Source organism: Rhinoraja longicauda, chromosome 39, assembly GCF_053455715.1.
Source record: "Rhinoraja longicauda isolate Sanriku21f chromosome 39, sRhiLon1.1, whole genome shotgun sequence".
Lineage (NCBI taxonomy): Eukaryota > Metazoa > Chordata > Chondrichthyes > Rajiformes > Arhynchobatidae > Rhinoraja > Rhinoraja longicauda.
The window spans coordinates 6,348,262-6,419,763 of NC_135991.1; the positions used below are offsets into that span (position 1 = coordinate 6,348,262).

Consider the following 71,502-nt stretch of genomic DNA (forward strand, 5'->3'; position numbering starts at 1 on the left):
TGCCCCTACCCCTCTAACTCCCTCCCCTCCTCCCTCAAAATTCCTCCCCCACTAACCCCCTCCCTCCCCCTAACTCCCTCCCTCCCAACTCCCTCCCCTCCCGCTCTAACTCCCTTCCCCACTAACCCGCTCCCTCCCTCCCTCCCCTTCTAACTCTCTCCCTCACTCTAACCCCCCCTAACTTCCTCCTTCCCCCTCTAACCCCCTCCCCTCTACCTCCCTCCACACCCCCTCAAACTCCCCCCTCCCCCTCTAACCCCCTCCCTCCCCCTAACTCCCTCCCCCTCCCTCCCTCCCCCTCTAACTCCCTCCCCCTCAAACTCCCTTCCCCACTAACCGCCTCCCTCCCTCCCCCTAACTCTCTCCCTCCCCCTTTTAACTCCTTCCCCCTTTTAACTCCTTCCCCCTCTCACTCCCTCCCCTCTACCTCCCTCCCCCACTCTAACCCCCCCTCTAACTTCCTCCCTCCCCCTCTAACCCCCTTCCCTCTACCTCCCTCCACACCCCCCTCTAACTCCCCCCTCCCCCTGCAACTCTCTTCCTCCCCACTCTAAATCCCTCCATCTCCCCACTCTAACTCCTTCCCTCCACCCCCCCTCTAACCCCCTCCCTCCCCCTCTAACCCCCACCACCCCTCTAACTCCCTCCCCCTCTAACTTCCTCCCTCCCTCCCTCCCTCCCTCCCTCCCTCGAACTCCCTCCCTCCCCCTCCCTCGAACTCCCCCTCTAATTCCCCCCCCACTAACTCCCCACCTCCCCTCCCCCTCTATCTCCCCCCTGTAACTCCCTCCCTCCCCCTCTAACTCCCTCCCCCCCTCTCCCCCCCCCTCTCCCTCTCCCCTCTCCCCTCTCCTCTCTCCCCTCCTCCTCCCCTCCTCCTCCCCTCTTCCTCCCCTCCTCCCACGGTTGACGGTTGCCGGTTGAGGCGCCAGCACCTTCGGCGTCGAGAAAGCGCGGGAAATATACTCCGCGCCTGCGCACCGGTGCCGACCTGCCGGCTCCACGCACACTCCGCGCTTGCGCGCTGACGCCGCCCGCGCACACTCCGCGCTTGAGCGCTGACGCCGCCCGCGCACACACCGCGCCTGCGCACTGCGGCGCCCGCCCTTTTGAACGGAAATATGCGCGATGGCGGCGGCCGTCGTCGTCGTCGACGCCTCCTCTTACCACCTCACTCAGCGACCGCCTCCCAGTCCCTATCGCTATCCCCGATGCTCTTCCCCCACCCGATGGAGGATGTGGAGGGGGAGGGGGGGATGCGGTTACTCACCATGTTTTCACCAACGTGGCCGACGTGAAACCGCCGTTTCTGCCCCACCCACCGGCCCAGCCGCCGTATTTATACCCCGCCACATGTCCCGCCCACTTCCGGCCGCCGCCGCCGCCTCCCATTGGCCGCGACCGTCGACACTCACGGTTGCCAGGCGACGACGCCCCGTCGATTGGCTGCTTACTTACGAAACGCCCTACCCTCCCGCCCGGACATTCGGCCCCTCCAGCCCGGTGCTATCCCAAAACCTCTTCAGACGTTTCCAACCTCAAAACCAAAGATAATCGAAATGAATCGAATTGAATTGAATTGTATCTGCTGACTGGATAGCACACAACAAAAAATCTTTTCACTGTACACTTGACAATAGACAATAGGTGCAGGAAGAGGCCATTCGGCCCTTCGAGCCAGCACCGCCATTCAATGTGATCATGGCTCATCATTCTCAATCAGCATGAAATTATCCATTGACTTGGCCTCCACAGCTTTCTATGCCAAACAATTCCACAGATTCTCCACCACCTGACTGAAGGAATTCCTCCTCATCTCCTTCCCGAAATAACTTCCTTTAATTCTGAGTGTAAGAAAATAACATAGAAACAGAAAATAGGTGCAGGAGTAGGCCATTCGACCCTTCGAGCCTGTACGCACCGCCATTCAATGTGATCATGGCTGATCATTCTCAATCAGTACCCCGTTCCTGCCTTCTCCCCATACCCCCTGACTCCGCTGTCCTTAAGAGCTCTATCTCGCTCTCTCTTGAATGCATTCGGAGAATTGGCCTCCACTGCCTTCTGAAGCAGAGAATTACACAGATTCACAACTCTCTGACTGAAAACGTTTTTCCTCATCTCCATTCTAAATGGCCGACCCCTTATTCTTAAACTGTGGCCCCTGGTCCTTGTCTCCCCCAACATTGGGAACATGTTTCCTGCCTCTAACGTGTCCAACCCCTTAATAATCTTATACGTTTCGATAAGATCCCCTCCCATCCTTCTAAATTCCAGTGTATACAAGCCTAGTCGCTCCAGTCTTTCAATATATGAGAGTCCTATGGCGAGTCCGAAACTTGTAAGTTGTAGACGAAGTTTATTGCAGCCGCAATACACGAATACAGAGATAAACAACAAGTTACAGGACAACCAATATAAACTTACTGTCTTCCTTGAAGACTTCGCCGAACTGGCTAAATCGGGCGCCAAACTCGCACCTGACATCGCTGGCCAATCAGCGATGTCGTTCCCTGGACCAATCCCCACGGTCGCGTTCCCACGTGACCTCGCTGGCCAATCCGAGGGTTCGACGGCCTGGACCATTCTCTATGGTCGCTACATGACCCCCCCCAGAACCCGAGGTGCGGAACCTAGCAGGGAGCCGGATTTCGCGACCATAACGAGTACGGAGAGGGACAGCCTGCACCACAGGAGCCGGAGGTTCCGGACTTGGTGGAACAGCCGGCACGGGAGGTTCTGGAGGAACTACCGGCACAGGGGGTCCTAGAGGAACTGCCGAAACGGGGGGTCCTAGGGGAACTGCCGAAACGGGGGGTCCTGGAGGAACTGTCGGAACGGGGGTTTGTGGACTGGGCGGAACTAACGGAGGTTGGCCTCTTCTAGGGGTTTGACCGACCAGGACTGGTTGATCCGGGTCCAAATGGGCAGGTTTGAGCCGGGACACCGAGACGAGTTCACTCTTGCCGCCCATGTCTAAGGTGAAAGTAGCCGTTCCCTTACGTAAAACCCGGAACGGCCCTTGATAGACTCTCTGCAATGGGGCGCGATGGGCATCTTTATGCAAAAAAACAAACTCACAGTCCTTCAGGGAAGACGGTTCATGTACCATAGGACACCCATGACGTGAAGTTGGTACTGGAGCCAGGGAGCCCACCCGTTCCCGGAGAGATGCTAACGCTGCTGGGACTGTAGGGAGCAGGGCTGAAGGGTCCGGAAACAGATCTCCGGGTACTCGAAGGGTCGAGCCATATACCAGCTCTGCGGACGACGCACCGAGATCTGGCTTAGGAGCAGTCCGGATGCCCAAAAGAACCCAAGGGAGTTGGTCTACCCAGTCCGGGCCTTCAAGCCTTGCACTGAGGGACGCCTTAAGTTGGCGGTGGAACCTTTCTACGAGTCCATTTGCCTGGGGGTGATATGCAGTTGTGGGTTGTAATTTGGACCCGTACAGTTCTGCCAGCGCGGCCCAGAGGGACGAAGTGAACTGTGGCCCTCTGTCAGTTGTAATAACTGCCGGGACCCCGAAACGAGCTACCCAATGAAGGGCCAAAGCCCTAGCACAAGACGCGGACGAAATATCAAACAATGGGAAAGCCTCTGGCCACCGGGTGAACCGATCCACCACCGTGAGGAGGTGGGTGTAGCCCCGGGAGGAAGGCAAAGGCCCGACCAAATCCACGTGGATGTGGAAAAAACGAAAAGCCGGGACTTCGAAATCCTGTACGGGGGGCTGGACGTGGCGCTGGACTTTAGCGGTCTGACAGGGCACGCAGGAACGTGCCCACCCCGCTACCTGTTTCCGCAGGCCATGCCAGACAAACCTCGCTGCCACCAAGGCAGAGGTGGAGCGGATGGACGGGTGCGCCAGCCCATGAATGGCATCGAAAACCCGGCGCTGAAGGGAGGGCGGTACTACCGGCCTGGAACGAGGAAGAGAAACATCGCACCAGACTTTCGTGCCCTCCGACCCACAAGCTACCTGGGCCAACTTCAATCCCGAAGTGGTGGACTGATACGTCGAAACGGTATCCGCCAGGAGCTGTGCCTCCGCGAGCTCCTGGGGATCCACTTCGCAGTCCACCGCCGAAATAGGGGAAAAAGCAGGTCTAGACAGGGCGTCCGCAACGGCATTAAGCCTACCCGCGATATGACGGACATCTGTGGTAAATTCGGAGATAGCAGTCAGGTGCCGCTGCTGGCGGGCCGACCATGGGTCAGACAATTTCAAAAAAGCAAATGTTAATGGCTTGTGGTCCGTAAAGGCCACAAATGGGCGGCCCTCGAGGAAATACCTGAAATGACGGACAGCTAAATAGAGAGCTAGAAGCTCCCGGTCAAATGCGCTATATTTCAGCTCGGCCGAATTTAGTTGCCGGCTGAAAAACGCTAAAGGCTGCCAACGGCCACCAACCTGCTGCTCCAGAACCCCACCCACCGCCACGTCAGAGGCGTCAACCGTCAGGGCCGTGGGGGCGGAGGGGCTCGGATGGACCAACATGGTGGCGTCTGCCAAGGCTGCCTTAGCTGCCGTAAAAGCCGACTCTGCGGCCGGGGACCACAACAACTCTACCGGATTCCCTGCAAGGCATTGGAAAAGCGGGCGCAGAACTCGCGCCGCTGCCGGAACGAATCTATGGTAGAAATTAACCATGCCTACGAACTCCTGCAGACCTTTAACTGTGGTGGGCCTGGGAAAAGCCCGGATAGCCTCCACCTTCTCGGGTAAAGGGACGGCGCCGGCAGGAGTAATTCTGTGCCCTAGAAAATCGAGAGCGGGCAGGCCGAATTGACATTTGGAGGGTTGGATAATGAGCCCGTGGTCTTGGAGCCGCTGGAACACGGTCCGCAAATGGGCCCGGTGTTCCTGCACTGAGGGGCTGGCTACCAGGATGTCGTCCAAATAAATAAACAAAAAGGGTAAACCCCGGCCCACGCGATCCATCAGTCGCTGGAAAGCCTGTGTCGCGTTCTTTAAACCGAAAGGCATACGCAACCATTCAAACAACCCGAACGGAGTAATAGTTGCAGTTTTTTGTATGTCCTCCGGTCGCACCGGAATCTGATGGTATCCTCGCACCAAATCGATTTTGGAAAACACCACCGCTCCTTCCAGGCCAGATGAAAAGTCCTGTAGGTGCGGTATGGGGTAGCGATCAGCCGTGGTGATAGCATTGAGACGCCGATAATCGCCACATGGCCTCCACCCCCCAGATGCCTTGGAGACCATGTGTAACGGTGAGGCCCACGGGCTGTCAGACTGACGGACAATTCCCATTTCCTCCATCTTCCGGAACTCCGCCCTTGCCACCACCAGTTTGTCTGGCGGTAGTCTCCTGGCCCGAGCGAAAACGGGAGGGCCTTCGGCGCGGATGTGATGGACCACACCGTGCTTAGCCGAAGGTGCGTCGAAACGTTGGACGAGCAGCTCTGGGAACTCTGCCAGAATCGCAGCATACGAGTCGGGGGCCGCGACGACGGCCTGGACAGTAGGGCTGGGCGAGGAGGCGATTGTCGGAGCGACGTGCTCATTTTCGGCAGAGGGTCGGAGGTCGTTACCGCGGACATCAGGAACCAGTGAAAAAGCCCAGAGAAAATCTGCGCCCAGGATCGCTTGTTTGACGTCAGCTATGATGAATGGCCATTCGTACGTGCGGAGGCCTAACCCAAGGGACATCTTCCGTGTACCGAAAGTGCGGATTGGGCTGCCATTAACCGCGATGAGGGTGGGACCTGTCTTACCCGATCTGGTTTCGAGGTCGGTTGGCGGCACTATGCTGACGATGGCTCCCGTGTCGACCAACAATTCTGTGTCCGTGAATCGATCATGGACATAGAGGCGCCGGTTCTGGCCAATCGTAACTGCCCCTATGTACGATCGGCCGAGGCATTTCCCGCGAAGGTACAAGGCAAACGACAGTTGCGGGATTCGTTACCCCATCGTAGGTGATAATAGCACCAGCCGCGCTTGTGCGGATCTTTTTGGCGGGTTTTCGGAGAATTGGCGGGAGACGTGGCGCCATCTTGCTGTCGCTGTGGCGTGGTCACCGATGTCGAGACTTTGTTGATCGAACCACTTGCCTTGTTTTCTGCCGCCATGAGCGCGTCCGCTTTCGCTGCATATGCTTCGGGGTCCTTAAAAGAACAATCCGTAAGCAGCAGTCGGACATCCTCGGGAAGTTTCTCGCGGAATGCCTGTTCAAACATCGGGCAATCCGTATGCTCACCGGCTAGCACCCTCATTTCGGCCATGAGGACGGAAGGCAGTTTGTCTCCAAGCTCCGGTAGGTGCAGAAGTTTTGCCGCACCACCATGCTTATTTAACCCGAAGGTTCGCAGTAATACCTTCTTCATGGTTTCATACTTGTCTTCCGCAGGTGAATTTACGATGAACCGCAACACGCGCTTGGTTGTGTCCGGCGATAGAGCGCTGACGAGGTAGAAGTACTTCGTGGAATCGTCCGACACCTTCTTTATATGGAATTGGGCCTCGGCGTGGATAAACCAAGCTTGCGGTGCGTACGTCCAAAATAACGGAAGATGAACGCCTGCCGCGCTTGACTCCGGTGTGCCCTGCTCGGTCATCGTCAACGAGGCGTCGGGTTCCTCTCAGTCGGTGATCGTCCAGATCACGTTCGGGGTCACCAATATGGCGAGTCCGAAACTTGTAAGTTGTAGACGAAGTTTATTGCAGCCGCAATACACGAATACAGAGATAAACAACAAGTTACAGGACAACCAATATAAACTTACTGTCTTCCTTGAAGACTTCGCCGAACTGGCTAAATCGGGCGCCAAACTCGCACCTGACATCGCTGGCCAATCAGCGATGTCGTTCCCTGGACCAATCCCCACGGTCGCGTTCCCACGTGACCTCGCTGGCCAATCCGAGGGTTCGAAGACCTGGACCATTCTCTATGGTCGCTACAGTCCCGCCATTCCGGGAATTAACCTAGTAAACCTATGTTGCACGCCCTCAATAGCAAGAATATCCTTCCTCACATTTGGATACCAAAACTGCACACAGTACTCCAGGTGTGGTCTCACTAGGGCCCTGTACAACTGCAGAAGGACCTCTTTGCTCCTATACTCAACTCCTCTTGTTATGAAGGCCAACATTCCATTGGCTTTCTTCACTGCCTGCTGTACCTGCATGCTTACAGTAAACTAATCTAATCAAAGGACAGAATCAAGGTCTTTGTAAATAGACACACAATGCTGGAGTAACTCAGCATCTCTGAAGAGAAGGAATGGGTGATATTTTGGGTAGAGACCCTTCTTCGGACAGAGCTTCTCGGAAGAGAAAGTTGAATTGAATTGAATTGAAGCATTTATTGTCATTCAAAATAAATTTGAATGAAATGTCGTTGCCATACAGTCACGGCAGTAAAGAGCACAAAACACACAATTACATAAATTTTACATAAATAACCATCACCGTGACTCCTCCAGGCACCTCCCCACTGTGATGGAAGGCAAAAAAAGTCTTATCTTCTTTGTTTTTCTCCTGTGGTCAGGCAGTCAAATTGCCACGCCGAGGCGATCAAGCAAGACAGACCACTCGACCTTAAAAACCGTAGTGTGTCATGGTGTCATTTTAGTAGGCAGAAACATTTTAAAAGAAAAATAACAGAAATCTGTGAATTGATAAATGATATATTTTGCGTTTTTATGATATCATCACACATACTGTTCCCCCAAAAGACTGATTACACTACGAGAGGCATAGCGAACGGCGGGGTTTGCTTACTAAAATGGCGGATGTTACACTCCTTTGCGTACTACACTTCAGCATAGGCGATTTCGACAGAGTGGTTCATCTTGCTCCTCCAGTATCTTTGCTCAAAACCTCTGCAGGCCCACACCCAACTAATCTTTCGCTTGGGAAGAACATATCTCTTTTTTCTGTCTTCACAATATTCAAAGACCATGTTGACTTCATGAACTTCAATACTAATTTCCATCCTGCACTCAAATAAGATTGGAAAGACTGGGCTTGTCTTTCTCATCCTTCTAAATTCACTGGAAGTTAGAAGGACGAGATGGGATCTTATAGAAACGTATAAAATTATAAAGGGACTGGACAAGCAAGATGCAGGAAAAATGTTCCCAATGTTGTAGGAGTCCAGAACCAGGGGCCACAGTCTAAGATTAAAGGGGTGGGTTATTTAAAACTGAGGTGAGAAAAAACTTTTTCACCCAGAGAGTTGTGAATTTGTGGAATTCTCTGCCACAGAAGGCAGTGGAAGCCAATTCACTGTAAGAATTTAAAAGCGAGTTAGATAGAGCTCTAGGGGCTAGTAGAATGAAGGGATATGAGGAGAAGGCAGGCATGGGTTACTGATTATGGATGATCACCCATGATCACAATGAATGGCGGTAATGGCTTGAAGGCCAAATAGCCTCCCTTTGCACCTATTTTCTATTTTCTATGTTTTTAAATTCAGAAGATCACAAGCGAAAGGAGCAGAATTAGGCCATTCAGCCCTTCAAGTCTACTCCACCATTCAATCATGGCTGATCGATCTCTCCCTTCCAACCCCATTCTCCTGTCTTCTGCAGACTCCTAGCTACAGAAGGTCTCTGACGACTCTGCCATCGCCGGCCTCATCACGTGCGACGAGGACAGGGCGTACAGAGAACTGATAACAGTATAACAGTATAACAGTATATAACAGAGCTTTATTTGTCATTCGGTACCGAAGTACCGAACGAAACTACATAGCAGTCATAGAAAAAAAGAACACAAGACACATAGCCCCAACACAAACGTCCATCACAGTGACTCCAAACACCCCCTCACTGTGATGGAGGCAACAAAACTTCCACTCTCTTCCCCACGCCCACGGACAGACAGCTCGTCCCCGACCGACCCGCACAGTCCCCGCAAGGGGATGGAAGTCCCCCCGGCCGAATCGCACCGGGCGCTGAAACGTCTCGCGGCCGAGCCGGGCGATGATAGGCCCCGCGACCAAGCCTTGCGCAGCTAAGTCCCGTGGTCGAGCCGCACCAGCGATGTAAAGTCCCGCAGCCGAGCCGCACCGGGCGATGTTAAGTCCCGCAGCCGAGCCGCACCGGGCGATGTAAAGTCCCGTGGTCGAGCCGCACCAGCGATGTAAAGTCCCGCAGCCGAGCCGCACCGGGCGATGTAAAGTCCCGCAGCCGAGCCGCACCGGGCGATGTTAAGTCCCGCAGCCGAGCCGCACCAGCGATGAAAAGTCCCGTGGTCGAGCCGCACCAGCGATGTAAAATCCCGCAGCCGAGCCACACCGGGCGATGTTAAGTCCCGCGGCCGAGCTGCACCGGGCACTGTTAAGTCCAGCGGTCAAGCCGCACCGGGCGATGTAAAGTCCAGCGGCCGAGCCGCACCGGGCGATGTTAGGCCCCGCAGCCGAGCCGCACCCCGCGCCGTGAGGAAGAGAAAAGTTTCCCCCACCCCCCCCCCCCGCCACCCCCCACCCACACCACCACCCCCCACACATACACAACCAAAAAAAATACAAAAACCATCCCAACACCGACACACAACAAAAAAAAAAGGAAAAAAGACGAACAGACTGCTAGCGAGCCACAGCCGTTAGGCGCCGCCACTTCCGCTGATCAAGGAGTTTGTGGACGGGTGCCAGCGGAACTGCCGCTGGATCAACGCGGGGAAAACCAGGGGGATGGTGGTAGATTTCCGCAGGCGTATCCAGGTCCCCCCGACACCGGTGAACATCCAGGGAATGGACATCGAGAGGGTGGATTCTTATAAGTACCTGGGTGTCGACATCAACAATAAACTGGACTAGATTGAAAACACCGATGCGCTATACAGAAAGGGCCAGAGCAGACTTTATCTGCTAAGGAGACAGGTCCTTTGGAGTGCAGGGGGCACTCCTAAGGACCTTCTACAACACGATGGCAAAGCTAACATCGCTGCTGGACAACGACCCCCACCCCATGCAGGACACTGTCACTGCACCGAGTAGCTCCTTCAGTGACAGACTCCTTCACCCCAAATGCGTGAAGGAGAGATATAGGAGTTCCTTCCTTCCCGCTGCTGTGGGACTGCACAACCAGCACTGCTCCCAGCAGACGAGTCAACAATCAAAGAGGATCTGACATGGGCAACGCACATTGCCGCACTGGTGGGTAAGGCAAAGCAGCGCCTTTACCACCTTAGACAGCTGAGGAAATTCAGAGTGTCTCTGAGGATCCTTCAATGCTTCTACTCTGGGGCTGTAGAGAGCATCCTGTCCGGCAACATCACAGTCTGGTTTGGGAACAGCTCTGCCCAGGACAGGAAGGCCCTGCAGAGAGTAGTGCGTTCGGCAGAACGCACCATGGGAACTACACTCGCCCCCCTGCAGGACCTATACATCAGGAGGTGTAGATCGAGAGCAAGCAAGATTATGAGGGACCCCTGCCACCCCAGCAACGGACTGTTCCAGATGTTACGGTCAGGCAAACGCCTCCGCTGTCACGCTGTGAAAACGGAGAGGATGAGACGGAGTTTCTTCCCACAGGCCATCAGGACTGTTAACTATTATAACTCCAGGGACTACATTTTGTCTTCTCTGTATTAACTTTAATTTATACGCTGTAACTGTAATTCTTTTTTGTGCACAATCCGCAGGCATTGCCATTTTCATTTCACTGCACATCGTGTATGTGCATGTGACAAATAAACTTGACTTGACTTGACTTGACTAAGAACACACAGAAAACTGACAATTTATGTATCTTTTATTTATAATGAATGATCTCTTGCTACTGTAACACTGTAAATTTCCCCGGAGTGGGATGAATAAAGAAATATATATTAATATTCTCCCTGTAACCTCTGACACCCATATGAATCGTTTATTTATTTCTGGCTTAAAATTATCCACTGACTTGGCCTCCACAGCCTTCTGTGCCAAACAATTCCACAGATTCTCCACCACCTGACTGAAGAAATTTCTCCTCATCTCCTTCCCGAAATAACTTCCTTTAATTCTGAGTGTAAGAAAATAACTGCAGATGCTGGTACAAATCGAAGGTGTTTATTCACAAAATGCTGGAGTAACTCAGCAGGTCAGGCAGCATCTCAGGAGAGAAGGAATGGGTGACGTTTCGGGTCGAGACCCTTCTTCAGACTCATGTCAGGGGGGGCGGGACAAAGGAAGGATATAGGTAGAGATAGGAAGATAGAGGGAGAACTGGGAAGGGGGAGGGGAAGTGAGGGACAGAGGAACTATCTAAAGTTGGAGAAGTCAATGTTCATACCGCAGGGCTGCAAGTTGCCCAAGCGAAATATGAGGTGCTGTCCCTCCAATTTCAGGTGGGCCTCACTATGGCACTGGAGGAGGCCCATGACAGGAAGGTCAGACTGGGAGTGGGAGCCACCGGGAGATCAGGTTGGTTAAGGCGGACTGAGCGAAGGTGTTGAGCGAAACGATCGCCGAGCCTGCGTTTGGTTTCGCCGATGTAAAGAAGTTGACATCTAGAGCAGCGGATGCAATAGATGAGGTGGAGGAGGTGCAGGTGAACCTCTAATCCTTTAATTATGAGGTTCTCACTGCTAGTCCTGGACTCTCCCACTAGTGAAAACATCCTCTCCACATTCACTCACCAAGCCAAATTCACTTGGACCATCTCCAACATCTATTTCTTGATCTCAATGTCTCCATCACAGCAGACAGACAGACCATCAACAGATGCCTGTTATAAACTTACTGACTCCCACAGCTATCTAGACTTCACTGATGGGTCTCGACCCGAAATGTCACCTATTCCTTTTCTCCAGAGATGCTGTCTGACCCGCTCAGTTACTCCAGCTTTTTGTGTCTATCTTCGGTTTAAACATAGAAAATAGGTGCAGGAGGAGGCCATTTGGCCCTCCGAGCCAGCACTGCCATTCATTGTGATCACGACTGATCATCCACAATCAGTAACCCGTGCCTGCCTTCTCCCCATATCCCTTGATTCCGCTAGCCCCTAGAGCTCTATATAACTCTCTTTTAGATTCATCCAGTGAATTGGCTTCCACTGCCTTCTTTGGCAGAGAATTCCACACGTTCACAACTCTCTGGGTGAAAACGTTTTTTCTCACCTCAGTTTTAAATGGCCTCCCCTTTATTCTAAGACTGTGGCCCCTGGGTCTGGACTCCCCCAGCATTGGGAACATTTTTCCTGCATCTAGCTTGTCCAGTCCTTTTATAATTTTATACGCTTCTATAAGATCCCCTCTCATCCTTCTAAAACCTGCATCTGCAGTTCCTTCCAACACACGTCTTCCCATCCTGCCTCCTGCAAAGACTCCGTCCACTATTCCCTATCCCTCCGTCTACACCGCATCTGCGCCCAAGATGAGGTGTTCTAAACCAGGACATCCGAGATGGCAGTGCTAGCTGCGAGGAGGATGCTAGGAGGCTGCAGAGTGACTTGGATAGATTAGGCGAGTGGGCAAATGCATGGCAGATGCAGTATAATGTGGATAAATGAGAGGTTATCCACTTTGGCGGCAAGAACAGGAAAGCAGAGTATTACCTGAATGGTGGCCAATTAGGGAAAGGGGAGATGCAACGTGACCTGGGTGTCATGGTGCACCAGTCATTGAAAGCAAGCGTGCAGGTGCAGCAGGCAGTGAAGAAAGCGAATGGTATGTTAGCATTCATTGCAAGAGGATTTGAGTATAGGAGCAGGGAGTTTCTGCTGCAGTTGTACAGGGCCTTGGTGAGACCGCACCTGGAGTATTGTGTGCAGTTTTGGTCTCCTAATCTGAGGAAAGGCATTCTAGCCTTAGAGGGAGTACAGAGAAGGTTCACCAGATTGATCCCTGGGATGGCAGGACTTTCATATGAAGAAAGACTGGATAGACTCGGCTTGTACTCGCTGGAATTTAGAAGACTGAGGGGGGATCTTATAGAAACATATAAAATTCTTAAGGGGTTGGAGAGGCTAGATGCAGGAAGATTGTTCCCGATGTTGGGGAAGTCCAGAACTAGGGGTCACAGCTTAAGGATAAGTGGGAAGTCTTTTAGGACCGAGATGAGAAAACATTTCTTCACACAGAGAGTGTGAGTCTGTGGAATTCTCTGCCACAGAAGGTAGTTGAGGCCAGTTCATTGGCTATATTTAAGAGGGAGTTAGATGTGGCCCTTGTGGCTAAAGGGATCAGGGGGTATGGAGAGAAGGCAAGTACGGGATACTGAGTTGAATGATCAGCCACGATCATATTGAATGGCGGTGCAGGCTCGAAGGGCCGAATGGCCTACTCCTGCACCTAGTTTCTATGTTTCTATGTCCTCATTCTTTAGGGAACGGGGTTTCCCATCTTCTGTCATAGATGAGGCCCTCCCACGTGTCTCTGCGGCACCTATGTAGCTCCACACTTGCCCCCCCTCACCTCAGTAACAGGGACAGAGTCCCCCTAGTCTTTACCATTCACCCCGTACAGCAACATAATCCTCCAACATTTTCGCCACTCCAACGCGACCCCACCACCAGCCACCACTTCCCCACTCCACCCCTTTTCGCAGAGACCATTCCCTCTGCAACTCCCTGATTAACTCATCCCTTACCACCCGAACCAACCCCTTCCCTGGTACGGTGGCACAGCGGTTGAGTTGCTGCCTACAATATATCTTTATTGTCATTGTACAGGGGTACAACGAGATTGGGAATGCGCCTCCCATACGATGCAATAAATGAACTCGCTACTCAGTGTTAAAACAGAATAAAGTGCAAGTAGATCTGTGCCGGTTCACTGTGCGATGTGACCATCCGGCTCAGCAGGACCGGTTCATAGCAGCTATGGCCCTGGGGATGAAGCTGTTCCTGAGTCTGGAGGTGCGGGCGTAGAAGGCCTTGTATCGTCTGCCCGATGGTAGTAGTTCGAACAGACTGTTGGAGGGGTGTGAACATTCTTTGTGGATGCTGGTGGCTTTCCTGAGGCATCGTGTGTTGTAGATGCCCTCCAAGGCTGGTAGCTGTGTTCCGATCGTCTTCTGAGCTCTATGGACTACCCGCTGATGGGCTTTCCTCTTTGCCTCCATGCAGCTGAGATACCACACAGGGATGCCATGTGTTAGGATGCTCTCTGTGGTGCAGCGGTAGAAGGTCGTCAGCAGCTGTTGGGGCAGACCAGACTTTTTCAGTGTTCTTAGGTAGAACAGTCGTTGCTGTGCCTTCTTGACCAGCGCAGCAGTGTTATTGGACCATGTTAGGTCCTCCGAAATGTGAGTGCCCAGAAACCTGAAGCTGGACACTCTCTCCACACTGTTCCCATTGATAAGGATCGGTGTAACATTGTCTCTCCCGAGCGGAGACGCGACCTTTGTTTTCTGTGTCGTGTCTCCGTTCCCGCTGCGGCCTACCACCGGCCATGTACCTGGAGCTGGCGGGCTCCGGCTGGGACCACCTAGGCTCTGGTTCGCAGAGCCCGCGGCTCGGACTCACCACCTGCGGCGCTGGCTGCCTTCGGATGCTGCGGGAGCGGCTGCGACTCGTCTCCGGAGGCTCCGGCGCGGGCCGCCTGGACGACGGAAGCCCGCAGGCCCCTGGGTGGGGGCCGACATCGGGAGCTCCGGCAGCGACAGCGTCTTCGCCCGCCCCGAATCGCGGGGCTTGGGTCGGCCCGCTGCGGACCTTTCACCGTCCGGCGCGGCCTGAAATAGGCCGCGGGATTTTTCTCCGCCCGGCGGGGCCTTCAATGTCGGGAGCCCCGACCGCCCCGACGTGGCAACTCCAACAGCCTGACTGCGGGAGAAGACGGCAGGGAAGATAAAAAGACATTCTGGCCTTCCATCACAGTGAGGAGGTGACTGGAGGAGACTCACTGTGATGGATGTTTCTTTTGTTTGGTGTTGGTTCTGATTGTATGTGTTATTGCATTTTTATTGATTATTCTTATTGGCCTTATTGTTGAACTGCGGGTAATTTTTCATTTCACTGCACATTTATGTGTATGTGACAAATAAACGACTATTGACTATTGATTGCGTATTCCCCGTTGTGTGACCTACGGAAGTTGATGATCAGCTCTTCGCCTTACAACGAATGCAGCACTGGAGACCCTGGTTCTGTACGGTGTTTGTACGTACTCCCCGTGACCTGCGTGATCTTCGGTTTCCTCCCACAGTCCAAAGATGTACAGGTATGTAGGTTAATTGTAAAAATTGTCCCTAGTGGGTACAGGAGAATGTGAATGTGTGGTGATCGCTGGTCGGCGCGGACCCAGTGGGCTGCAAGGGCCTGTTTCCGCGCGGTATCTCGAAACTAAACTGAACTACTTTCCACTGCAACCGCAGTAGATGCAACACCTGTCCACAGACCTCCCACCTCGGCTCTGTCCAAAGACCTCGACAGTCCTTTCAGGTGAGGCAGAGATTCGCCTGCACCTCCTCCAACCTCATCTATTGCATCCGTTGTTCCAGTTGTGGACTCCTATATTTTTAGATTTAGATTTAGAGATACAGCGCGGAAACAGGCCCTTCGGCCCACCGAGTCCGCGCCGCCCAGCGATCCCCACACATTAACACTATCCTACACACACTGGGGACAATTTTTACATTTACCCAGTCAATTAACCTACATACCTGTACGTCTTTGGAGTGTGGGAGGAAACCGAAGATCTCGGAGAAAACCCACGCAGGTCACGGGGAGAAGGTACAAACTCTGTACAGACAGCGCCCGTAGTCAGGATCGAACCCGAGTCTCCAGCGCTGCATTCGCTGTAAGGCAGCAACTCTACCGCTGCACCACCACAGACCAAGCACAGTCTCGGCGATCGCTTCGCTGGACACCTCCGCTCAGTCCGCCTCAGCCGACATGATCTCCCGGTTGCTAAACACTTTAGCTTCCCCCTCCCATTCTCATACTGACCTTTCTGTCCTGGGCCTCCTCCAAATGTCATGGTGAGACCCAACGGAAATTGGAGGAACAGCACCTCATATTTTGTTTGGGCAGCTTACACACCAGCGGTATGAGTATTGATTTCTCTAACCAAGCAACCCTTTCTTTCCACTCTCCGTCCCTCCCCCATCCTAGTTCTCCGACTAGTTCTACTGCCCACCTGATGAAATATTACTGATTGTATGTCTCGTTGTCACCTTCCCCATATCGAACAATGAACCATATGTATACGAAAATAACTGCAGATGCTGGTACAAATCGAAGGTATTTATTCACAAAATGCTGGAATAATTCAGCAGGTCAGGCAGCATCTCGGGAGAGAAGGAATGGGCGACGTTTCGGGTCGAGACCCTTCTTCAGACCCTTCTTCAGACCATGATTGTATGCTTTGATCTGTCCTTTTCGCACCTCGCCCTTTGATCCAAACTCTCTCTCCCCAGACGCTTAGTCTGAAGAAGGGTCTTGACCCAAATTGTCACCCATTCCTTCTCTTCAGAGATGCTGCCTGTCCTGCTGAGGTACGCCAGCATTGTGTCTCTATTTTCAAAGACCTTGTTTCTGTCCTTCGATTTCATTCGTTCACTGTCACGTGTACCGAGGTTCAGTGAAAAGATTTTACGTTGTTGTGTCCAGTCAGCAGAATGTCCATGATTTTAATCTCTTACCTTGCCGGAGATGCGATTGTTTTCCGGATCGTACCTCCGGTCGCTCTGCGGCCTAACATCGTGGAGCTGGAGGCCTTGCTCGGGACTGACTTTGAGCCCCACCGCGGGGCGTGGGCGTACGATTCCTTGCCTGGGATCGACGCTCCAACCGTGGCCTGCGATCTTCAACATCATGGAGGTCGCCATCTCAGGTTGAGACCGTCAGGAAGCTCCAAAAGCCGCACGAGGTTCGACAAGCCCCGACCTGGGGTTCGATCGCCCGGCACGGGGGAGCTGAGATCCCCCCCCCGATGCAGGAGCTTGATCGCCCCGATGTGGAGGGCCCAATCTCCGGCTACGAGAGTAAGATCGTCCCGTCAACAGAAGGTTAGAGGCCCCCGACCGCGGGAGGACAAAGAAGGGAAGAGGTTGAACTTTTTTTCGCCTTCCATCACAGTGAGGAATGTGGAAGAGTCACTGTGGTGGATGTTCCTGTTTGTAATGTATTTTCTGTGCTCTGTTGTTTTTTATTGTTATGACTGTATGGCAAACGAAATTCCTCATACGTTGTAAAACATACTTGGCTAATAAAGCATGATTATGATTACAATCTAGCTGTCTACAGTGTTCAGGAAGGAACTGGTGATACTGACCTACACTGGTGAAGATAGACACAAATCTGGAGTAACTTAACGGGACAGGTAACATCTCTGATAAGGAATGCGTGACGTTTCGGGTTGAGACCCTTCTTCAGACTGAGGTTCAGGGAGAGTCTAGAGATATAGAAGGGTAAGGTGTGAAAGCAACAGATCAAAGCATATGTGGTTCTCTGGAGAAAAGGAATAGGGGTGACTATCTTAAGAGTCAGAGTAACACAGCGTGGAAACAGGCCCTTTGGCCCAACCTGCCCACACTGGCCAACATGCCCGCTCTACACTAGTCCCACCTGCCTGCATTTGGCCCATATCCCTCCAAACCTGTCCTATTCATGTTCTCTCCAGGTGTTACCCTTCTTTCCACAGTTTACGTTTAGGTTTATTATTGTCACATGTGCCAACATACAGTGAAAAGTTTTGTTTTATAGACAATACACAATAGACAATAGGTGCAAGAGTAGGCTATTTGGCCCTTCGAGCCAGCACCGCCATTCAATGTGATCATGGCTGATCATTCTCAATCAGTACCCCGTTCCTGCCTTCTCCCCATACCCCCTGACTCTGCTATCCTTAAGAGCTCCATCTAGCTCTCTCTTGAATGCATTCAGAGAATTGGCATCCACTCCCTTTTGTATGCTAACCAAACAGATCAGATATACCATACACTGGAATTTAGAAGGATGAGAGGGGATCTTATCGAAACGTATAAGATTATTAAGGGGTTAGAGGCAGGAAACATGTTCCCAATGTTAGGGGAGTCCAGAACCAGGGGCCACAATTTAAGAATAAGGGGTAGGCCATTTAGAACAGAGATGAGGAAACACTTTTTCAGTCAGAGAGTTGTGAATCTGTGGAATTCTCTGCCTCAGAAGGCAGTGGAGGCCAATTCTCTGAATACATTCAAGAGAGAGCTAGATAGAGCTCTTAAGGATAGCGGAGTCAGGGGGTATGGGGAGAAAGTAGGAACGGGGTACTGATTGAGAATGATCAGCCATGATCACATTGAATGGCGGTGCTGGCTCGAAGGGCCGAATGTCCCACTCCTGCACTTATTGTCTATTGTCATACATTGTCCGAAGTACCATCTATATCGCCCATTCCTCTTTCCCCTGACTCTCAACCTCAGCCTGAAACGTCACCTATTGCTTTTTTCCAGAGATGTTGCATCTACATCACAGCACCAGAGACCCAGGTTCTATCCTGACCACGGGTGCTGTCTGTACGGAGTTTGTACGTTCTCCCCGTGACTGTGTGGGTTTTCTCCTGGTGATCCAGGATCCTCCCACTCGCCAAAAACGTGCAGGTCTTGCAGGTTAATTGGCTTGATAAAAGTTGAAAAATTGTCCCTGGTGTGTAGTATTGTGCTAGTGTGTGGGGATCGCTGGGAGGCCAAAGAGCCCTGTTTCTCTGCTGCATCTCTAAACTATACTGAAGAGAATAACCAGTTGAGACACCAGTGCGGGTCTTGCTTGGCTGTTTATTTGACGATGAAGGGTAAAGGTTTTGCGGAGCACACTTTGGCTGTTGGAAACCACAAACACGTAGAAAACATAGAAAATAGGTGCAGGAGGAGGCCATTTGGCCCTTCGAGCCAGCACCGCCATTCATTGTGATCATGGCTGATCATCCACAAATCAGTAACCCGTGCCTGCCTTCTCCCTATATCCCTTGATTCCGCTAGCCCCCAGAGCTCTATGTAACTCTCTTAAAATCATCCAGTGAATTGGCCTCCACTGCCTTCTGTGGCAGAGAATTCCACAAATTCACAACTCTCTGGGTGAAAAACTTTTTTTTCTCATCTCAGTTTTAAATGGCCTCCCCTTTATTCTTAGACTATGTGGTCCCCTGGTTCTGGACTCCCGCAACATTGGGAACTTCTTTTCCTGCATCGAGCTTGTCCAGTCCTTTTAAAATTTTATACATTGAAGCTCCCTCCACACCATCCCTTCTCACACACAGAGTGAAGCTCCCTCTGCATCACTCCGAGATTATCCACTTTGGAGGCAAGAACGGGAAGGCAGATTATTATCTGAATGGTGTCAGGTTGGGAAAGGGAAGTACAACGAGACCTGGGTGTCCTAGTACATTAGTCACTGAAAGTAAGCAGACAGGGACAACAGGCAGTGAAGAAAGCTAATGGCATGTTGGCCTTCATAACGAGAGGAGTTGAGTGGAGGAGCAAAGAGGTTCTTCTGCAGTTGTACAGGGCCCTGGTGAGACCACACCTGGAGTACTGTGTGCAATTTTGGTCTCCTAATTTGAGGAAGGACATTCTTCCTATTGAGGGAGTGCAGCGTGGGTTCACAAGGTTAATTCCCGGGATGGCGGGACTGTCATATGATGAAAGAATGGAGCGACTGGGCTTGTGTTCACTGGAATTTAGAAACATATAAAATTATTAAGGGATTGGGCACACTAGATGCAGGAAACATGTTCCCAATGTTGGGGGAGTCCAGAACCAGGGGCCACAGTTTAAAAATAAGGGGTAGGCCATATAGAACTGAGATGAGAAAAAATAAATTCACACAGAATGTTGTGAATTTGTGGAATTCTCTGCCTCAGAAGGAAGTGGAGGCCGAATCATGTATACTTACAAGGAATTTGCACCAAGGCAAATTCCTTGTGTATTGATAAAAATTATTCAATTGAATTCAATCACTGAATGCATTCAAAAGAGAGTTAGATAGAGCTCTAGGGGCTAGCGGAATCAAGGGATATGGGGAGAAGGCAGGCACGGGTTACTACTTGTGGACGATCAGCCACGATCACATTGAATGGCGGTGCTGGCTCGAAGGACCAAATGGCCTCCTCCTGAACCTATTGTCTATGTATCACACACCTCTATCCATGTGAAGCTCCCTCCGCACTAAAGATACTAGAGGAACAAGATAGACCACTCGACCCTAAAAACCGTAGTGTCCCATGACGCCATTTTAGTCGGCAGAAACTTGCAGAAACATTTTAAAAGAAAAATAACCAAAATCTGTGAATTGATAGAGATATATTCTGCATTTTAATGGTATCATCACCCGTACTGTTGCCCCAAAACACAGATTACACTGCGAGAGGCATAACGAACGGCGGGTTTTGCTTACTAAAATGGCTCCTTTGCGTACCACACTTCAGTATAGGCGATTTCAACGGAGCGGTCCATCTTGTTCCTCTGGTATCGTTGCTCTGCACTGCCCTGTCACACACACACACACACACATTGAAGCTCCCACAGCCCTGTCACACACATTCACACACAGTGAGGCCCCTTCCGCACCGTCCAGCACCCAGGCATACACACACGCGCACACAAACACACACGGTGAAGTTCCCACAGCCACGTCCCTCACACACACGCACACACACACACACAGTGAAGCTCCTTCCATACCCATGCGTACACACACACACACACACACACACAAACAGTGAAGTTCCCACAGCCGCGTCCCTCACACACACACACACACACACACACAGTGAAGCTCCTTCCACACCCATGCGTACACACACACACACAATGCTGGAGCCTTTGCTTTTGCTCCGTTCCCCCACGGATGCCGACTGTCCTCACTCGATGCTGAGATAGCGCTTCTTCTTGGCCGTGTTGGTGTACGGGTGCCAGCACCACTCTGTCTCTGACGTTTTCTCGTTCTCCAGGGTCCCCAGTTTGATCTGGTACACTGCAGGGCGGGGGGGGGTGGAGGGAAAAAGGGGAGAGTCCAGTCAGAGAACTCGCTTGCTTCTGATCAATCCCGTCCATTGCCGAGACAGCTCAGTCAATGACCACAAAGCCCAGAACGTTAACGCAAAGACACAAAGTGCTGGAGGAGGCACGCTGGTGCAGTAGTAGAGTTGCTGCCTCACAGCGCCAGAGATCCGGGTTCCATCCCGACTAAGGCTGCTGTCTGTACGGAGTTTGCACGTTCTCCCCGTGACCTGTGTGTGGTTTCTCCAGATGCTCAGGATTCCTCCCACACTCCAGGTATGTAGGTTAATTGGCTTGGTAAATGTAAAAATTGTCCTTAGTGTGTGTAGTTTAGTTTAGTTTAGAGACACAGCGCGACAACAGGCCCTTTCGGCCCACCGGGTCCGCGCCGACCAGCGATCCTCGCACACTATCCTATACCCACTAGGGACAATTTTTACATTTACCAAGCCAATTAACCTACAAACCTCTACGTCTTTGGAGTATGGGAGGAAAGCGAAGATCTCGGAGAAAACCCACGCAGGTCACGGGGAGAACACACAAACTTCGTAGAGACAGCGCCCGTAGTCGGGATGGAACCCGGGTCTCCGGCACTGCATTCGCTGTCAGGCAGCAACTTTACCGCTGCACCACTGTGCCGCCCAAAGGATAATGTTAATGTGTGTAGGATAGCGTTAATGTGCGGGGATCAATGATCAGCGTGGACTAGGCTTGTATACACTGGAATTTAGAAGGATGAGAGGGGATCTTATCGAAACATTAAGGGGTTATTAAGGGGTTGGACATGTTAGAGGCAGGAAACATGTTCCCAATGTTGGGGGAGTCCAGAACCCTGGCCACAGTTTAAGAATAAGGGGTCGGCCATTTAGAACTGAGATGAGCAAAAACGTTTTCAGTCAGAGAGTTGTGAATCTGTGGAATTCCCAGCCTCAGAAGGCAGTGGAGGCCAATTCTCTGAATGCATTCAAGAGAGAGCTAGATAGAGCTCTTAAGGATAGCGGAGTCAGGGGGTACGGGGAGAAGGCAGGAACGGGGTACTGATTGAGAATGATCAGCCATGATCACATTGAATGGTGGTGCTGGCTCGAAGGGCCAAATGGCCTACTCCACCTATTGTCTATTGTCAAGCCAAGCCAATTGTCTATTGTCAAACCAAGCCAATCAACCTACGTGTTTGAAGTGTGGGAGGAAACCGAAGATCTTGGAGAAAACCCACACAGGTCATGGGGAGAATGTGCAAACTCGGTACAGACGGCACCTGGGATTGAACCCGGGTCTCCGGCGCTGCAAGCACTGTAAGGTAGCAACTCTACCGCTACGCCACCATGGCCGCCCAGCGATCCCCGCACATTAACACGGTCCTTCATAGACTAGGGTTCAAGGCTCTCGCACCAGAGGAGACACTTACGTTTCATCTCAAACCTGGGCCCCACTTCTGACAGTTCGATGTTCTTGTGATCCACCTTTTTGTACACGTGATGCCTGGGAATGGACAGAAAAGTGGCGTTAGAATCGCGAGAAAGCTCCGGGAATGAGGTCATAAGACAGGGCACAGCAGTAGAATTGCTGCCTTACAGCGAATGCAGCGCCGGAGACCCGGGTTTGATCCCGACTATGGGTGCTGTCTGCACGGAGTTTGTACGTTCTCCCCGTGACCTGCGTGGGTTTTCCCCGAGATCTTCGGTTTCCTTCCACACTCCAAAGAAGGACAAGTTTGCAGGTAAATTGGCTTGGTAGATGTAAAAATTGTCCCTATTTCCACGCTGTTTCTCTAAACTAAACTAAACATCTTTCCTGTAATAGACACAAAGTGCTGGAGTGACTCAGCGGGACAGGCAGCATCTCTGGACAGAAGGAAAGGGTGACGTTCTGGGTCACCCGAAGACCCGAAGCATCACCCCATTCCTTCGATCGAAGGAGTCGTGAATCACCCAGAGAGTTGTGAATGTGTGGAATTCTCTGCCACAGTAGGCAGTGGAGGCCGATTCACTGGATGAATTTTAAATAGTTAGATAGAGCTCTCCGGGCTAGTGGAATCGAGGGATATGGGGAGAAGGCAGGCACGGGTTACTGATTGTGGATGATCAGCCATGAACACAATGAATGGTGATGCTGGATCGAAGGGCCAAATGGCCTCCTCCTGCACCTATTTACTATGTTTCTATGTTTCTCCCTGTAGTTCAGGTCCTCGGGTCCTGGCAAGATCCTCATAAACCTTCTCTGCGCTCTTTCCAGATCAACAACATCCTTCCTGTAATAGACACAAAATGCTGGAGTAACTCAGCGGGACAGTCAGCATCTCTGGATAGAGGGAATGGGTGACGTCTCGGGTCACCTGAAGAAGGGTCTCAACCCGAAACGTTGCCACATCCCTTCTGTCCAGTGATGCTGCCTGTCCTGCTGAGTTACTCCAGCATTTTATGTCTACCTTCGGTTTAAACCAGCATCTGCAGTTCCTTCCTACAACCATCTTTCCCATAGCAGGGTGTCAAAAACTGAACACAATGCTCCAAATGCTGCCTCGCTAACTGCAACATGATGTCCCAACTTTTATACTCAATACCCCAACTGATGAAGGTCAATATGTCGAAAGACTTCTAGAGCACCCTGTCTACCTGTGACGCCATTTTCACTGAACTATGTACCTTGACTCCCAGGTCCCTCTGCTCAACAACACTCCTTATATAACCGTGTCGCCATTTTCAGGGAATTATTTACCTGCGCTCCTAGATCGATCTGCTCTACAACAGTCCCTGTCTATCTGTGACACCATTTTCAGGGAACTATGTAAGTGCACTCCTCGATCCCTCTGCTCTACAACCTGTCTACCTGTGACACCATTTTCAGGGAACTATGTACCTGCGCTCCTAGATCCCTCTGCTCTACAACACTCCCTGTCTACCTGTAACTCCACTTTCAGGGAACTATGTACCTGCACTCCAAGATCCCTTGCTCTACAACACTCCCTGTCTACCTGTAACTCCACTTTCAGGGAACTATGTACCTGCACTCCAAGATCCCTTGCTCTACAACACTCCCTGTCTACCTGTGACACCATTTTCAGGGAACCATGTACCTGCGCTCCTAGATCCCTCTGCTCTACAACACTCCCTGTCTATCTGTGACACAATTTTCAGGGAACTATGCAAGTGCACTCCTCGATCCCTCTGCTCTACAACACTCCCTGTCTACCCGTGACACCATTTTCAGGGAACTATGTACCTTCATTCCTAAGTCCCTCTGCTCTATAACACTCCCTGTCTATCTGTGACGCCATTTTCAGGGAACTATGTACCTGCGCTCCTAGATACCTCTGCTCGGCAACACTCCCTGTCTACCTGTAACTCCACTTTCAGGGAACTATGTACCTGCACTCCAAGATCCCTTGCTCTACAACACTCCCTGTCTACCTGTAACTCCACTTTCAGGGAACTATGTACCTGCACTCCAAGATCCCTTGCTCTACAACACTCCCTGTCTACCTGTGGCACCATTTTCAGGGAACCATGTACCTGCGCTCCTAGATCCCTCTGCTCTACAACACTCCCTGTCTACCTGTAACTCGACTTTCAGGGAACTATGTACCTGCGCTCCTAGATCCCTCTGCTCGACAACACTCCCTGTCTACCCGTAACTCCACTTTCAGGGAACCATGTACCTGCGCTCCTAGGTCCCTCTGCTCTACAACACTCCCTGTCTAACTGTGACGCAAATTTCAGGGAACTATGTACCTGCACTCCTAGATCCCTCTGTTCTGCAGCACTCCCTGTCTACCTGTAACACCACTTTCAGGGGACTATGTACCTGCACTCCTAGGTCCCTCTGCTCTACAACACTCCCTGTCTACCTGTAACACCACTTTCAGGGAACTATGTACCTGCACTCCTAGGTCCCTCTGCTCTATAACACTCCCTGTCTAACTGTGACGCCACTTTCAGGGAACTATGTACCTGTGCTCCTAGATCCCTCTGTTCTGCAGCACTCCCTGTCTAACTGTGACGCCACTTTCAGGGAACTATGTACCTGCACTCCTAGATCCCTCTGTTCTGCAGCACTCCCTGTCTAACTGTGACGCCACTTTCAGGGAACTATGTACCTGTGCTCCTAGATCCCTCTGTTCTGCAGCACTCCCTGTCTAACTGTGACGCCACTTTCAGGGAACTATGTACCTGTGCTCCTAGATCCCTCTGTTCTGCAGCACTCCCTGTCTAACCCCGGCCACTCCATCTTCCCTCTTCCATCGGGCAAGAGGTACAGAAGTGTGAAAACGCACACACCCAAATCCAGAGACAGTTCTTCCCAGTTGATATCAGGCAACTTAGCCATCCTGCCAACAACAAAAGAGCAACCCCGAACTACTATCTACCTCATTGAAGACCCTCGGACTATCTTTATTCATATTTTACTGGACTTTATCTAGCACAAAGCGTTATTCATGTTTTTCCCTTTATCATGTAACTGTCCACTATAGACGGCTCAATTGTAATGAAATATTGTCTTTCAGCTGACTGGCTAGCACGCAACAAAAGCTTTTCTCTGTACCTCGATACACGTGACAATAAACTATACTAACTGTGACGCCACTTTCAGGGAGTTGTGTACCTTCAGTCCTAGATCCCTCTGCTCTACAACACTCCCAATCTACCTGAGACGCCACTTTGAGGAAACAATGTACCTGCACTTCTAGATCCCTCTGCTCTACAACACTCCCTGTCTACCTGTGACGCCACTTTCAGGGAACTATGTACCTTCATTCCTCGATCCCTCTGCTCTACAACACTCCCTGTCTACCCGTAACTCCACTTTCAGGGGACTGTGTACCTGCACTCCTAGGTCCCTCTGCTCTACGACACTCCCTGTCTACCTGTGACGCCACTTTCAGAGAACTGTGTACCTGCACTCCTAGATCCCTCTGCTCTTCAACACTCCCTGTTTAACTGTGACGCCACTTTCAGGGAACTATGTACCTGCGCTCCTAGATCTCTCTGCTCTACAACACTCCATGTCTACTTATGACACCACTTTCAGGGGACTGTGTACCTGCACTCCTAGGTCCCTCTGCTCTACGACACTCCCTGCCTACCTGTGACGCCACTTTCAGCGAACGATGAACCTGCGCTCCTAGATCCCTCTGCTCTACGACACTCACTGTCTACCTGTGACGCCACTTTCAGGAGACTGTATACCTGCGCTCCTAGATCCCTCCGCTCGACAATACTCCCCAGAGCCCTGCTGTTCACTGTGAAGGTGTGATGACCATCAAAGACACACTGGCAGAGACCAGTGCTTCATTGGACAGCACGGTGGCGCAGCGGTAGAGTGGCTGCCTTACAGCGAATGCAGCGCCGGAGACTCAGGTTCGATCCTGACTACGGGCGCCATCTGTACGGAGTTTGTACGTTCTCCCCGTGACCTGCATGGGGTTTCTCCGAGATCTTCGGTTTCCTACCACACTGCAAAGACGTACAGGTATGTAGGTTAATTGGCTGGGCAAATGTAAAAATTGTCCCTAGTGTGTGTAGGATAGTGTTAATGTGCGGGGATCGCTGGGCGGCGCGGACCCGGTGGGCCGAAGGGCCTGTTTAATCTAAATCTAAAAAATCTAAATTGTAAATCTAAAAATCTAAATCCCGGGATGGCGAGACCGACATATGATGAAAGAATGGGTCGATTGGGCTTGTAACGATTGGAATTTAGAAGGATAAGGAGGGGGGGGGGGGATCTTATCGAAACATATAAGATTATTAAGGGGTTGGACACGTTAGAGGCAGGAAACATGTTCCCAATGTATAAGAAAATAACTGCAGATGCCGGTACAAATCGATTTATTCACAAAATGCTGGAGTAACTCAGCAGGTCAGGCAGCATCTCGGGAGAGAAGGAATGGGTGACGTTTCGGGTCGAGACCCTTCTTCAGACTGAAGAACATTTCTTCAGACATTTTGTGAATAAATAAACATGTTCCCAATGTTGGGGGAGTCCAGAACCAGAGGTCACGGTTTAAGAATAAGCGGGAGGCCATTTAGGACTGAGATGAGGAAAAACGTTTTCACCCAGAGAGTTGTAAATCTGTTGGAATTCTCTGCCACAGAGGGCAGTGGAGGCCAATTCACTGGATGTCTTCAAGAGAGTTAAATCTAGCTCTTCGGGCTTTAAGGAATATTGGGAGAAAGCTGATTTTGGATGGTTAGCCATGATCATATTGAATGGCGGTGGTGGCTCGAAGGGCAGAATGGCCTAATCCTGCACTTATTTTCTATGCTTTTATGTATCGAAGTTTGATCATTCATTTAGCTTGTGTGCAGGCTAATTTAAACCGAAGATTGTGTGCAGATGCTGATTTAAACCGAAGATAGACACAAAATGCCGGAGCAACTCAGTGGGACCGGCATCATCTCTGGAGAGAAGGAATGGGTCGAATGGCGGCAATTAAACACATCTGAGCAATAGACAATAGACAATAGGTGCAGGAGGAGGCCATTCGGCCCTTCGAGCCAGCACCACCATTCAATGTGATCATGGCTGATCATTCTCAATCAGTACCCCGTTCCTACTTTCTCCCCATACCCCCTGACTCCGCTATCCTTAAGAGCTCTATCTAGCTCTCTCTTGAATGCATGCAGAGAATTGGCCTCCACTGCCTTCTGAGGCAGAGAATTCCACAGATTCACAACTCTCTGACTGAAAAGGTTTTTCCTCATCTCAGTTCCAAATGGCCTACCCCTTATTCTTAAACTGTGGCCCCTTGTTTTGGACTCCCCCAACAATGGGAACATGTTTCCTGCCTCTAACGTGTCCAACCCCATAATAATCTTATACGTTTCGATAAGATCTCCTCTCATCCGTCTAAATTACAAACGCCAGTGCAATTACAATTACAATTGCCAGTGCAATTACAAACGCCAGTGCAATTACAAACGCCTGTGAATAGACAATAGGTGCAGGAGTAGGCCATTCGGCCCTTCGAGCCAGCACCACCATTCAATGTGATCATGGCTCATAATGAAGCCATGCGTCCCAAACATTATGGTGCCCTGAAATGGGGGACTATGTATAAACACAGCTGTAATTTCTACATGGTGGAACCAAAATATACAAAAATACCCTTTAATAAAATCTGACAAATTGTGGAGTACAGAGGCAAATAAATAAATGATGGGTCTTTGTACCAAGCATTGTGGAAGGCTCTGTATGTCATGGACTTCAGGGTCGAGGAGCCTGGCTCCGCACTTACCTGAAGGAGATGTAGTCATCCTGATTAGCAAATGTGATCACCCTCTTGCTGTCTTCTTTCGGGACCGGGAATAAGTACTTCAGGATGCTGGATACCTGTGGAACAAAGAGGCACAGATATGGTGGACAGTCAAAAACCTCCCCCCCCCCCCCCACTCCACTCTCCCGGGGTGGGGGGGGGGGGGGGAAGAGAGGAGGAGTGGTTGAAGAAGGGTCTCGACCCAAAACGTCACCCACTCCTTCTCTTCAGAGATGCTGCCTGTCTCGCTGAGTTACTCCAGTATTTTGTATCTATCTCCCCTCTGAGTGGAAGGGGGAGATAGATACGAGGCGAGACGAGGGGAGAGGGAGGGAGAGAGGGATGGAGAGAGAGAGAGGGAGGGAGAGGGGAAGGGAGGGACAGAGGGATGGAGAGAGAGAGGGAGGGAGAGGGGAAGGGAGACAGAGGGGGGAAGAGAAGGGGGAAGGGGAAGGAGAGAGGGAGGGAGAGGGGAAGGGAGAGGGGAAGAGAGAGGGGAAGGGGGGGAAGGGAGAGGGGAGATGGGAAGGGAGAGGGAGAGGGGAGGGAAGGGGGAGGGAGGGCGAGGGAGAGGGCAAGGGAGGAAGGGAGAGGGAGGAAGGGAGAAGGAGGAAGGGAGAGGAGGAGGGTGGAAATTAGAGGGGGAGGGAGAGGGGGGGAAGGGAGAGGGGGGGAAGAGAGAGGGGGAAGACAGAGGGGGGAGGGAGAGGGAGGGAGAGACGGGGAGAGAGGGAGGGAGAGGGGAAGGGAGAGGGGAAAGGAGAGGGGAAGGGAGAGGGGAAGGGAGAGAGGAAGGGAGAGAGTGGGGAGAGAGGAGGGGAGAAGGAGGGAGAGGGGAAGGGGAAGGGAGAGGGGGAGGGAGAGAAGAAAGGAGAGATGAGGGGAGAGGCGGGGAGAGGGGGAAGGGAGAGGGAGGGAGAGACGGGGAGGGAGAGAGGGAAAGGGAGAGGGGGAAGGAGTGGGGAAGGGAGAGGAGGAGAGAGAGGGGGAAGGGAGTGGGGAGGGAAGGGAGAGGGAGTGGGGGAGGGAGAGGGAGAAGGGGAGGGAAGGGGGAGGAAGGGTGGGAAGGGTGAGGGAGAGGGGAAGGGAGAGAGGAGGGAGAGGGGGAGAGAGAGGGGGAAGGGAGAGGGGGAGGGAGAGGAGGAAGGAGGGGGGAAGGGAGAGGAGGGAGGGAGAGGGGGAAGAGAGGGGGAAGGGAGAGAAGGGGAGAGAGAGGAGGAAGAGAGGGGAGGGAGGGAGAGGGGGAAGAGAGAGAAGGGGAGAGAGAGGAAGAGAGGGGGAAGGGAGAGGAGGGAGGGAGAGGGGGAAGAGAGGGGGAAGGGAGAGAAGGGGAGAGCGGGAGGGAAGGGGAGAAGGGAAGGGAGAGAGCAGGGGAGAGATGAGGGAGAGGGAGGGAGAGAGGAAGGGAGAGAGGAAGGGAGAGAGGAGGGGGAGAGGAGGGGGAGAGGGAGGGGAGAGAGGGGATGGAGAGAGAGAGTGGAGGGAGGAGAGAGGGATGGAGAGAGAGAGGGAGGGAGAGGGGGAAGGGAGAGACAAAGGAGGGGAGGGAAGGGGGAAGGGGAAGGAGAGAGGGAGGGAGAGAGAGGGGAAGGGGGAGGGGTGATGGGAAGGGAGAGAGGGAGGGAGAAAGGGGGGAGAGGTGAGGGAGTGGGAGGGAGAGGGGAGGGGAGAGGAGGGAGGGAAGGGAGAGGGGGAGGGAGAGGGGAAGGGAGAGGGGAAATGGGAAGGGAGAGGGGGAGGGAAGGTGAGGGAGGAAGGGAGAGGGGAGGCGAGGGAGGAAGGGAGAGGGGGAGAGGAAGGGAGAGGGGGAGGGGAAGGGAGAGGGGGAGGAGTGGGGAAGGGAGAGGGGGATAGAGAGGGGGAAGGGAGTGGGGAGGGAAGGGAGAGGGAGTGGGGGAGGGAGAGGGGGATAGAGAGGGGAAGGGAGTGGGGAGGGAAGGGAGAGGGAGTGGGGGAGGGAGAGGGAGAAGGGGAGGGAAGGAGGAGGAAGGGTGAGGGAGAGGGGAAGGGAGAGAGGAGGGGAGAGGGTAAGGGAGAGAGGGAGGGAGAGAGGAAGGGAGAGCAGGAGGGGGAAGGGAGAGGGGGAAGGGAGACGGAGGGATAGACGGGGGAGTGAGGGAGGGAGAGGGGGAGGCAGAGGGGAAGGGAGAGGGTAAGGGAGAGGGGAGGGAGAGGGGAGATGGGAAGGGAGAGGGAAGGTGAGGGAGGAAGGGAGAGAGGGAGGGAGGGGAGAGGGAGAGGGGGAGGGAGAGAAGAAGGGAGAGAGGAGGCGAGAGACGAGGGGAGAGGGGAAGGGAGAGGGGAAGAGAGAGGGGAAGGGAGTGGGGGAGGAGAGGAGGGAGGGAGAGGGGGGAAGAGAGGGGGGAAGGGAGTGAGGGGGGAGAGAGAGGGGAAGGGAGAGAGGAAGGGAGAGAGGAAGGGAGTGGGAAGGGAGAGGAGGGGGGAGAGAGGAAGGGAGAGGAGAAGGAGAGGAGTGAGGGTGAGAGGGAGGGGGGAGGCAGACGGGAAGGGAGAGAGGAAGGGAGAGAGGGGAAGGGGAGGGAGGGGGAGGGTGGGGAAGGGAGATGAGGGTGGAAGATAGAGGGGAAGGGGAGGGGGAGGGAGAGGGGAAGGGAGAGAGGAGGGGAGAGAGGAGGGGAGAGGGAGGGAGAGGGGAAGGGAGAGAGGGGAAGGGGAGGGAGATGGGGGGAGAGGGAGGGAGAGAGGAGAGAGAGGAGGGTGAGGGAGGGAGAGGGGAAGGGAGAGGGAAGGGAGAGGGGAGGGAGAGGGGGAGGGAGAGGAAGGGAGAGGGGAGGGAGAGAAGAGGGGAGAGGAAGGGGAGAGAGAGGGGAGAGAGGAGGGGGAAGAGGGGAAGGGAGAGAGGAGGGAGAGGGGAACGGAGAGGGGATGAGAGAGAGGAGGGAGGGGGAGGGGGAGAGGGAGGGAGAGAAGAGGGGAGAGGGGGAGGGAGAGGGTGAGGGAAGGGAGTGGGGAAGGGAGAGAGGAGAGACGAGGGAGAGGGGAAGGGGTGGGAAGGGAGAGGAGGAGGGAGAGGGGAAGGGGAAGGGAGAGAGAGAGGGGGAAGGGAGAGGGAGGAGAGTAGAGGAGAGAGGGAGGGAGAGGGGGAGGAAAGGGAGAGGGGAAGGGAGAGAGGAAGGGAGAGAGGAAGGGAGAGGGGAAGATAGAGAGGGGAAGAGAGAGAGGGAGGGAGGGGGTGGGAGAGAAGAAGGGGAGAGAGGAGGGGAGAGGGAGGGAGGGAGAGAGGAAGGGAGGGAGAGAGGAAGGGAGGGAGAGAGGAAGGGAGGGAGAGAGGATGGGAGAGAGGAGAGGGGGAGACGAGGGGAGAGGGAGGGAGAGAGGGAGGGGAGAGGGGAAGAGAGAGAGGGAGGGAGGGGGGGGGAAGAGAGGGGAAGGGAGAGACGGGGAGAGAGGGAGGGAGGGGGAGGGGGAGAAGAAGGGAGAGAGGAAGGGAGAGAGGGGAAGGGGGAGGGAGGGGAAGGGAGATGAGGGGAGAGGGGGAAGAGAGAGGGGAAGGGGAGGGGAGGGAGAGGGGAGAGACGAGGGAGAGGGAGGGAGAGAGAGGAAGGAAGGGAGGGAGGGAGAGAGGAGGGAGAGGGAAGGGGAGACGGGAAGGGAGAGGACAAGGCCATGCCACTGTGCCAGTGCTGGTTCACCCAGCACGGTGTGCCCACGTACCCGCTGGCCTAGCCGCGAGGAGAGGTTGTGCAGGACGAGGTGAGGGTTGCCTCCGACATGGTGCCAATGCGGGGAATATCGTGACGCATCACCACGTTGGAGAGGGTGAAGTAGGCCGTCGGGCCGAAGGGCAGGTGGCACACGATCAGTCCGTCTACTCGGTGAGAGAGGGAGAGAATTGGGGAAAGAGAGGGGGGGAAGAAAGGGAGAGAGAGAGAGAGAGAGAGAGAGAGAGAAAGTGGGGAAAGAGAGAGAGAGAGAGAGAGAGAGAGAAAGTGGGAAATAGCAAGGGGGAGAAAGAGGAAGGGGAGAAAGCGAGAGAGGAAGGGAGAGAATGGGGGAGAAAGAGAAGGGGGAGAAAAGGAGGGGGAGACCGCGGGGGGTGGGGGGGGAAGACCAAGCGAGGGGGTGGAGAAGGAGAGGGGGAGAAAGAGAGGGAGAGATAGAGAGGGGGGAGAAAGAGAGGGGGAGAGAGGGGTGAAAGAGGGGGGGGAGAAAGAGAGTGGTTGAAAGAGGGGGGGGAGAAAGAGAGGAGAGATAGAGAGGGGGGAGAAAGAGAAGGGGAGGGAAGAGGGGGGGAAAGAAAGGGGGAGAAAGACAACGGGAGAAAGAAGGGGGGAAAAGAGAGGAGGGAGAAAGAGAGGAGGGGAGAAAGAGAGGGGGGAGAAAGAAAGTGGGGAGAAAGAGAAGGGGAGAAAGAAAGGGAGGGAAAGGGGGGGGAAGAAAGGGGGGAGAAAGAGAAGGGGAAAAAGCGGGGGAGAAAGAGAAGAGGGGAGGAGGTGAAAAAGGAGGTGGAGAGGAAGAGGGGGGTTGATAGAAAGAGGAGGCGGAGAGAAAGAGGCGGTGGAGAGAAAGAGGCGGATGGAGAGAAAGAGGGGGGGAGAGAGAGGGAGAAGGTGGAAGAGTGAGAGGGAGTGGGGTGAGGAGGGGGAGAGGGAGCGGGGAGAGAGAAAGAGAGAGAGGGTGAGAGAGAGTTTGTTTAGTTTTTAGTTTACTTGTGAGACACAGCGCGGACACACCCCACTTGTTCTCCCTCCTCCCCTCTCCCCTCCCCTCAGGGCTCAGTTGAAATCAAATTCAGGAACAGCTTCATCCCCTCAGTTATCACACCAGTCATGGGGCCAAACAGCATGGAAACAGGCCCTTCGGCCCAAACTGCCCATGCTGACCAAGATATCTATCGAGGAAAATAACTGCAGATGCTGGTTTAAATCGAAGGCATCGTAAAATGCTGGAGTAACTCAGCGGGTCAGGTAGCATCTCTGGAGAGAAGGAATGGGAGACATTTTCGTTCGAGACGATTCTTCTTCAGACTGAAGGTATCACAAAATGCTGGAGTAACTCAGCGGGTCAGGCAGCATCTCGGAGGGAGGGAATGATGCTGCCTTACCCGCTGGGTCGCTCCAGCATTTTGTGAGACCTTCGATTTGTACCAGCATCTGCAGTTGTTTTCCTACACCTCTTCAGACTGATGTCAGGGGAGTGGGCTGTACAGAGGTAAAATGTGGTCGGAGAACTGGGAAGGGGATGGAGAGAGAGGGAAAGCAAGGGCGGCCACATGTCCACTGTGTGGCCAGGTTCAGCTCAAACTCCATCATCAAGTTTGCTGATGAAGCTGTGGTGGTGGGCGGGATCTCCGACAACGATGAGAAGGCCCGACCCTACCGGGAGGAGGTGGCTGATCGGGCACTCTGGTGTCAGGACAATAGCCTCCTCTTGAACGTCAAAAAAAACTAAGGAGCTGATAGTGGACTTTAGAAGGGCTCAACATCCAAGGACGTACACAGAAAAGGGGATCTGACATGGGCAACGCACATTGCCGCACTGGTGGGTAAGGCAAAGCAGCGCCTTTACCACCTTAGACAGCTGAGGAAATTCAGAGTGTCTCTGAGGATCCTTCATTGCTTCTACTCTGGGGCTGTAGAGAGCATCCTGTCCGGCAACATCACAGTCTGGTTTGGGAACAGCTCTGCCCAGGACAGGAAGGCCCTGCAGAGAGTAGTGCGTTCGGCAGAACGCACCATGGGGACTACACTCGCCCCCCTGCAGGACCTATACATCAGGAGGTGTAGATCGAGAGCAAGCAAGATCATGAGAAACATAGAAAGTAGGTGCAGGAGTAGGCCATTCGGCCCTTCGAGCCTGCACCGCCATTCAATATGATCATGGCTGATCATCCAACTCAGTATCCTGTACCTGCCTTCTCCCCATACTCCCTGATCCCTTTAGCCACAAGGGCCACATCTAACTCCCTCTTAAATATAGCCAATGAACTGGCCTCAACTACCTTCTGTGGCAGAGAATTCCACAGACTCACCACTCTCTGTGTGAAAAAAACCTTTCTCATCTCGGTCCTAAAAGACTTCTCCCCTTATCCTTAAACTGTGACCCCTTGTTCTGGACTTCCCCAACAATCTTCCTGCATCTAGCCTGTCCCAACTAAGAACTTTGTAAGTTTCTATAAGATCCCCCCTCAATCTTCTAAATTCCAGCGAGTGCAAGCCGAGTCTATCCAATCTTTCTTCATATGAAAGTCCTGCCATCCCAGGAATCAATCTGGTGAACCTTCTCTGTCCTCCCTCTATGGCAAGAATGTCTTTCCTGAAATTTGGAGACCAAAACTGCACACAGTACTCCAGGTGTGGTCTCACTAGGGCCCTGTAGAACTGCAGAAGGACCTCTTTGCTCCTATACTCAACTCCTCTTGTTATGAAGGCCAACATTCCATTGGCTTTCTTCACTGCCTGCTGTACTCAATGTCAATGTGCATATCGCAAGCTACCCAAGCGAAATATGAGATGCTGTTCCTCCAAGCTTGGGTAGTTTACACCCCAGCGGTATGAACATTGACGTCTCGAACTTCAAGTAGCCCTTGCTTTCCCTCTCTCTCTGTCCCATTCCTTCCCAGTTCTCCTACCAGTCTTAGTGTCTCCAGCTACATTTTATCTCTATTCCACTCACTCTCCGGACAGAAGGGCCTCGCACCGAAACGTCACCCACTCCATCTCTCCAGAGATGCTGCCTGTCCCGCTAATCGACTCCAGCATTTTGTGTCTACCTAATATCTAAAATGCTTGCGCACACTTATGCTAAGGGCAATAACTACTTCCATGTGAAATATTAACTATCTACATGTTAACGAGCACGTAAAAGAAACTAATCGTGCAGATAGTACTTTTTAGTTCAGTTTAGTTTAGAGATATAATGTGGAAACAGGCCCTTCGGCCCACCGAGTCAGTGCCGACCAGCAATCCCCGCACACGAGCACTATCCCACACACACTGGGGGATCATTTACAATTTTACCGAAGTCAATTAACCTGCAAGTCTTTGGACAATAGGTGCAGGAAGAGGCCATTCGGCCCTTCGAGCCTGTACGCACAGCCATTCAATGTGATCACGGCTGATCATTCTCAATCAGTACCCCGTTCCTGCCCTCTCCCCATACCCCCTGACTTCGCTATCCTTAAGGGCTCTATCTAGCTCTCTCTTGAATGCATTCAGAGAATTGGCCCCCACTGCCTTCCGAGGCAGAGAATTCCACAGATTCACAACTCTCTGACTGAAAAAGTTTTTCCTCATCTCAGTTCTAAATGGCCTACCCCTTACTCTTAAACTGTGGCCCCTTGTTCTGGACTCCCCCAACATTGAGAACATGTTTCCTGCCCTCTAACGTGTCCAACCCCTTAATAATCTTATATAGTATAAGAAAATAACTGCAGATAATAGACAATAGACAATAGGTGCAGGAGTAGGCCATTCAGCCCTTCGAGCCAGCACCGTCATTCAATGCGATCATGGCTGATCACTCTCAATCAGTACCCCGTTCCTGCCTTCTCCCCATACCCCCTCACTCCGCTATCCTTAAGAGCTCTATCCAGCTCTCTCTTGAAAGCATCCAACGAACTGGCCTCCACTGCCTTCTGAGGCAGAGAATTCCACACCTTCGCCACTCTCTGACTGATGCTGGTACAAATCGATTTATTCACAAAATGCTGGAGTAACTCAGCAGGTCAGGCAGCATCTCGGGAGAGAAGGAATGGGTGACGTTTCGGATCGAGACCCCCTCTATCTTGCTGTCTCCACCTATATCCTTCCTTTGTCCCGCCCCCCTGACATCAATCTGAAGAAGGGTCTCGACCCGAAACGTCACCCATTCCTTCTCTCCCGAGATGCTGCCTGACCTGCTGAGTTACTCCAGCATTTTGTGAATAAATCCCTTAATAATCTTATACGTTTCATATCATATCATATATATTTACAGCCGGAAACAGGCCTTTTCGGCCCTCCAAGTCCGTGCCGCCCAGTGATCCCCGTACATTAACACTATCCTACACCCACTAGGGACAATTTTTTACATTTACCCAGCCAATTAACCTACATACCTGTACGTCTTTGGAGTGTGGGAGGAAACCGAAGATCTCGGAGAAAACCCACGCAGGTCACGGGGAGAACGTACAAACTCCTTACAGTGCAGCACCCGTAGTCAGGATCGAACTTGATTCTCCGGCGCTGCATTCGCTGTAAAGCAGCAACTCTACCGCTGCGCTACCGTTTCGATAAGATCCCCTCTCATCATTCTAAATTCCAGTGTATACAAGCCAAGTCTTTCAACATATGACAGTCCTGCCATTCCGGGAATTAACCTAGTAAACCTACGCTGCACGCTGTCAATAGCAAGGATATTATCAATTGGAGTGTGGGAGGAAACCGGAGCACCCGGAGAAAACCTGCGTGGGTCACGGGGAGAATGCGCAAACTCCTGACGTATAGGTCAGGATCGAACTCGGGTCTATCGCGCTGCAAGGCAGCAACTCTACCGCTGCACCACCTGCACTGTTCTGAGGAACAGTCTGAAGAATGGTCCCAACCGGAAACGTCACCCAGTTTCCTATTCGCCTGTTCCCCCAGAGATGCTGCCTGACCTGCAGAGTTTCTCCAGCTTTTTGTGCAGATCGCTTGCCAAGACTAGGGGAATCGAGGACCAGAGGACATAGGTTCAAGGTGAAAAGATTTAATAGGAATCTGAGGGGTAACATTTTCACACAACGAGTGGTGGGTGAATGGAACAAGTTGCCAGAGGAGGTAGATGAGGCTGGGACTATCCCAACATTTAAGAAACAGCTAGACAGGTACATGGATAGGACAGGTTTGGAGGGATATGGACCAAATGAAGGCAGGTGGGACTAGTGTAGCTGGGACATGTTGGCAAGTGTGGGTAAGTCGGGCCGAAGGGACAGTTTCCACACTGTAGCATTCCATGACTGTGCTAGAAACTTAGAAAATAGGTGCAGGACGAAGCCATTTGGTCCTTCGAGCCAGCACTGCCATTCATTGTGATCATGGCTGATCATCCACAATCAGTAACCCGTGCCTGCCTTCTCCCCATATCCCTTGATTCCGTTAGCCCCTTGAGCTCTATCTAACTCTCTTTTAAATTCACCCAGTGAATCGGCCTACACTGCCCTCTGTGGCAGAGAATTCCACAAATTCACAACTCTCTGGGTGAAAAGGTTTTTTTTCACCTCAGTTTTAAATGGCCTCCGCTTTATTCTTAGACTGTGTGGCCTCTGGTTCGGGACTCCCCCAACATTGGGAACATTTTTCCTGCATCTAGCTTGTCCAATCCTTCTATAATTTTATACGTTTCTATAAGATCCCCTCTCATCCTTCTGAATTCCAGTGAATACAAGCCCGGTCTTTCCAATCTTTCCTCATATGACAGTCTTGCCATCCCGGGGATTAACCTGGTGAACCTACACTGCACCAAGAGCAAGGATGTCCTTCCTCAAATTAGGAGACCAAAACTGCACACATTACTCCAGATGTGGTCTCACCAGGGCCCTGTAGCTGCAGAAGGACTTCATTGCTCCGATACTCCAATCCTCTCGTTATGAAGGCCAACATGCAATTAGCATATGATGGGTGTTTAAAAACATTGGACCTGTTAATCGCTGGAGTTGAGGGGGGAACCTCATTGAAACTTACAGAATAATGAAAGGCAAAGATAGAAGTGGAAAGGATGTTTCCACTAGTGGGAGAGTCTCAAACCAGAGGTCATAGCGTCAGAATTAAAGGCCGCTCTATTAGAAAGGAGGGGCAGAAAGCCCTCTTTACTCCTACACTTAAATTGGGCGGCACGGTGGTGCAGCGGTAGAGTTGCTGCTTTACAGCGAATGCAGCGCCGGAGACTCAGGTTCGATCCTGACTACAGGCGCCGTCTGTACGGAGTTTGTACGTTCTTCCCATGACCTGCGTGGGTTTTCTCCGAGATCTTCGGTTTCCTCCCACACTCCAAAGACGTACAGGTATGTAGGTTAATTGACTGGGTAAATGTAAAAAATGTCCCTAGTGTGTGTAGGATAGTGTTAATGTGCGGGGATCGCTGGGCGTCGCGGACTCAGTGGGCCGAAGGGCCTGTTTCCACGCTGTATCTCTAAAAAAGTCCTTAAGAAACAGTTGGACAGGTACATGGATAGGACTGGTTTGGAGGGATATGGACCAAACGCATGCTGTTGGGACTAGTGTAGCTGGGACATTGTTGGCTGGCGTGGGCAACTTGGGCCGAAGGGCCTTTTCCCACACTGTATCACTCCACGACTCGATGCGCTGTTCTACGCCGGGCGAGCGTGGACGCGGGCAGCGCTGCCTGACCTGCGACGCCGCGGTGTTCGTGCACGATGAGCAGGTCCGTGACGCCGTTGGCTTTGCACGCCATCACCAGCGCCTCAATGTCGTGCTTCCCCCGGTTCATGCGCTGGCTGTTTGGGAAAATCAGCTTCACCTCCTGCATAATCAAAATAATAATCATCATACTTGATCAGCCAAGTATGTTTTGCAACATATACGAGGAATTTCATGTGCCATACAGTCGAAAAAACTCGTTAGTTTGTTTGTTCCTGAACTACAGCCAAAACGGTAGACGATAGCGCGACAATTGTAGGCCCACCTTACTCACCTTCGTCCCTTTGGTGCCAATGGAAGAAGTTTCATTGAAATCGGTGTTATATTTTCAAAGTTATTCACATTTTAAAGTTTAAAACTATCTCCCAGGGAGGGAGGGACGGAGGGGGGATAAGGGGGTTTGAGGGGGGGAAGGGGAGTGGAGGGGAAGGGGATGACAATAGATGCAGGAGGAGGCCATTCGGCCCTTCGAGCCAGCACCACCATTCAATGTGATCATGGCTGATCATTCTCAATCAGTACCCCGTTCCTGCCTTCTCCTCATACCTCCTGACTCCGCTATCCTTAAGAGCTCTATCCAGCTCTCTCTTGAATGCAATCAGAGAATTGGCCTCCACTGCCTTCTGAGGCAGAGAATTCCACAGATTCACAACTCTCTGACTGAAAATGTTTTTCCTCATCTCAGTTCTAAATGGCCGACCCCTTATTCTTAAACTGTGGCCCCTTGTTCTGGACTCCCCCAACATTGGGGACATGTTTCCTGCCTCTAACGTGTCCAATCCCTTAAGGTTGGTTAAGGGAGGGAGAGGCGGAGCGAGGGGGAGAGGAGGGGGGAGGGAGGGGAAGGAAAGGGGAGGGGGGACGGGAGGAGGAGGGGGAGGGAGGAGTGGGGGAGAAGAGGGTACTGCACAAATGCAGGAGAGGTTTGGGCCCAATGGGTCCACTGGTCAAGTACCAATAAAAAGCAACAGAACACACAAAATACATTTTAGCATGAACATCCACTACAGTGACTCCTCCATAATCCTCACTGTGATGGAAGGCGAAAAAGAGTCCAATCTCTTCTCTTCTTTGTTCTCCCGCAGTCGGGGGCCTCGAGCCTTCCGTTGGTGGGACGATCTTGACTCCCTTAGCTGGCGGCGTTTGGGTCCTCTGCATCGGGGCGATCAAGCTCCTGCATTCTCAGCTCCCCCGTGCCGGGCGATAAGACCCGGGTCGGGGCTGGTCGAAATCTTCTACAATTTGGAGCTTCCCGACATTGGTCTCTACCCGAGACTGCGAGCTCCTCCATGTTGAAGTCCATCCCAGGCAAGGAGTCGCACGCTCTGATGGTAAGTCCACGGCCCCGCGGTGGGGCTCAAAGTCAGTCCTGAGCAAGGCCGCCAGCTCCATGATGTTAGGCCGTAGAGCGACCGGAGATACGATCCGGAAAACAATCGCATCTCCGGCAAGGTAAGAGATTGAAAAACAGTTTTTCCCTCCCCCAACAGACCAAACGGCGAGATCTCATAGAAACATAGAAAATAGGTGCAGGAGTAGGCCATTCAGCCCTTCAAGCCAGCACCGCCTTTCAATATGAACATGGCTGATCATCCTAAATCAGTACCCACGTTCCTGCTTTCTCCCCATATCCCTTGCTTCCGTTAGCCCTAAGAGCCACATCCAACTCTCCCTTGAAAACATCCAGTTCTGTGGCAGAGAATTCCAGAGATTCACAACTCTCTGGGTGAAAAAAAAAATTCCTCATCTCATTCCTAAATCGCCTACCCTTATTCTTAAACTGTGTGGCCCCTGGTTCTGGACTCCCCCAACACCGGGAACATTTTTCCTGCATCTGGCCTGTCCAATCCCTCAAGAGTTTAATGTTTCTATAAGATCCCCTCTCATCCTTCTTAATTCCAGTGAATACAAGCCCAGTCGACCCATTCTTTCATCATATATCAGTCCCGCCATAACTCCACATTTTATCTCACTATCTCCGTCTACATTTTATCTCTGTACCACCCACTCCCCTGACATCAGTCTGAAGAAAGGTCTCGACCCGAAACGTCTCCCATTCCTTCTCTCCAGAGATGCTGCCTGACCCGCTGAGTTTCTACAGCATTTTCTGTCTATCAGAATCAAGCTGTCCACAGTGTGCAGATACAGGATAAAGGGAGTAAAGTTTAGTGCAAGATAAAGCCCAGTGATGTCCCACGAAAGATAGTCTGAGGGTCTCCAATGAGATAGATGGTGGATAGACACAAAATGATGGAGTAACTAAGGTCAGGCAGCATCTCTGGAAAAAGAAATACATGTTTGGGACAAAGACCCATCATTTATTTATTTGCCTCTGTACTCCACAATTTGAGATTTGTAATAGAAAAAAATCACATGTGGTTAAAGTGCACATTGTCCGATTTTATTAAAGGGTATTTTTTATACATTTTGGTTTCACCATGTAGAAATTACAGCCGTGTATATACATGGTCCCCCCATTTCAGGGCACCATAATGTTTGGGACGCATGGCTTCACAGGTCTTTGGAATTGCTCAGGTGTGTTTAATTGCCTCCTTAATGCAGGTATAAGGGAGCTCTCAGCACCTAGTCTTTCCTCCAGTCTTTCCATCACCATTGGAAACTTTCACTGCTGTTTATCAACCTGAGGACCAAAGTTGTGCCAATGAAAGTCAAAGAAGCCATTATGAGACTGAGAAATAAGAATAAAACTGTTAGAGATATCAGCCAAACCTTAGGCTTATCAAAATCAACTGTTTGGAACATCATTAAGAAAGAGAGCATTGGTGAGCTTACTAATTGCAAAGGGACTGGCAGGCCAAGGAAGACCTCCACAGCTGATGACAGAAGAATTCTCTCTACAATAAAGAAAAATCCCCAAACACCTGTCCGACAGATCAGAAACACTCTTCAGGAGTCAGGTGTGGATTTGTCAATGACCACTGTCCGCAGAAGACTTCATGAACAGAAATACAGAGGTTACACTGCAAGATGCAAACCACTGGTTAGCTGCAAAAACAGGATGGCCAGGTTACAGTTTGCCAAGAAGTACTTAAAAGAGTTCTGGAAAAAAGGTCTTGTGGATAGATGAGACGAAGATTAACTTATATCAGAGTGATGGGTAGAGCAAAGTATGGAAGAGAGAAGGAACTGCCCAACATCCAAAGCATACCACCTCATCTGTGAAACACGGTGGTGAGGGTGTTATGGCCTGGGCATGTATGGCTGCTGAAGGTACTGGCTCACTTATCTTCATTGATGATACAACTGCTGATGGTAGTAGCACAATGAATTCTGAAGTGTGTAGACACATCCTATCTGCTCAAGTCCAAACAAATGCCTCAAAACTCATTGGCCGGCGGTTCATTCTACAGCAAGACAATGATCCCAAACACACTTCTAAAGCAACAAAGGAGTTTTTCAAAGCTAAAAAGTGGTCAATTCTTGAGTGGCCAAGTCGATCACCCGATCTGAACCCAATGGACCATGTCTTTGATATGCTGAAGAGAAAACTGAAGGGGATTAGCCCCCAAAACAAGCATAAGCTAAAGATGGCTGCAATACCGGCCTGGCAGAGCATCACCAAAGACACCCAGCAACTGGTGATGTCCATGAATCACAGACTTCAAGCAGTCACTACATGCAAAGGATATGCAACAAAATACTAAACATGACTACTTTCATTTACATGACATTGCTGTGTCCCAAACATTGTGGTGCCCTGAAATGGGGGGACTATGTATAAACACTGCTGTAATTTCTACATGGTGAATCCAAAATGTATAAAAATGGCCTTTATTAAAATCTGACAAATTGCACTTTAACCACGTGTGATTTTTTTCTTTTTCTATTACAAATCTCAAATTGTGGAGTAAGAGGCAAATAAATAAATGATGGGTCTTTGTCCCAAACATTGTGGAGGGCTCTGTAGGTGATGGTCAGAACCCTTCTTCAGTCAATGGTAGTTCAGGGCCGATCTCGAGTTGGCGATAGGACGGTTCAGTTTCCTGATGATAGGCGGTACCGGTGGCGCAGCGGTAGAGTTGCTGCCTTACAGCGAATGCAGCGCCGGAGACCCGGGTTCCATCCCGACTACGGATGCTGTCTGTACGGAGTTTGTACGTTCTCCCTGTGACCGGCGTGGGTTTTCTCCGAGATCTTCGGTTTCATCCCACACTCCAAAGGCGTGCAGGTTAATTGGCTTGGTAAATGTAAAAAAGTGTCCCTCGTGGGTGTTGGATAGTGTTAATGTGCAGGGATCACTGGTCGGTGCGGACCCGGTGGGCCGAAAGAGCCTGTTTCCACGCTGTATCTCTAAACTATCATATGTTGAAAGACTGGAGCGACTAGGCTTGTATACACTGGAATTTAGAAGGATGAGAGGGGATCTTATCGAAACGTATACGATTATTAAGGGGTTGGACACGTTAGAGGCAGGGAACATGTTCCCAATGTTGGGGGAGTCCAGAACCGGGGGCCACAGTTTAAGAATAAGGGGTAGGCCATTTAGAACGGAGATGAGGAAAAACTTTTTCAGTCAGAGAGTTGTGAATCTGGAATTCTCTGCCTCAGAAGGCAGTGGAGGCCAATTCTCTGAATGCATTCAAGAGAGAGCTAGATAGAGCTCTTAAGGATAGGGGAGTCAGGGGGTATGGGGAGAAGGCAGGAACGGGGTACTGATTGAGAATGATCAGCCATGATCACATTGAATGGCAGTGCTGGCTCGAAGGGCCGAATAGCCTATTCCTGCACCTATTGTCTATTGTCTAACTAAACTAAACTAGACAGCTGGGAAGAACCTGTCCCTGAATCTGAAGGCTTGCATTTTTGCACTTCTGTACCGCTTGCCTTTTGGGAGAGGGGAGAAGACGGAGTGGCCGGGTTGAGATTTGTCCATGATTATGCTGGTGGCCTTGCCGAGGCAGGGTGAGGTGTAGACTATGGCTGCAAAGGTAGATTAACATGTGTACTTCTACTATAACGCCATGGTTGTGTTCAGAAAAATCTTGCTATACATGTCAGCTATGTGGCTCAGAGTTTCCATCTGAGGATTCAGAGTTCAAGTCCCTGTTCAGACATTCAGGCACTGATTTTCAATCACAAAGGGTAGCACAAAGTCAATGGGTCGACCGGGCTTGAAATGGGTCAACTGGGCTTGTATCTTTTAGATTTAGATTTAGAGATACAGCGCGGAAACAGGCTCTTCGGCCCACCGAGTCCACGCCGCCCAGCGATCCCCGCACATTAACACTATCCTACACACACACACTAGGGACATTTTTTACATTTACACAGTCAATTATCCTACATACCTGTACGTCTTTGGAGTGTGGGAGGAAACCGAAGATCTCGGAGAAAACCCACGCAGGTCACGGGGAGAACGTACAAACTCCGTACAGACGGCACCCGTAGTCAGGATCGAACCTGAGTCTCCGGCGCTGCATTCGCTGTAAGGCAGCAACTCTACCGCTGCGCCACCGTGCCACAGGAATTTAGAAGGATGAGAGGGGATCTTATAGAAACGTATAAAATTATAAAAGGACTGGACAAGCTGGATGCAGGAAAAATGTTCCCAATGTTGGGGGAGTCCAGAACCAGCGGCCACAGAGTCTCAGATTAAAGGAGAGGGCATTTAAAACCGAGGTGAGAAAAAACTTTTTCACCCAGAGAGTTGTGAATTTGTGGAATTCTCCGCACAGAAGGCAGTTCACTGGATGAATTTAAGACAGAGTTAGATAGAGCTCTAGAGGCTAGTGGAATCAAAGGATATGGGGAGAAGGCAGGCACGGGTTACTGATTGTGGATGATCAGCCATGATCACAATGAATGGCGGTGCTGGCTTGAAAGGCCAAATGGCCTACTCCTGCATCTATTTTCTATGTTTAACATAAAAAATTCTTTAAGGATTGGACAAGCTAGATGCAGGAAAAATGTTCCCGATGTTGGGGGGAGTCCAGAACCAGGGGTCACAAATCCCTCTCTCTCTATCCCTCCCCCCTTTATCTCTCCACATCTCCGTCTGTCTCTCTCGTTTCCCTTATCCCTAACCAGCCTGAAGAAGGGTCTTGACCCGAAACGTCACCCATTCCTTCACTCCAGAGATGCTGCCTGTCCCACTGAGATACTCCAGCATTTTGTGTCTACCTGCAAAAAGGTAACAATAGAACCTGGGTTTCTTCAGGAAACGGGCCTTCCCCTCCTCCATTATAGATGAGGCTCTCACTAGGGTCTCTTCTACATCCCGCTGCTCCGCTCTTGTTCCCCCTCCCCCCACTCGCAACAAGGACAGAATCCCCCTCGTTCTCACCTTCCACCCCACCAGCCAGCGGATCCAACGAATCATCCACCAACATTTCCGTCACCTACAACGGGACCCCACCACTGGCCATATCTTCCCATCCCCTCCCCTCTCTGCGTTCCGCAGAGACTGTTCCCTCCGCAACTCCCTGGTCCATTCGTCCCTTCCTACCCAAACCACCCCAACCCCGGGCACTTTCCCCTGCAACCGCACGAGATGCAACACCTGTCCCTTTACCTCCCCCCTCAACTCCATCCAAGGACCCAAACAGTCTTTCCAGGTGAGACAAAGATTCACCTGCACCTCCTGCAACCTCATCTATTGCATCCGCTGCTCTAGATGTCAACTTATTTACATCGGCGAAACCAAGCGCAGGCTCGGCGATCGCTTCGCTGAACACCTGCGCTCGGTCTACATTAATCAAACTGATCTCCCGGTGGCCAAGCACTTCAACTCCCCCTCCCATTCCCAGTCTGACCTTTCTGTCATGGGCCTCCTCCAGTGCCATAGTGAGGCCCACCGGAAATTGGAGGAACAGCACCTCATATTTCGCCTGGGCAGTTTGCAGCCCAGTGGTATGAACATGGACTTCTCCAACTTTAGATAGTTCCTCTGTCCCTCTCTTCCCCTCCTCCTTCCCAGATCTCCCTCTATCTTCCTGTCTCCACCTATATCCTTCCTTTGTCCCGCTCCCCTGACATCAGTCGGAAGAAGGGTCTCGACCCGAAACGTCACCCATTCCTTCTCTCCCGAGATGCTGCCTGACCTGCTGAGTTACTCCAGCATTTTGTGAATAAAAACCTTCGATTTGTACCAGCATCTGCTGTTATCTTCTTATATTATAATAGAACCTGGGTCTCTGGCATCGCAGCGTCAAGGGGGAATGAAGCAAACCCTGCCCAGCACTCACCTTGACGAACTGTTTGAGCTTGGAGCTCGGGTCCCTGGAGGAGGTGATCATGATCTTTGGATCTTCCACTCCTGCCCACTTGTACTCATCGTCCATCTGGCTGCTGACCCCTGTGAAGAGAGCGCTGCCTGGATTAGAGGCTCCAGCTACACGGAGACGTTAGAGAGGGTGCAGAGGAGGTTTACCAGAACGCTGCCTGGATTAGAGGGTTCCAGCAGCAGGGAGAGGTTGCAGTGGGAGCATAGAAACATAGAAAAATAGAAACATAAAAAATAGGTGCAGGAGGCCATTTGGCCCTTCGAGCCAGCACCGCCATTCATTGTGATCATGGCTGATCATCCACAATCAATACCCCTTGCCTGCCTTTTCCCCATATCCCCTGATTCCGCTAGCCCCATGAGGTCCATCTAACTCTCTTTTAAATTCATCCAGTGAATTGGCCACCACTGCCTTCTGTGGCAGAGAATTCCGCACATTCACAACTCTCTGGGTGAAAAGGTTTTTACTCACCTCAGTTTTAAATAGCCTCCCCTTTATTCTTAGACTGCGTGGCCCCTGGTTCTGGATCCTCCCAACATTGGGAACATCTTTCCTGCATCTAGCTTGTCTAGTCAATAGACAATAGGTGCAGGAGTAGGCCATTCGGCCCTTCGAGGCAGCACCACTATTCAATGTGATCATGGCTGATCATTCTCAATCAGTACCCCGTTCCTGCCTTCTCCCCATATCCCCTGACTCCGCTATCCTTAAGAGCTCTATCTAGCTCTCTCTTTAATGCATTCAGAGAATTGGCCTCCACTACCTTCTGAGGCAGAGAATTCCACAGATTTACAACTCTCTGACTGAAAAAGTTTTTCCTCATCTCCGTTCTAAATGGCCTACCCCTTATTCTTAAACTGTGGCCCCTGGTTCTGGACTCCCCCAATATTGGGAACACCTTTCCTGCATCTAGCTTGTCCAGTCCTTTTATAATTTTATACGTTTCTATAAGATCCCCTCTCATCCTTCTGAATTCCAGTGGATACAAGCCCTGTCTTTCCAATCTTTCCTCATATGACAGTCCCGCATCCTGGGGATTAACCTCATGAACCTACGCTGCACTGCCTCAATAGCAAGGATGTCCTTCCTTAAATTAGGAGACCAAACCTGCACACAATACCCCAGGTGTGGTTTCACCAGGGCCCTATACAACTGCAGAAGGACCTCTTTACTATACTCAAATCCTCTCATTACATCCCCGTCTATATCTTTCGTTTCCCCTTTCCCTAACTAGCTTGAAGAAGGGTCTTGACCCGAAACATCACCCATTCCTTCTCTCGAGAGATGCTGCCTGTCCTGCTGAGTTACTCCACCTTTTCATAGCGAGAGGATTTGAGTAGAGGGGCAAGGAGGTTCTTCTGTAGTTGGACAGGGGCCTGGTGAGACCACACCTGGAGTATTGTGTGCAGTTTTGGTCTCCTAATTTGAGGAAGGACATTTTTGCTATTGAGGGAGTGCAGAGTTGGTTCATCAGGTTTCCCCGCCCCCCCCCCCCCGATGGCAGGACTGTCATATGATGAAAGAATGGATCGACTGGGCTTATATTCACTGGAATTTAGAAGGATGAGAGGGGATCTTATAGAAACATCCAGAATTCTTAAGGGATTGAAAAGGATAGATGCAGGTAAAAATTTCCCAATGTTGGGGGAGTCCAGAACCAGGGATCACAGTTTAAAAATAAGCGGGAGGCTATTTAGGACTGAGATGAGGAAGAACTGTTTCACCCAGAGTTGCGAATCCGTGGAATTCTCTGCCACAGAGGGCAGTGGAGGCCAATTCACTGGATGTTTTGAAGAGTGAGTTGGACATAGCTTTTAGGGCTCACGGAATGAAGGGATATGGGGAGAAAGCAGGAAAGGGGTACTGATTCTGGATGATCAGCCATGATCATATTGAATGGCGGTGTTGGCTGGAAGGGCCGAATAGCCTATCCCTGCACCTATTTTCTATGTTTGTATGTTTTCATAGTTATAGAGTGATACAGTGTGGAACCGGGCACTTCGGCCCAACTTGCCCACATTGGCCAACATTTCCCAGCTACACTAGTCCCACCTGCCCACGTTTGGTCCATGTACCTCTCTAACTGTTTCTTAAACGATGGGATAGTCCCAGCCTCAACTACCTCCTCTGGCAGCTTGTTTCATACACCCACCACCCTTTGTGTGAAAATGTTACCCCTCAGATACCTATTAAATCTTTTCCCCTTCACCTTGAACCCATGTCCTCTGGTCCTCGAATCCCCTACTCTGGGCAAGAGACTCTGTGCATCTACCCGGTCTATTCCTCTCATGATTTTATACACCTCACATAAGATCACCCCTCATCTTCATAGAGACCCAGCCTACTCAACCTCTCCCTATAGCTCACACCCTCTAGTCCTGGCAACATCCTCATAAATCTTCTCTGAACCCTTTCAAGCTTGATAATATTTTTCTGAAAACATGGTGCCAAGAACTGAACACAATACTCTAAATGCGGTCTCACCAACGTCTTATACAACTGCAACAAGACCTCCCAGCTTCTGTACTCCATACTCTGACTGATAAAGGCCAATGTTCCAAAAGCCTTTTTGACCACCTTATCTACCTGCGACTCGACCTTCAAGGAACCATGTACCTGCACTCCTAGATCCCTCTGCTCTACAACACTCCCCAGAGCCCAACCATTCACTTTGTAGGTCCTGCCCTTGTTAGACGTCCCAAAATGCAACACCTTTTTTGCGCTCGTCAATTGTTAACCTACTCGTTCCTGGGATCATCCATTCGTCACCCCGGTCAGAAGGGAACTTGACCTCACATTCTCCTCCTGAACTCCAATGGGATCCCACTACTGGCACAACATATAATCCTCCAACATTTTCGCCACCACCAACGGGATCCCACTGCTGGCCACATCTTCCCATCTCCAGCCCTTTCTGCTTTCCACAGAGACCGTTCCCTTTCCGGAACTCCCTGGCCCACTCGTCCCTTCCCACCCAAACCAGCCCCTCCCCAGGTACCTTCCCCTGCAACCGCAGGAGATGCAACACCTGTCCCTTTACCTCCCCCCTTGACTCCATCCAAGGACCGCTACAGTCTTTCCAGGTGAGGCAGACATTCACCTGCACCTCCTCCAACCTCGTCTACTGTATCCGCTGTTCCAGGTACCAACTTCTCTACATCGGCAAGACCAAGCACAGGCTCGGCGATCCTTTCGCTGAACACCTCTGCTCAGTCCGTCTTAACCTCCCCGATCTCCCAATTGCTCAGCACTTTGACTACCCTCCCCATTCCCAATCTGACCTTTCTGTCCTGGGCCTCCTCCGTTGTCAGACTGAGGCCCAGCACAAATTGGAGGAACAGCACCTCATATTTCGCTTGGGCAGTTTACACCCCAGCTGTGTGAACATTGACTTCTCTAACTTCAGATAGTCCTTGCTTTCCCTCTCTCTCCATCCCCTCCCCCTACCCAGTTCTCCCACTAGTCTTCCTGTCTCTGACTACATTCACTCTTTGTCCCGCCCACTCCCGACATCAGTCTGAAGAAGGGTCTCGACCCGAAACGTCACCCATTCCTTCTCTCCCGAGATGCTGCCTGACCCGCTGAGTTACTCCAGCATTTTGTGTCTACCTTTGATGTAAACCAGCGTCTGTATTTTTTTTCCTCACCTTCTCCTCCTTGGTCATCGTATTCAATCGCCATCTGCAGCTCCAATGCCTCCCTCCGCAGTTCCGTGGGAATCAGTTTGTTGTCTGCAACAGAGAGAGGAAAACACAACGTCACCATTTGAGAGTAAACATCATAAATCTCCGTTGCCTCCTGAACTGGTAGATGTGCAGGCATAGAAACATAGAAAATAGGCGCAAGAGGCCATTCGGCCCTTCCAGCCAGCACCGCCATTCACTGTGATCATGGCTGATCATCCACAATCAGTAACCCGTGCCTGCCTTCTCCCCATATCATAGAAACATAGAAACATAGAAAATAGGTGCAGGAGTAGGCCATTCGGCCCTTCGAGCCTCCACCGCCATTCAATATGATCACGGCTGATCATCCAGCTCAGTAACCTGTACCTGCCTTCTCTCCATACCCCCTGATCCCTATAGCCACAAGGGCCACATCTAACTCCCTCTTAAATATAGCCAATGAACTGGCCTCAACTACCTTCTGTGGCAGAGAATTCCACAGACTCACCACTCTCTGTGTGAAGAAATGTTTTCTCATCCCGGTCCTAAAAGACTTCCCCCTTATCCTTAAGCTGTGACCACTGGTTCTGGACTCCCCCAACATCGGGAACAATCTTCCCGCATCTAGCCTCTCCAACCCCTTAAGAATCTTATATGTTTCTATAAGATCCCCCCTCAGTCTTCCAAATTCCAGTGAGTACAAGCCTAGTCTATCCAGTCTTTCTTCATATGAAAGTCCCGCCATCCCAGGGATCAATCTGGTGAACCTTCTCTGTACTCCCTCTAAGGCAAAAACGTCTTTCCTCAGATTAGGAGACCAAAACTGCACACAATACTCCAGGTGCGGTCTCACCAATGTCCTGTACAACTGCAGTAGAACCTCCCTTGATTCCACTAGCTCCTGGAGCTCTATCTAACTCTCTTTTAAATTCATCCAGTGAATTGGCCTCCACTGCCCTCTGTGGCAGAGAATTCCACAAATTCACAACTCTCTAGGTGAAAAGGTTTTTACTCACCTCAGTTTTAAATAGCCTCCCCTTTATTCTTAGACTGCATGGCCCCTGATTCTGGACTCCCCCAATATCTATCCTGCATCAAGCTTGTCCAGTGCTTTTATAATTTTATACGTTTCTATAAGATCCCCTCTCATCCTTCTGAATTCCAGTGGATACAAGCCCTGTCTTTCCAATCTTTCCTCATATGACAGTCCCACCATCCTGGGGATTAACCTCATGAACCTACGCTGCACTGCCTCAATAGCAAGGATGTCCTTCCTCAAATTAGGAGACCAAAACTGGACCTTTACTCGCTGGAGTTTAGAAGGGGTTGAGGGGGACCTCATTGAAGCTTACAGAATAGTGAAAGGCAGAGACAGAGTGACAATAGACAATAGGTGTAGGAGGAGGCCATTCGGCCCTTCGACCCAGCACCATCATTCAATGTGATCATGGCTGATCATTCTCAATCAGTACCCCGTTCCTGCCTTCTCCCTATACCCCCTGACTCTGCTATCCTTAAGAGCTCTATCTAGCTCTCTCTTGAATGCATTCAGAGAATTGGCCTCCACTGCCTTCTGAGGCAGAGAATTCCACAGATTCACAACTCTCTGACTGTTTTCCTCAACTCAGTTGTAAATGGCCTACCCCTTATTCTTAAACAGTGGCCCCTTGTTCTGGACTCCCCCAACATTGGGAACATGTTTCCTGCCTCTAAAGCGTCCAACCCCTTAATAACCTTATATTTCGATAAGATCCCCTCTCATCCTCCTAAATTCCAGTGTATACAAGCCTAGTCACTCCAGTCTTTCAACATATGACAGTCCCGCCATTCCGGGAATTAACCTAGTAAATCTACGCTGCACGCCCTCAACAGCAAGAATATCCTTCCTCAAATTTGGAGACCAGAACTGCACACAGTATTACAGGTGCGGTCTCAATAGGGCCCTGTGCAACTGCAGAAGGACCTCTTTGCTCCTATACTCAACTCCTCTTGTTATGAAGGCCAACATTCCATTGGCTTTCTTCACTGCCTGCTGTACCTGCATGCTTCCTTTCAGTGACTGATGCACTAGGACACCCAGATCTCGTTGTACATCCCCTTTTCCTAACTTGACACCATTCAGATAATACTCTGCCTTCCTATTCTTACCACCAAAGTGGATAACCTCACACTTATCCACATTAAACTGCATCTGCCATGCATCCGCCCACTCCAGTGGATGTGGAAAGGATGCTTCCAATGGTGGGAGAGTCTAGGACCAGAGATCATCGCCTCACAATTAAAGTGTGCTCTTTTGGAAAGGAGATGAGGAGGAACCTCTTTAACCAGAGAGTAGTTCATCTGTGGAACTCATTGCCACAGATGGCTGTGTCGGCTGTCAGTGGATATTTTTAAGGCAGAGGTCGAAAAATTCTTGATTAGAATGGGTGTCAGGGGTTATGGGAAGGCAGGAAAATGGGATTGGGCGCAGACCTTGAGGAAGGATATTCTTCCTATTGAAGGAGTGCAGCGTAGGTTCACGAGGTTAATTCCCGGAATGGCGGGACTGTCGTACATTGAAAGGCTGGAGCGACTGGGCTTGTATACTCTGGAATTTAGAAGGATGAGAGGGGATCTTATTGAAACATATAAGATCATTAAGATAGAAGATCATTTCTGACCTTTCTGTCATGGGCCTCCTCCAGTGCCATAGTGAGGCCCACTGGAAATTGGAGGAACAGCACCTCATATTTCGCCTGGGCAGTTTGCAGCCCAGTGGTATGAACATCGACTTCTCCAACTTTAGATAGTTCCTCTGTCCCTCCCGTCCCCTCCTCCTTTCCAGATCTCCCTCTATCTTCCTGTCTCCACCTATATCCTTCCTTTGTACCGCCTCCCTGACATCAGTCTGAAGAAGGGTCTCGACCCGAAATGTCACCCATTCCTTCTCTCCTGAGATGCTGCCTGACCTGCTGAGTTACTCCAGCATTTTGTGAATAAAAACCTTCGATTTGTACCAGCATTTGCAGATATCTTCTTATAAGATCATTAAGGGGGTGGACACGCTAGAGGCAGGAAACATGTTCCCGATGTTGGGGAGTCCCGAACTAGGGGCCACAGTTTAAGAATAAGGGGTAGGCCATTTAGAACGGAGAGGAAGAACTTTTTCACTCAGAGAGTTGTGAAGCTGTGGAATTCTCTGCCTCAGAAGGCAGTGGAGGCCAATTCTCTCAATGTTTTCAAGAGAGAGTTAGATAGAGCTCTTAATGACAGCAGAGTCAGGGGATATGGGGTGAAGGCAGGAACGGGGTACTGATTGTGCATGATCAGCCATGATCACAGTGAATGGCGGTGCTGGCTCTAAGGGCCGAATGGCCTACTCCTGCACCTATTGTCTATTGAGATTGAGACTCTGCCATGATTGAATGGCAGAGTGGACAAGCCTAATTCTATTCCGAAAGCTTGTGTGAACCTTCGACAGGTGTACAGTAAAGAGCACATTGGCTGGTTGCATCACGGCAACTTGACGTTCAGGAGCGGAAAAGACTGCAAAAAATTGTGAACACTGCCCAGTCCATCACCGGCTCTGACCTTCCCACCATCGAAGGGATTTATCTGAGTCGCTGCCTCAAAAAGGCAGCCAGCATCATCAGAGACCCACACCACCCTGGCCACACACTCATTTCACGCCCTGCCATCGGGAAGAAGGTACAGGAGCCTGAAAACTGTAACGTCCAGGTTCAGGAACAGCTTCTTTCCTACAGCCATCAGGCTATTAAACACTACAACCTCAAACAAGCCCTGAACTGCAATAGACTATTATTATTATTATTTAGTTTATAGTTTTAGAGATACAATAGACAATGGACAATAGGTGCAGGAGTAGGCCATTCGGCCCTTCGAGCCAGCACCGCCATTCAATGTGATCATGGCTGATCATTCTCAATCAGTACCCCGTTCCTGCCTTCTCCCCGTACCCCCTGACTCCGCTATCCTTAAGAGTATCTAGTTCTCTCTTGAATGCGTTCAGAGAATTGACCTCCACTGCCTTCTGAGGCAGAGAATTCCACAGATTTACAACTCTCTGACTGAAAAAGTTTTTTCCTCATATCCGTTCTAAATGGCCTACCCCTTATTCTTAAACTGTGGCCCCTGGGTCTGGACTCCCCCAACATTGGGAACATGTTTCCTGCCTCTAACGTGTCCAACCCCTTAATAATCTTATATGTTTCGATAAGATTCCCTCTCATCCTTCTAAATTCCAGTGTATACAAGCTTAGCCGCTCCAGTCTTTCAACATACGACAGTCCCGCCATTCCGGGAATTAGCCTAGTAAACCTACGCTGCACGCCCTCAATAGCAAGAATATCCTTCCTCAAATTTGGAGTCCGTGCGGAAACAGGCCCTTTCGGCCCACCGGGTCCGCGCCGACCAGCGATCCTGGCACATTAACACTATCCTTCACCCACTAGGGGCAATTATTACAATTTTCCAAGGCAATCAACCTACAAACCTGCACGTCTTTGGAGTGTGGGAGGAAACCGAAGATCTCGGAGAAAACCCACGCAGGTCACGGGGAGAACGTACAAACGCCGTACAGACAGCAGCCGTAGTCGGGATCGAACCCGGGTCTCCGGCGCTGCATTCGCTGTCAGGCAGCAACTCTACCGCTGCGGCACCGTGCCGTCTCAGAGGTTATGGGGAGAAGGCAGGAAAATGGGATTCGGGGGGCAGAGATCAGCCATGACTGAAGGCCAGAGTGGGCTCGATGGGCCGAACGGCCTAATTCTACCCCTATAACTTGTGCGAACCTGAGGGGTAACCTTTTTCTAAAATTAAAATGAAGAGCACAGGAGGTAGCTGGGACATTGTTGGCCGGTGTGGGCGAGTTGGGCTTCGAAGGGCCTGTTTCCACACTGTATCACTCTATGACTCTGTGAACTGACCGTCCAGGGCAGATCTCAGCTTGAGTTTCTTCTCCTCGATGGAGCGTAGCTGGTCCTCCTGGGCTTTGCGGTACAGGTACTCCCTCCGCTGTCGGGCCTGTCGACGCAACTGAACAGGGCGAGAGAATCGTAGAGTCACACAGCGTTGAAATGGGCACTTTGGCCCAACTTGCCCCCACCGACCAACACGCCCCAACTACACCAGCCCCTCCTGCCCGCGTTTGGCCCATATCCCTCCAAGCCCGTCCTATCCATGTACCTGCCCAAACGTTGGGACAGTTCCTGCCTCAACTACCTCCTCCGGCAGCTTCCTGCAGACACCCACCACCCTCTGTGTGGAAAAGATACCCCTCAGATTCCTATTAAATCTTTTCCTATTCCGATCTGAATGTTTAGTTTAGTGATTCAGCGCAGAAACAGGAAACCCGTCTCTCTCATCCCTCTCTGCCCACCCTCTTCCTCATCTCCTCTCCTTCTCCCTGATCCCCTCTCACTCCTGCTCCCTCCCACCCTCATCTCCTGTTCCCCCTCCATGATCCCCTCTCTCCCACGCTCCCTCCCTCATCTCCTGTTCCCCCTCCCTGATCCCATCACCCCTGCTCCCCCTCATCTCCTCTCGCCCTTCCCGATCCCCTCGCTCCCACGCTCCCTCCCTCTCTCCTGTTCCCCCTCCATGATCCCCTCACCCTCACTCCCACCCTCATCTACTGTCCTCCATCCCTCATCTCTTCTCCCTCCTTCCTCCATCATCCCCGCCCCATCCCTGATCCCCTCACCCCCGCTCCCTCCCACTTATCTCCACTTCCCCCTCTCCCCATCCCTCTCCTCTTCCTCCCTCCCTCATCCCCTCTCCCCACCCCCCTCAATCTCTCCTCGCTCCCTCCCTCCCTCATCTCCTCTTCTCCCCTCGCTCCCTCATCCTCTCCTCCGCCATCTCTCCCTCTCCTCACCGTTTCCAGCTCCAGCCTCCCCCTCTCCCCTCATTCCTCCTCGCGCTCCCCCTCTCTCTCCTCCCTCATCTGTCCCCCCCTCCCTCATCCCCGCCCCCTCCTCTGTCTCCCCCTCCCTCATCCCCGCCCCCTCCTCTGTCTCCCCCTCTCTTCACTATGTTTCCCCCTCCAGGCTCCCTCTCTCCCCCTCTCATTCTCTCTCTATATCCCTCTCCCTCTCTATCCCCTCTCTCTCTCTCTCCCCCTCTCTCTCTCTCTCTCTCCCTCTCTCTCTCTCCCTCTCTCTCCCTCTCTCTCTGTCTCTCCCTCCCCCTCTCTCTCCCCCCTCTCCCTCTCTGTCTCTCTCTCACCCCCTCTCTCTATCCCCTCTCTCTCTCTCTCCCCTCTCTCTCTCTCTCCCCCCTCTCTCTCTCCCGCTCTCTCTGTCTCTCTCTCACCCCCTCTCCCTCTGTATCTCTCACCTTCTTCTCTCTCTCTCTCTCTCTCTCTCTCTCTCTCTCTCTCTCTCTCTCTCACCCTCTCTGTCTCTCTCTGTCTCTGTCTCTGTCTGTCTCTCTCTCTGTCTGTCTGTCTCTCTCTCTCTCTGTCTGTCTCTCTCTGTCTGTCTCTCTCTCTCTCTCTCTCTCTCTCACCATGTTCCCCGCACGCTGCTCCAAGAGCAGCGCTCCCCCAACGGCCGCCACCGCGCGGTAGGGAGGGGGCCCGGGGAGAGGTTGATTGGTTCTGCCGCACGTCCGTCAGTCCCGAAGGCGGGACAAGACGCGCAGGGAACTCGTCTATTGGTGTGTCATGCACAGAGGCGGGTCTAGATGCGAGAGGAGCCTGTCTATTGGTTGATCAGCACGTCCGTCAGCGTAAGAGGCGTGACCATCATCATAGGCGGAGGCAGGGAGCCCGCCTATTGGTGCAACCCATCTATTGGTCCGTCATGCCCAGAGGCGGGTCAAGCTGGACAAACAACTCGGCTATTGGTTTAAATGCACGTCAGTCACGACTGTAGGCGGGACCGTGGGGGCACAGATGGTGCTGATTGGACCAGTCAGGGTCGGAGGCGCGATCCTACGATTGGTTGGACTACACGTCCGTCACCATCAGAGGCGGGACCTCGTCTAGTGGTTGAACAGGACATCCGTCATGCTGAGAGGCGGGACTAGGTGGACGGACAACTCATCTATTGGTTCAGCAGGACGTCCGTCATGACTGTAGGCGGAACCTTGAGGCTGATTGAATCAGTCAGGACCGGAGGAGAGGTCCTACGGACAGAGTAATGAACGATTGGTTCAACAGCACGTCCGTCACCATCAGAGGCTGGACAAGGTGCGCAGGGAGTCGGTCTATTGGTTCAACAGCACGTCCGTCACGCCCAGAGTCTTGACTGTAGGCGGTACCTTGTGGGCAGAGAAGGCGCTGATTGGACCAGTCAGGGCCGAGATCCTACCGAAAGGGAGCCTGTTTATTGGTTTAACTACACCGTACGTCACAGTCGACGGCGGGGGCCATGTGGGTAGTCGTTGATTGGTTCAGTTAAACGTCCGTCATGACCGAAGGCATGACAAGTTGAGCAGGGAGCCCGTCTATTGCTTCAACAGCAGGTCCGTCATGACTGTAGGCGGAACCTTAAGGTTGATTGGTTCAGTCAGGGCCGGAGGCGGGATCTGAAAGGCAGAGTAATCACCGATTGGCTGAACTACACGTCCGTCATGCCCAGAGGCGGGACAAGGTGCGCAGGGAGACCGTCTATTGGTTCAACAGCAACAGAACAGTGCGCAGGGAGTCTGAAGAAGGTTCTCGATCCGGAACGTCGCCCATTCCTTCTCTCCTGAGAGGCTGCCTGACCTGCTGAGTTACTCCAGCATTTTGTGAATAAATACCTTCGATTTCTACCAGCATCTGCAGTTATTTTCTTAACACGAGCCCGTCTATTGGTTGAACAGCACGTCCATCACGCCCAAAGGCGGGACAAGGTTGACAGACAACTCGTCTATTGGTTCAACTACACGTCCGTCACTATGAGAGGGGTTATAAGGTGTGCAGGGAGCCCGTCGATTGGTTGAATAGCACCTCCGTTAAGCCCTGAAGCGGGACAAGTGTGCAGAGAGCCCGTCTATTGGTTCAACAGCACGTCCGTCATGCTCAGAGGCGGGACAAGGTGGACAAACACATCGTCTATTGGTTCAACTACACGTCCGTCGCCTTCAGAGGCGTGACAAGTTGCACGTCAGTCATGACTGTAGGTGGAACCTTGAGGACAGAGAAGGCGCTGATTGGACCAGCTGAAAGGGAGCTCGATTATTGGTTGAATTGCACGTCAGTCGGGATCTTGGGGGCAGGGAATGCGCCGATTGGTGCAGTCATGGCCGGAGGCGGGACCGCAGCCGGCGAGGAGCTCGCTGATTGGTTCTGGCCGCGACCGTGGGCGGGACGGGACGGGACGGGAAGAGCGATGGGGTCGGAGCTGGAAGTGGAGCCGGAGCTGGGCTCCGTCTGCCGGCGGCTGGACCAGCGGTTGCTGCGGTACCTGGAGGACGTGGAGCGGCTGGGCGAGCGCCGGGAGCAGCTGGAGAGGCTGATGGAGCAGGTGGGGCCGCTGTGGAGGGATTGGGGAGGCATGAGTGGCCAGGGGCTAGCAGGGGCGGGACGGGCCGAATGGACTCCGGGTTGCTCCAAGACCCACGTGATAGACAGTAGACAACAGACAATGGACAATAGACAATGGACAATAGACAATAGACAACAGGTGCAGGAGGAGGCCATTCGGCCCTTCGAGCCTGTACGCACCGCCAATCAATGTGATCATGGCTGATCATTCTCAATCAGTACCCCGTTCCTGCCTTCTCCCCATACCCCCTGAGTCCGCTATCCTTAAGAGCTCTATCCAGCTCTCTCTTGAATGCATTCAGAGAATTGGCCTCCACTGCCTTCTGAGGCAGAGAATTCCACAGATTCACAACTCTCTGACTGAAAAAGTTTTTCCTCATCTCAGTTCTAAATGGCCAACCCCTTTATTCTTAAACTGTGTGTGTCCCTGGTTCTGGACTCCCCCAACATTGGGAACATTTTTCCTGCATCTAGCTTGTCCAGTCCTTTCATAATTTTATACGTCTCTATAAGATCCCCCTCTCATCCTTCTAAACTCCAGTGAATACAAGCCCAGTCTTTCCAATCTTTCAATGATGACAGTCCCGCCATCCCGGGGAGTAGCCTCGTGAACCTGCGCTGCACTGCCTCAATAGCAAGGATGTCCCTCCTCAAATTGGGAGACCAAAACTGCACACAGTATTCCAGGTGTGGTCTCACCAGGGCCCTGTACAACTGCAGAAGAACCTCTTTACTCCTCTACTCAAATCCTCTTGTTTTGAAGGCCAACATCCCATTAGCTTTCTTCACTGCGTGCTGTACCTGCATGTTTACTTTCAGTGACTGGTGTACAAGGACACCCAGGTCTTGATGCACTTGCCCTTTACCTAATCTGACACCATTGAGATAATAATCTGCCTCCTTGATTTTGCCGCCAAAGTGGATAACCTCACATTTGTCTACATTATACTGCATCTTCTTCCCCAGGGCTGGTTTTCCCTCTCCAAAGCTCGCTACTCCATGGGAAGCAAATTGGTGTCTTCTCTCCAGTATGGACCTGAGATGGTAGCTTTGGCTCGCGTTGATGTGAGGTAGGTCGTAGAGAAACAGTCCCTTTGGCCCACTTCGCCCATGCCGACAACGAGTATAGAAGTTGGGAGGTCATGTTGCAGTTTAGTTTGTTTAGAGATAAACAAACCGGGTCCGCGCCGACCAGCGATCCCCGCACATTAACGCTATCCTACACCCACTAGGGGACAACCGTTACATTTACCAAGCCAGTTAACCTACAAACCTGTAGGTCTTTGGAGTGTGGGAGGAAACCGGAGATCTCGGAGAAAACCCACGCTTGCCACGTGGAGAACGTGCAAACTCCGTACAGAAGCAACCGTGGTCAGGGTTGAACCCGGGTCTCTGGCGCTGCATTCGCTGTAAGGCAGCGTCTCTACAGCTGAGCCACCGTGACCGCTGTACAAGACGTTTGTGAAAACCGCATTTAGAATATTGTTTTCAGTTCTGAGCACCGTGCGATAGAAAAGATATTGTCAAGCTTGAAAGGGTTCAGAGAAGATTTGCGAGGATGTTGCCAGGACTAGAGGGTGTGAGCTGCAGGGAGAGGCTGAGTTGGCTGGGTCTTTGTTCCATGGAGCGCAGGAGGATGAGGGGAGATCTTATAGATGTGTACAAAATCATGAGAGGAATCGATCTGGTAGAGTCCCTTGCCCAGAGTAGGGAAATTGTGGACCAGAGAATATCGGTTCAAGGTGAAGGGGAAAAGATTTAATGGGAATCCGAGGGTTAACTTTTTCACACAGAGGGTGATGGGTGTATGGAACAAGCTGCCAGAGGAGGTAGTTGAGGCTGGGACTATCCCATCGTTTAAGAAACAGTTAGACAGGTACATGGATAGGACATGTTTGGAGGGATAGGAACCGAGCGCAGGAAGGTGGGACTGGTGCAACTGTGACATGTTGGCCGGTGTGGGCAAGTTGGGCCGAATGGCCTGTTTCCACACTGTATCACTTTATGACTATATCTACACTGGTCCTATTTGCCTGCCTTTGGCCCAGTCAGAGTGGCACGGCGGTAGAGCTGCTGACTCACAGCGCCAGGGACCTGGGTTCGATCTTGACCACGGGTGCTGTCTGTACGGAGTTTTTACGTTCTCCCTGTGACCATGTGGGTTTTCTCCCGGTGCTGCGGTTTCGTCCCGCACTCCAAAGACACACAGGCCATAAAATCATAAGATCATAAGTGATAGGAGCAGAATTAGGCCATTCGGCCCATCAAGTCCACTCCGCCATTCAATCACGGCTGATCTAATTAGGAAAAGGGGACGTACAACGAGATCTGGGTGTCCTAGTGCATCAGTCACTGAAAGGAAGCATGCAGGTACAGCAGGCATTGAAGAAAGCCGATGGAATGTCAATAGACAATGGACAATAGACAATAGGTGCAGGAGTAGGCCATTCAGCCCTTCGAGCCAGCACCGCCATTCAATGCGATCATGGCTGATCACTCTCAATCAGTACCCCGTTCCTGCCTTCTCCCCATACCCCCTCACTCCGCTATCCTTAAGAGCTCTCTCTTGAAAGCATCCAACGAACTGGCCTCCACTGCCTTCTGAGGCAGAGAATTCCACACCTTCACCACTCTCTGACTGAAAAAGTTCTTCCTCATCTCCGTTCTAAATGGCCTACCCCTTATTCTTAAACTGTGGCCCCTTGTTCTGGACTCCCCCAACATTGGGAACATGTTTCCTGCCTCTAATGTGTCCAATCCCCTAATTATCTTATATGTTTCAATAAGATCCCCCCTCATCCTTCTAAATTCCAGTGTATACAAGCCCAATCGCTCCAGCCTTTCAACATACGACAGTCCCGCCATTCCGGGAATTAACCTAGTGAACCTACGCTGCACGCCCTCCATAGCAAGAATATCCTTCCTCAAATTTGGAGACCAAAACTGCACACAGTACTCCAGGTGAGGTCTCACCAGGGCCCGGTACAACTGTAGAAGGACCTCTTTGCTCCTATACTCAACTCCTCTTGTTATGAAGGCCAACATTCCATTGGCTTTCTTCACTGCCTGCTGTACCTGCATGCTTCCTTTCATTGACTGATGCACTAGGACACCCAGATCTCGTTGAACTCCCCCTCCTCCTAACTTGACACCATTCAGATAATAATCTGCCTTTCTATTCTTACTTCCAAAGTGAATAACCTCACACTTATCTACATTAAACTGCATCTGCCATGTATCCGCCCACTCACACAACCTGTCCAAGTCACCCTGCAGCCTTATTGCATCTTCCTCACAATTCACACTACCCCCCAGCTTAGTATCATCTGCAAATTTGCTAATGGTACTTTTAATCCCTTCGTCGGCCTTCATAACAAGGGGAGTTGAGTATAGGAGCAAAGAGATCCTTCTGCAGTTGTACAGGGCCCTAGTGAGACCGCACCTGGAGTACTGTGTGCAGTTTTGGTCTCCAAACTTGAGGAAGGATATTCTTGCTATTGAGGGCGTGCAGTGTAGGTTTACTAGGTTAATTCCCGGAATAGCGGGACTGTCATATGTTGAAAGACTGGAGCGACTAGGCTTGTATAGACTGGAATTTAGAAGGATTAGAGGGGATCTTATCGAAACGTATAAGATTATTAAGGGGTTGGACACATTAATAATAAATAATAATAATACATTTTATTTATATAGCGCTTTTCATATACTCAAAGACGCTTTACAGAGATTTTGAGAACATTAAACATTGAGAACAAAACATGTTCCCAATGCTGGGGAAGTCCAGAACAAGGGGTCACAGTTTAAGAATAAGGGGTCGGCCATTTAGAACTGAGGTGTGGAAAAACTTTTTCAGTCAGAGAGTTGTGAATCTGTGGAATTCTCTGCCTCATAAGGCAGTGGAGGCCAATTCTATGAATGCATTCAAGAGAGAGCTAGATAGAGCTCTTAAGGATAGCAGAGTCAGGGGGTACGGGGAGAAGGCAGGAACGGGGTACTGATTGAGAATGATCAGCCATGATCACATTGAATGGCGGTGCTGGCTCGAAGGGCCGAATGGCCTCCTCCTGCACCTATTGTCTATTGTCTATTGTCTATTTCTCCCTCCCAACCCCATTCTCCTGCCTTCTCCCCAGAACTCCTGACACCTGCACTTATCCAGAATCTATATCTCTGCCTTAAATATATCCACTGGCTTGACCTCCACAGCCTTCTGTGGCGAAGAATTCCACAGATTAACCAACCTCTGACTAAAGAAATTCCTCCTCATCTCCTTCTGAAAAGAACGCCCTTTAATTCTGAGGCTACGACCTCTGGTGCTAGACTCTCTCACTAGTGGAAACAGCCTCCCGATATCCAGGCCTTTCACTATTAAGAAGTGTTAGGAGCAGAATTAGGCCATTCGGCCCATCGAGACGACTCCGCCATTCAATCATGGCTGATCTATCTCTCCCTCCCAACCCCACTCTCCTGCCTTCTATCACGAATCTATCTCTCCCTGCTTTAGATAGTTGATTTCCTTCTGTAACAAATTGCAAATGGTCCCTCCTGTGCTGAACGGGTGATCGCTGGTCGGCGCGGACTTGTTGGGTCAAGGGCCTGTTTCCATGTTGTATCTCTCCGTAGTCTGAATTCCTCCAAACCTTCCTGTGCATGTACAATACGATACCACCTAGACCACCGGGTGGCGCCGTCAGCGATGGCAGCCTCGCCAACTGTCTGTTTTTTCGTCCTTTCTTGTTATTTTTATCATCATATCATATCATATATATACAGCCGGAAACAGGCCTTTTCGGCCCACCAAGTCCGTGCCGCCCAGCGATCCCCGTACATTAACACTATCCTACACCCACTAGGGACAATTTTTACATTTTACCCAGCCAATTAACCTACATACCTGTACGTCTTTGGAGTGTGGGAGGAAACCGAAGATCTCGGAGAAAACCCACGCAGGTCACGGGGAGAACGTACAAAATCCTTACAGTGCAACACCCGTTGTCAGGATCGAACCTGAGTCTCCGGCGCTGCATTCGCTGTAAAGCAGCAACTCTACCGCTGCGCTACCATGCCGTGTGTTTTAAACGTTTGTGTTAACTTTCTCTGGTTTCTTTCATGTGTGGGGTCGGGGGAAACTGTTTTTCAATCTCTTACCTTCCGAAGATGCGATTTTTTCCCGGATCGTATCTCCAGTCCAATGGAATGTTGGCCTTCATAACAAGAGGAGTTGAGTAGAGGAGCAAACAGGTCCTTCTGCAGTTGTACAGGGCCCTGGTGAGACCGCACCTGGAGTACTGTGTGGAGTTTTGGTCTCCAAATTTGAAGAAGGATATTCTTGCTATTGAGGGCGTGCAGCGTAGGTTTATTAGGTTAATTCCCGGAATGGCGGGACTGTCATATGTTGAAAGACTGGAGCGACTAGGCTTGTATACACTGGAATTTAGAAGAATGATAGGGGATCTTATCGAGACGTATAAGATTATTAAGGGGTTGGACACGTTAGAGGCAGGAAACATGTTCCCAATGTTGGGGGAGTCCAGAACAAGGGGCCACAGTTTAAGAATAAGGGGTAGGCCATTTAGAACTGAGATGAGGAAAAACTTTTTCAGTCAGAAAGTTGTGAATCTGTGGAATTCTCTGCCTCAGAGGGCAGTGGAGGTCAATTCTCTGAATGCATTCAAGAGAGAGCTAGATAGAGCTCTTAAGGATAGCGGAGTCAGGGGGTACGGGGAGAAGGCAGGAACGGGGTACTGATTGAGAATGATCAGCCATGATCACATTGAATGGCGGTGCTGGCTCGAAGGGCCGAATGGCCTCCTCCTGCACCTATTGTCTATTGTCTATTGTCTATTTCTCCCTCCCAACCCCATTCTCCTGCCTTCTCCCCAGAACTCCTGACACCTGCACTTATCCAGAATCTATATCTCTGCCTTAAATATATCCACTGGCTTGACCTCCACAGCCTTCTGTGGCGAAGAATTCCACAGATTAACCAACCTCTGACTAAAGAAATTCCTCCTCATCTCCTTCTGAAAAGAACGCCCTTTAATTCTGAGGCTACGACCTCTGGTGCTAGACTCTCTCACTAGTGGAAACAGCCTCCCGATATCCAGGCCTTTCACTATTAAGAAGTGTTAGGAGCAGAATTAGGCCATTCGGCCCATCGAGACGACTCCGCCATTCAATCATGGCTGATCTATCTCTCCCTCCCAACCCCACTCTCCTGCCTTCTATCACGAATCTATCTCTCCCTGCTTTAGATAGTTGATTTCCTTCTGTAACAAATTGCAAATGGTCCCTCCTGTGCTGAACGGGTGATCGCTGGTCGGCGCGGACTTGTTGGGTCAAGGGCCTGTTTCCATGTTGTATCTCTCCGTAGTCTGAATTCCTCCAAACCTTCCTGTGCATGTACAATACGATACCACCTAGACCACCGGGTGGCGCCGTCAGCGATGGCAGCCTCGCCAACTGTCTGTTTTTTCGTCCTTTCTTGTTATTTTTATCATCATATCATATCATATATATACAGCCGGAAACAGGCCTTTTCGGCCCACCAAGTCCGTGCCGCCCAGCGATCCCCGTACATTAACACTATCCTACACCCACTAGGGACAATTTTTACATTTTACCCAGCCAATTAACCTACATACCTGTACGTCTTTGGAGTGTGGGAGGAAACCGAAGATCTCGGAGAAAACCCACGCAGGTCACGGGGAGACCGTACAAAATCCTTACAGTGCAACACCCGTTGTCAGGATCGAACCTGAGTCTCCGGCGCTGCATTCGCTGTAAAGCAGCAACTCTACCGCTGCGCTACCATGCCGTGTGTTTTAAACGTTTGTGTTAACTTTCTCTGGTTTCTTTCATGTGTGGGGTCGGGGGAAACTGTTTTTCAATCTCTTACCTTCCGAAGATGCGATTTTTTCCCGGATCGTATCTCCAGTCCAATGGAATGTTGGCCTTCATAACAAGAGGAGTTGAGTAGAGGAGCAAACAGGTCCTTCTGCAGTTGTACAGGGCCCTGGTGAGACCGCACCTGGAGTACTGTGTGGAGTTTTGGTCTCCAAATTTGAAGAAGGATATTCTTGCTATTGAGGGCGTGCAGCGTAGGTTTATTAGGTTAATTCCCGGAATGGCGGGACTGTCATATGTTGAAAGACTGGAGCGACTAGGCTTGTATACACTGGAATTTAGAAGAATGATAGGGGATCTTATCGAGACGTATAAGATTATTAAGGGGTTGGACACGTTAGAGGCAGGAAACATGTTCCCAATGTTGGGGGAGTCCAGAACAAGGGGCCACAGTTTAAGAATAAGGGGTAGGCCATTTAGAACTGAGATGAGGAAAAACTTTTTCAGTCAGAAAGTTGTGAATCTGTGGAATTCTCTGCCTCAGAGGGCAGTGGAGGTCAATTCTCTGAATGCATTCAAGAGAGAGCTAGATAGAGCTCTTAAGGATAGCGGAGTCAGGGGGTACGGGGAGAAGGCAGGAACGGGGTACTGATTGAGAATGATCAGCCATGATCACATTGAATGGCGGTGCTGGCTCGAAGGGCCGAATGGCCTCCTCCTGCACCTATTGTCTATTGTCTATTGTCTATTTCTCCCTCCCAACCCCATTCTCCTGCCTTCTCCCCAGAACTCCTGACACCTGCACTTATCCAGAATCTATATCTCTGCCTTAAATATATCCACTGGCTTGACCTCCACAGCCTTCTGTGGCGAAGAATTCCACAGATTAACCAACCTCTGACTAAAGAAATTCCTCCTCATCTCCTTCTGAAAAGAACGCCCTTTAATTCTGAGGCTACGACCTCTGGTGCTAGACTCTCTCACTAGTGGAAACAGCCTCCCGATATCCAGGCCTTTCACTATTAAGAAATGTTAGGAGCAGAATTAGGCCATTCGGCCCATCGAGACGACTCCGCCATTCAATCATGGCTGATCTATCTCTCCCTCCCAACCCCACTCTCCTGCCTTCTGTCACGAATCTATCTCTCCCTGCTTTAGATAGTTGATTTCCTTCTGTAACAAATTGCAAATGGTCCCTCCTGTGCTGAACGGGTGATCGCTGGTCGGCGCGGACTTGTTGGGTCAAGGGCCTGTTTCCATGTTGTATCTCTCCGTAGTCTGAATTCCTCCAAACCTTCCTGTGCATGTACAATACGATACCACCTAGACCACCGGGTGGCGCCGTCAGCGATGGCAGCCTCGCCAACTGTCTGTTTTTTCGTCCTTTCTTGTTATTTTTATCATCATATCATATCATATATATACAGCCGGAAACAGGCCTTTTCGGCCCACCAAGTCCGTGCCGCCCAGCGATCCCCGTACATTAACACTATCCTACACCCACTAGGGACAATTTTTACATTTTACCCAGCCAATTAACCTACATACCTGTACGTCTTTGGAGTGTGGGAGGAAACCGAAGATCTCGGAGAAAACCCACGCAGGTCACGGGGAGAACGTACAAACTCCTTACAGTGCAACACCCGTAGTCAGGATCGAACCTGAGTCTCCGGCGCTGCATTCGCTGTAAAGCAGCAACTCTACCGCTGCGCTACCATGCCGTGTGTTTTAAACGTTTGTGTTAACTTTCTCTGGTTTCTTTCATGTGTGGGGTCGGGGGAAACTGTTTTTCAATCTCTTACCTTCCGAAGATGCGATTTTTTCCCGGATCGTATCTCCAGTCCAATGGAATGTTGGCCTTCATAACAAGAGGAGTTGAGTAGAGGAGCAAACAGGTCCTTCTGCAGTTGTACAGGGCCCTGGTGAGACCGCACCTGGAGTACTGTGTGGAGTTTTGGTCTCCAAATTTGAAGAAGGATATTCTTGCTATTGAGGGCGTGCAGCGTAGGTTTATTAGGTTAATTCCCGGAATGGCGGGACTGTCATATGTTGAAAGACTGGAGCGACTAGGCTTGTATACACTGGAATTTAGAAGAATGATAGGGGATCTTATCGAGACGTATAAGATTATTAAGGGGTTGGACACGTTAGAGGCAGGAAACATGTTCCCAATGTTGGGGGAGTCCAGAACAAGGGGCCACAGTTTAAGAATAAGGGGTAGGCCATTTAGAACTGAGATGAGGAAAAACTTTTTCAGTCAGAAAGTTGTGAATCTGTGGAATTCTCTGCCTCAGAGGGCAGTGGAGGTCAATTCTCTGAATGCATTCAAGAGAGAGCTAGATAGAGCTCTTAAGGATAGCGGAGTCAGGGGGTATGGGGAGTAGGCAGGGACGGGGTACTGATTGAGAATGATCAGCCATGATCACATTGAATGGCGGTGCTTACAGGCTCGAAAGGCCGAATGGCCTACTCCTGCAATTGTCTATTGTCAGTCGCTCTGCGGCCTAACATCATGGAGCTGGCGGCCTTGCTTGAGACTGATTTTGAGCCCCACCGCTGTGGACTTACCATCAGAGCCTGTGATCCCTTGCCTGGGATCGACACTCCAACCGTGCCCTCGGATTTCAATATCGAGGTGCTCGCAGTCTCGGGTAGAGGCCGATGTCGGGAAGCTCCAAATCGCAGAAGGTTCAACCCGACCCGGGGTCTGATCGCCCGGCACGGGGGAGCTGAGATCCTCCCCCCCGATGCAGGAGCTTGATCGCCCCGATGCGGAAGCACTTTGTACCTGTCCACGTTCTCCACAGAGATGCTGCCTGACCCGCTGAGTTACTCCAGCACTTTGTACCTGTCCACGTTACCCACAGAGATGCTGCCTGACCCGCTGAGTTACTCCAGCACTTTGTACCTGTCCATGTTCTCCAGAGATGCTGCCCGACCCGCTGAGTTACTCCAGCACTTTGTAGCTGTCCACGTTCCCCACAGAGATGCTGTCTGACCCGCTGAGTTTTACTCCAGCACTTTGTACTTGTCCACGTTCTCCAGAGATGCTGCCTGACCCGCTGAGTTACTCCAACACTTTGTGTCTCCCAATACTTCTGTGGCAATGAATTCCATCTGAAGTTCCACCAGGACGTTGCTGGTGATATTTATTCCTCATATCGTGTTCGAGGAGTAAATTTTGGGGGGTCACGGTGGCACAGCGGTAGAGTTGCTGACTTGCAGCGAATCGGAGATCCGGGTTCGATCCCGACTATGGGTGCTAACTGTACAGAGTTTGTACGTTCTCCCCATGACCTGCATGGGTTTCCACCGAGATCTTCGGTTTCCTCCCACACTCCAAAGACGTACAGGTTTGTAGGCTTGGTAAATATAATAATTGTCCCTCGTGGGTATAGGATAGTGTTAATGTGCGGGGATCGCTGGTCGGTGTGGACCCGGTGGGCCGAAAGGGCCTGTTTCTGCACTGTACCTCTAAGCTAAACTAAACTAAACTAGTTTGACATCCTCCAACAGTGTAAACAAGTTCACCAGGTTAATGCCCGGGATGGCGGGACTGACATATAATGAAAGAATGGATCGACTGGGCTTATATTCACTGGAATTTAGATGGATGAGAGGGGATCTTATAGAAACATCTAAAATTCTTAAGGGATTGGACAGGCTAGATACAGGAAAAATGTTCCCGATGTTGGGGGAGACCAGAACCAGGGGTCACACAGTTTAAGAATAAGGGGTCGGTCATTTAGGACTGAGATGAGGAGCTTTTTCACCCGGAGAGTTGTGAATCTGTGGAATTCTCTGCCACAGAAGGCAGTGTAGGCCAATTCACTCGATGTTTTCAAGAAAGACTTAGATACGGCTCTTAGGGTAACAGAATCACGGGATAAAGGATGTAGACACACTCTGCTGGAGTAACTCAGCGGGTCAGGCAGCATCTCGGGAGAGAAGGAATGGGTGACGTTTCGGGTCGAGACCCTTCTTCAGACTGAAGATAGGTCTGAACCCTAAACGTCACCCATTCCTTCTCTCCCGAGATGCTGCCTGACCTGCTGAGTTACTCCAGCAGTGTGTGTCTACCTTAGATTTTAACCAGCATCTGCAGTTTTATTCTGACATTGATTTAGGATGGTCAGCCATGATTGCATTGAATGGTGGTGCTGGCTCGAAGGGCCGAATGACCTACTCGTGCACCTATTTTCTGTGTTTCTATGTTGCTATGTAACTTGACGTCATTTTTTTGCTTGCAGTCAGAAGCAAGATGGCCACCATGGCTTCAGTATAAAGCGAGTGGACTCGAGTGAAGTGGAAGCAGCAGGGCTCAACGAAGCCAAAAATTTAGAGATAGAAGAGATTGGACCCAAAGTCCTGACTGAATCTCCCCAGGGTAAGACTCTGGCTGCCGATTAAGTGTCCTTGTACATGTTATCAGTCACAGGAGCAGAATTAGGCCATTCGGCCCATCAAGTCTACACCATTCAATCGTGGCTGATCTGAAGTATTGTGTACAGTTTTGGTCTCCTAATTTGAGGAAGGACATCCTTGTAATTGATGCAGTGCAGCGTAGGTTCACGAGATTGATCCCTGGGATGGCGGGACTGTGATATGAGGAAAGAATGAAATGACTAGGCTTGTATTCACTGGAGTTTAGAAGGATTTGAGGGGATCTTATGGAGACATAAAATTATAGTCTGACCTTTCTGTCATGGGCCTCCTCCAGTGCCATAGTGAGGCCCGCCGGAAATTGGAGGAGCAGCACCTCATATTTCGCTTGGGCAACTTGCAGCCCGGTGGTATGAACGTCGACTTCTCCAACTTCAGATAGCTCCTCTGTCCCTCCCTTCCCCTCCTCCTTCCCAGATCTCCCTCTATTTTCCTGTCTCCACCTATATCCTTCCTTTGTCCCGCCCCCTGACATCAGTCTGAAGAAGGGTCTCGACCCGAAACGCCACTCATTCCTTCTCTCCCGAGATGCTGCCTGACCTGCTGAGTTACTCCAGCATTTTGTGAATAAATCGATTTGTACCAGCATCTGCAGTTATTTTCTTATATATAAAATTATAAAAGGACTGGACAAGCTAGATGCAGGAAAAATGTTCCCAATGTTGGGCGAGTCCAGAACCAGGGGCCACACAGTCTTAGAATAAAGGGGAGGCCATTTAAAACTGAGGCGAGAAGAAACTTTTTCACCGAGAGAGTTGTGAATTTGTGGAATTCTCTGCCTCAGAGGGCAGTGGAAGCCAAATCACTGGATGGATTTAAGAGAGAGTTAGATAGAGCTCAAGGGGCTAGTGGAATCAAGGGATATGTGGAGAAGGCAGGCACGGGTTATTGATTATGAACGATCAGCCATGATCACAACGAATGGCGGTGCCGGCTCGAAGGGCCGAATGACCTCCTCCTGCACCTATTTTCTATGTTTCTATGTTACTATCTATCTCTCCCTCCCAACCCCAATCTCCTGCCTTCTCCCCATAATCCTTATTGCCCGGACTGATCAAGAATCTGTCTGAGGAAGGGTCCTGACCCGAAACGTCACCTTTTCAGTTTAGAGATACAGCGCGGAAACAGGCCCTTCAGCCCACCGAGTCCGCGCCGACCAGCGATACCCGCACACTAACACTATCCCACACACACACTGGGGGACAATTTACAATTATACCAAGCCAATTAACCTACAAACACACACATCTTTGGAGTGTGGGAGGAAACCGGAGCGCCCGGAGAAAACCCACGCAGGTCACGGGGGAACGTACAAACAAACTCCGTACAGACAGCACCCGTGGTCAGGATCAAACCCAGGTCTCTGGCGCCCTGAGGCAGCAACTCTTCCGCTCACAGAGAAGGGAGACCCGGGCGTGATCCTGACTGTGGGTGCTGTCTGTGTGGAGTTTGCACGTTCTCCCCGTGACCTGCATGGGCTTTCCCCGTGACCGCCCACACTCCCAAGGCAAGCGGGTTTGTAGGTTAATTGGCTTTGGTATAATTGCAAATTGTCCCCCAGTGTGTGTGTGGGATAGTGTTAGTGTGCGGGGATCGCTGGTCCGCGCGGACGGACTCGGTGGGCTGAAGGGCCTGTTTCCGCGTTGTATCTCTAAGCTAAACTAGTGTGTGAACGGGCGATCGCTGGTCGGCATGGACTCGGTGGGCCGCAGTGCCTGTGCCTCTGAATGTCACGGTGAAATTCTTACCCGGGTCTCTGGCGATGTGAGGCCCCGTCTCGCTGGGTTTAGATTAGAGATACAGCGCGGAATCAGGTCCTTTCGGCCCACCGGGTCCACGCTGACCAGCGATCCCCGCACACTAACACTATCCTACACGCACAAGGGACAATTTTTACATTTGCCAAGCCAATTAACCCACAAAGCTGTACGTCTTTGGAGTTTGGGAGGAAACCGAAGATCTCGGGAGAAAACCACGCAAGTCACAGGGAGAACGTACAAACTCCGTGCAGACAGCACCCGTAATTCGGGATGGAACCCGGGTCTCCGGCGCTACATTCGCTGTAAGGCAGCAACTCTACCGCTGCGCTACCGTGACCGTTCGTGTGAACGGGCGATCGCTGGTCGGCGCGGACGGACTCGGTGGGGGAAGGGATTGTGTTTCCGCGCTGTGTCTCTAAACTAAACTAGTGCGTGAACGGGCGATCGCTGGTCGGCGCGGACTCGGTGGGCCGAAGGGCCCGTGCCTCTGATTGTCACGGTGAAATTCTTACCCGGGTCTCTGGCGCTGTGAGACTGTGGCCCGCTGGGTTAACCCCTCCCTTGACAATGGCCGCCTTGTTC

The 71,502-nt window shown here is 51.2% G+C and overlaps 2 protein-coding genes across 2 annotated transcripts in view; one reads left to right on the top strand and one right to left on the bottom strand.

The window, feature by feature from the left end:
- Positions 1 to 19,992: 19,992 nt before the first annotated feature.
- On the bottom strand, positions 19,993 to 55,980 carry imp4 (IMP U3 small nucleolar ribonucleoprotein 4). Its single transcript, XM_078430103.1, is given in 10 exon segments — positions 19,993 to 20,853; positions 22,288 to 22,361; positions 28,114 to 28,208; positions 31,807 to 31,853; positions 31,856 to 31,960; positions 38,460 to 38,592; positions 45,695 to 45,804; positions 49,381 to 49,464; positions 54,324 to 54,432; positions 55,906 to 55,980. Coding segments are annotated over 10 exon segments (873 nt in total). The 5' UTR covers positions 55,909 to 55,980; the 3' UTR covers positions 19,993 to 20,740.
- A 1,721-nt stretch (positions 55,981 to 57,701) lies between these two features.
- The window catches only part of vma22 (vacuolar ATPase assembly factor VMA22), a 14,011-nt gene continuing 210 nt past the window's right edge, over positions 57,702 to 71,502 (top strand). The window contains exons 1-3 of the mRNA XM_078430187.1: positions 57,702 to 57,851; positions 58,838 to 58,941; positions 68,968 to 69,104. Of these exons, the coding sequence (XP_078286313.1) occupies positions 57,717 to 57,851; positions 58,838 to 58,941; positions 68,968 to 69,104 (376 nt within the window). The 5' untranslated portion in view covers positions 57,702 to 57,716. The remainder of the gene's footprint in view (positions 57,852 to 58,837; positions 58,942 to 68,967; positions 69,105 to 71,502) is intronic.